Source organism: Triturus cristatus, chromosome 3_2 (assembly GCF_964204655.1).
Source record: "Triturus cristatus chromosome 3_2, aTriCri1.1, whole genome shotgun sequence".
Classification (NCBI taxonomy): Eukaryota; Metazoa; Chordata; class Amphibia; order Caudata; family Salamandridae; genus Triturus; species Triturus cristatus.
The window spans coordinates 341136961-341209049 of record NC_140584.1 but is presented as its reverse complement, the minus strand read 5'-3'; positions in this window follow the sequence as shown (position 1 = coordinate 341209049).

Genomic DNA, 72089 nt, shown 5'->3' with positions numbered 1-72089 from the left:
CGAAATATAATCGCCAACATGAGGGGCGGGAAACCATTCGGTGGAATTGGGATGGCGAATGGAGGAAGGGTCAAACATAGGCACACTTTGCGAGTCCATGACAGGTTCAAAAGTAAAGGAATCCGACTTGGATTTTTTGGAAGGGGGAGGAGGGACGGTCAGACACATCAAAAAGGTCAAATAAGTCATCTGCTTCATCCATGTCATCGTCTGTGTCCATAATGGTGGAAATAACCAACTTTCTTGGTGCCTCTGAATGCTTCGTTTTACTTTTACGTTAGCCCTCTGAACCTAACAATCCCTCCTTGGAAGGAGGCCTGGGAGGCACTTGGTCCTCAATCAAACATGAGGGAATCTCGCTATTCACACGTGACACAGTACTGGAAGTATGTATAGAAGCAGAGGAAACCACCTTTCTTTCTCTGCTATCCCCCGCAGACTGGCCCAATGCTTTTGACAGCAGACTCATCCTGGAATTTTCCATGCCTAGACAAACACTTCATGGACATTTCAACTGCATTCTCCACAGAATGATTAATACATTTGTTTAGATCATTTCTGAAGGCTTCGCCTTTCTCACGTTGACGGTCAGAACCGGGAGAATTATCTATTTCCATAGGTATGGAATGAGGGTAGACAGCGAGGTAGGAAGGGGCTAAACTAAAACCAAGGAGGGAGGAAAAACAACCAGGACACTCCCCTAGCGGCGTGAACAAAGCAACGTGCTCACAGGAGCTCCAGAAATCGTCCGTGAACGAAGGGCCGGTGCGAGCTTAGCGGGAGAAAACAACCGGCACACTGCTTTCAGGCTGAGAGAAGGGGGCCTCTCGCTGACAGAAGCTCCGGTGAAGCGCCAACGAGAAACTGGAAAGTGCGCACTTCCATGAGGAGTAAAGCAGGAAACAATAGCCATAGCGTAACGGTTGAGACCAACCGAACTCCGCACGCACAGGGGGAAAAAACGACGCGGAACCCGGAAACAGCGCATTAAAATGAAGCAGTAAGCCGCGAACATGAATACTACCTAAATATACACAGTGTAAGACATAAAAGAACACCAATAATTTCAAAATGCACATTAAGAGAAGAGCAACAAAGATAAGTCACTTATCTCACTGCGAGCAGCAAGCAAAGCGGAATGTTCGCAGTCAGTTGTGACGTTATCTTTATTGCTATTCTCTGATTGGATATAAGGTTTTGTTCTATTATGTTCCCATTGGCCAGCTTGTTTTGCTTGCCTTCTGGGAACTGTAGTTTTTCACTTATCTTGCCTGCTATGGAAAAAAAATCAAGATAAGAAAGCATAATAGGAACCTCCGGTATTGCCATAAAATGAGTATTTTATCAGGCTAATCACACATAACAAATTTTGGGGCTGTCTAGCTGATGTAAAAACATATTAGCTTGTTTATATTGTCTCATATTTTTAATGAAATAGAAGAGGTTTTGAGAAGTCACTCAAAATGTGCCCTAATTTTTCTTTCTGCAGCACTAATCATACTTTCTATGGCAAAATGAACCCCCTAATTCTGTTCCTTTTTAAATTAAATGTTTTAAGAGTTACCACTTTATTCCAATCAAGATGGCTTCAGGTGTGCCATACGTTTGTCATAAGTAGGACTGTTAGCGCTCTAGTTGTTCTTTGGAACACTCTGGGAAGCTGCAGTAGAACACAAAGGAATCAACTGACAGTCTCTGCCCTTGTTGGATGTACATGTTTTACTGAGAATGTCAGACTTCATTCTCACATGACTGAGAAAGATAATGTGAATTTACAGAAAATATGCTCTCAGTTTAGCTTATAGATCACCTTCCAAACCTCTGTGGGAAAAGCATGAGAAAATAGTTTTCTCGCAAACATGATTCATGATATCCCAGCAGAAGGCTTTTTCACATGGTAAAATCACCTTAGAACATACCACAATTCCTAAAATGAGTATGGTACCATCAACAAATGATTTATAATGTAACTAAAGTCTTAAAACCTTCTATTAACTGCAATTTTTTTTTAATGAGGTGCTATCATGTATATTGGTCCCAAGATGGCTGACAACACTGCTTGGATGAAGTGCTGACAGCCAATCAGATCTCACGATGAGATGTGTGGTTAGGCTCCACCCAGATATATATGTGATTTTACTTTTGATTTTCTCAGGAACTACTGAACAGATTTACACCATTTAAGCAAAAGGCACGACTCTGAAGCAAGGTCTACCTTTCTGCCAAATTTGGTGTAATTCCGTTCAGCAGTTCAGGCTGCAGCTGCGACTAAAGGTCCCTATGGAAAATTGCATGGGGAAAACACGTTTTGGGACCCCCTTTTTTCTCTGCCCCCGCTTGACGAATCACCCCAAGACTTTCAGGATAGGAGGGGACCGGAGCGCGCCACGAGTTTTGAAAATTTCACAAAGATTCGTCAACGGGCACCATAGTTATTCTAAATAGAATGTTGCGGATTTCCTATGAATAATAGGTCCTAACTATACCTACCTATATATATATATATATATATATATATATATATATATATATATATATATATATATATTCACTGAAAAAACCATAGGTTTCACACATGTTATAGTTAGCGGAAATTTTACTGATAAAAAACCAATGAAATTCCCCCGTTATAGTTAGTGCAGGCAACTATAACTCACGCGACCGCAATCCTCTGCTGATGCTAATACTGTATTTAGACACTTATTTACCCATGTCTTCTTCCATACATTTTTAGCTATACATATATTACAAATATTTTTTTTTCATAAAGACACATATGTCATCAGCAGAAGATTGCGGTCGCGTGAGTTATAGTTGCCTGCACTAACTATAACGGGGGAATTTCATTGGTTTTTTATCAGTAAAATTTCCGCTAACTATAACATGTGTGAAACCTATGGTTTTTTCAGTGAATTTGCAAGGTTTTTTAAATGCTAATTCCTAACTATAACGTGTGTGAAACCTATGGTTTTTTCAGTGAATTTGTACGGTTTTTTAAATGCTAAGTTACTTTACGCCATTCGTGGCGTGCGCGCCCACTTAACGCAGTTCGTTCCGTGCGCGCACGGTGCGCTTCGCGCACCGTGCGCGCACAGTGAGCACGCGGTGCGCTTCGCGCACCGCGCGCCCACTTTACGCAGTTAGTGCCGTGCACGCACGGTGGGCACGCGGTGCGCTACGCGCACCGCGTGCCCACGTTACGCTAGATGGGCCATGTACGCACGATGCGCTTCGCGCACCGTGCGCACATGGAGGACATATGATGCACTTCGTTTTTAAAGGTAATATTTTAATTTTTAGCAGTAGTTATAAGCCATGCACAAATGGTGCCCTTCGGGCACCATTTGCACACGGGGTGGAGAGAGTGTGGATAATTTTTTTTAAAAATATTTTATTTTTTAATATTTTCGTTTTTTACTTATGTGAGATAAGCCATGCACAATTGGTGACCTTAGGTCACCAATTGCACACGGGGTGGGGTTAGTGTGGATATTTTTTTTTTTTTATATATTTTTGCCGTACGCGTACGGTAAGCGTAATCGGCGAAATTAGCGAAAAAATAAAAATTCCGTTTTTGGCCATGGGGGATCTTTGGGGACTCCCTCTACATGGCTATGTGTGTGGGAGCTGTCAAAACAGCCCCTTTAAATGTTTTTGTGCTTTGTTTGTTAATCATCTCTCTCAGTGCGAGAGAGAAAATGGCGGCCGCCGCTTCCTGGTTTCGGCCGATTCGAATGTTTACTAAGATCTAAGAGCCAATCATAATCACGCTCGCGCACGCCACCGTACGCGTACGGTAAGCGTACCGTAAGCGCACCGTAAGCTGGCTCAGATATATATATTGATTTAAAGGCTATTTTCTCAGAATCTACTGAACAGATTTACACCAAACCTACAAAAGGCACTTCCTTGACCTGAGGACTACCTCTCTGCCAAATTTCTAGTAATTCTGTTCAGCCGTTCGGGCTGTAGCCCTGTCTAAAGGTCCTATGGAAAAATGCATGGGAAAAACGCGTTTTGGCACCCCTTTTATCTCAGCCCCCGCTTGACGAATCCCCCCGAGACTTTCAGGGTAGGAGCGGAGCGTAGCGCCCCACCTATTTTGAAAAACTCGCGAGGATTCGTCGACCGGCGCCAAAGTTATTCAAAATAGAATGTTGCGGATTTCCTATGGAAACGTGGTCCTAACTATAACTACCTACTGGCGACCGCCAGTAGGTAATATATATATATATATATATATATATATATTCCAATCGTCGTCGCTCCCAGTTGAAGACACCACACGCGATGTTCTATACTTCCCCATTTATTGTTGAACAGGCTGCCACAACTACAGGTACGATTTCACAGCGTAAATCTGCCTTCTGCCATACGCGTTTCAGGTTTCCCCTTGTTCTCTGGCTTGGCTTCTGGTGAAAAGGCGGCTATTCAGAGTCTCTCACACCTGCAAGCAGTCTTATAGTCCCGCCCTGTGGGGCGTGTGCATCAGTGCACTCTGGGTTTGGTAGTTCAGTAAATTGCATCTATAGTAGTTTGGCCGCTACATGATTCCTCCTTTGATAATATCCCGTTGGGTTCGCTTGCTGAGTCGTAGCAGAGTGTAGCATTTCTTCCGCCTTGTTCAACTGGTAACATCGCTCCCAAGCAGCGCTGCATGTCTCACAGCGCAAGGACCCGCCCTAAAAGCAGTGGGGTATCTTCGTGGCCAGAGCAGGCCACCACATGTTCCAATCGTCGTCGCTCCCAGTTGAAGACACCACACGCGATGTTCTATACTTCCCCATTTATTGTTGAACAGGCTGCCACAACTACAGGTACGATTTCACAGCGTAAATCTGCCTTCTGCCATACGCGTTTCAGGTTTCCCCTTGTTCTCTGGCTTGGCTTCTGGTGAAAAGGCGGCTATTCAGAGTCTCTCACACCTGCAAGCAGTCTTATAGTCCCGCCCTGTGGGGCGTGTGCATCAGTGCACTCTGGGTTTGGTAGTTCAGTAAATTGCATCTATAGTAGTTTGGCCGCTACATGATTCCTCCTTTGATAATATCCCGTTGGGTTCGCTTGCTGAGTCGTAGCAGAGTGTAGCATTTCTTCCGCCTTGTTCAACTGGTAACATCGCCCCCAAGCAGCGCTGCATGTCTCACAGCGCAAGGACCCGCCCTAAAAGCAGTGGGGTATCTTCGTGGCCAGAGCAGGCCACCACATGTTCCAATCGTCGTCGCTCCCAGTTGAAGACACCACACGCGATGTTCTATACTTCCCCATTTATTGTTGAACAGGCTGCCACAACTACAGGTACGATTTCACAGCGTAAATCTGCCTTCTGCCATACGCGTTTCAGGTTTCCCCTTGTTCTCTGGCTTGGCTTCTGGTGAAAAGGCGGCTATTCAGAGTCTCTCACACCTGCAAGCAGTCTTATAGTCCCGCCCTGTGGGGCGTGTGCATCAGTGCACTCTGGGTTTGGTAGTTCAGTAAATTGCATCTATAGTAGTTTGGCGGCTACATGATTCCTCCTTTGATAATATCCCGTTGGGTTCGCTTGCTGAGTCGTAGCAGAGTGTAGCATTTCTTCCGCCTTGTTCAACTGGTAACATCGCTCCCAAGCAGCGCTGCATGTCTCACAGCGCAAGGACCCGCCCTAAAAGCAGTGGGGTATCTTCGTGGCCAGAGCAGGCCACCACATGTTCCAATCGTCGTCGCTCCCAGTTGAAGACACCACACGCGATGTTCTATACTTCCCCATTTATTGTTGAACAGGCTGCCACAACTACAGGTACGATTTCACAGCGTAAATCTGCCTTCTGCCATACGCGTTTCAGGTTTCCCCTTGTTCTCTGGCTTGGCTTCTGGTGAAAAGGCGGCTATTCAGAGTCTCTCACACCTGCAAGCAGTCTTATAGTCCCGCCCTGTGGGGCGTGTGCATCAGTGCACTCTGGGTTTGGTAGTTCAGTAAATTGCATCTATAGTAGTTTGGCCGCTACATGATTCCTCCTTTGATAATATCCCGTTGGGTTCGCTTGCTGAGTCGTAGCAGAGTGTAGCATTTCTTCCGCCTTGTTCAACTGGTAACATCGCTCCCAAGCAGTGCTGCATGTCTCACAGCGCAAGGACCCGCCCTAAAAGCAGTGGGGTATCTTCGTGGCCAGAGCAGGCCACCACATGTTCCAATCGTCGTCGCTCCCAGTTGAAGACACCACACGCGATGTTCTATACTTCCCCATTTATTGTTGAACAGGCTGCCACAACTACAGGTACGATTTCATCGCGTAAGGCCGAGGGATTCACCAAACGAGATGGGAAACTGCATGCTTCAATGAAAATGGTTTGTAACCCACCTGAATGCGTAGTGCGGCCTCAAATCTGGGCGTTTTGGTTGTGACATTAATACACGACGGTTCCGGCCGTGGAGGCGACGCACCACCCAAAGAGCAAGGGTCCGCCTGGGGGGTACTGCACCTCTCTGCCTGGGTGCTGACGGTGATTTGAAGTCAAGCATGCAGAGACTTATCCGGGGCCCAATGGAGGGCTGTAAAACTTTTTATCCTTGGATTGAACGAAAGGAAACAGACGCAATGGAGCGTATAAAGTGCTTAAATAAACCACATGCCCCAGAATGCACCTAAACAATGTTAACTCGACTGCGAGGGCACACCGGAGGCTAACTAAAGCAATCAAGAGTGCATAAAGGGGGTGTGGCAGCAAATAAAATGTTTCCTGACGTTGGCCTCTGATGAGAGTCACGAAGGACTCGAAACGCGTAAGGCCGAGGGATTCACCAAACGAGATGGGAAACTGCATGCTTCAATAAAAATGGTTTGTAACCCACCTGAATGCGGAGTGCGGCCTCAAATCTGGGCGTTTTGGTTGTGACATTAATACACGGCGGTTCCGGCCGTGGAGGCGACGCACCACCCAAAGAGCAAGGGTCCGCCTGGGGGGTACTGCACCTCTCTGCCTGGGCGCTGACGGTGATTTGAAGTCAAGCATGCAGAGACTTATCCGGGGCCCAATGGAGGGCTGTAAAACTTTTTATCCTTGGATTGAACGAAAGGAAACAGACGCAATGGAGCGTATAAAGTGCTTAAATAAACCACATGCCCCAGAATGCACCTAAACAATGTTAACTCGACTGCGAGGGCACACCGGAGGCTAACTAAAGCAATCAAGAGTGCATAAAGGGGGTGTGGCAGCAAATGAAATGTTTCCTGACGTTGGCCTCTGATGAGAGTCACGAAGGACTCGAAACGCGTAAGGCCGAGGGATTCACCAAACGAGATGGGAAACTGCATGCTTCAATAAAAATGGTTTGTAACCCACCTGAATGCGGAGTGCGGCCTCAAATCTGGGCGTTTTGGTTGTGATATATATCTATATATCTATATATCTATATATATATAAATATATTGAAAATAAATAAATATTATTTTAAAGTGTCTTAATAAAATATATTAAATATATACGAAGAAAACATATTATAATATTAATTACATATAACAAATACCTACAAATATTATATAAAATAAAATAGTAAAAACATTTTTGAAAAATGTTTCTTTTAAACTAGAAAATACTTACAAAAAACCCATTAATTAATACATAAATGTATTTATTTTATTTACTACCCTGTAACACCACACCAATATCAACACACTTTAACATTTTTAAATACATTTACTTCCATAATTAACATAATTAATAGTCAATTAAAAATATTATTAATATAAACAACTAATAAACATTAATTAACCACACACACTTTAACAATATAATTTCCACAACACACACCTAAATTAAAAAACATAATTAAAACTTATTTTTAATTAAAAACTATTACTATAAACAACTAATTACAAAGTAATTAAAATGTATTTATTACCCACCCGTTACCCCTTTAAAAGCTTAAAAGTAAAAATAACACACAAAAAATAAGCAATTACCCCAAATAAATATCAAATAATTATCATTAATTAACAACTATATATTAATTAATTAAACACAAATTACTTCCCACCCTGTACCCCTACAAACACCACAACACACACCTAAAAATAATTACACAATTACCATAATAATGTTTTTCTTAACAATCTTTATTCCGTTTTGACAAATTAATTAATTAACACCCCTCCTTCCCCCTCCATCCGTACAAGCCAAAATACAGAAAAAAAAGATTGAAGTGCTACGCAGGTGAAGGAAGTAAACCTGTACATACAAGAAAAATATATATATATGTCACAAATATAACTCCTCATAATGCCGTAGACCAGACCCAGGCTAAAGGGCAAATACGAAATGCCAGAGTGGTTCATACTAGAATGGTCAGTCAGCCTTCGCCATGTGTTTCGAGCCATTCCCTCAATCGAGACCATATTTGATGCACCCTTTTACGAGCCAGATGGCCTTTCTGAGCATAAATGGCCCTTTCTGTGTGGTAAACTGAAATTAAGCGACCCAGCAACTGATTGAAAGATGGGGAAGCAGGATCTAGCCAAGCTGTCGCCAAGCACAGTCTGAGGACTGCCATGTCTAGAAACAGAAAGTAGGTTTGGGACAAGAGAGGAGATTCCTGTTCCTGGACCCCTAATAGAATTAGTTGGGAAGTGACCACAATCCTCAATTTCAATTTAACCTAAAAAAAATAGGCTGTCTCCCGCTTTAGATTCACAAGCCCCAGACAGTCTGCCAGCATGTGAACCAGGTCAGCCCCAATCACCTGGCAGCGAGGACATTGATGCTGGAAATTCCACCCCATTTACAGATTTTGGCCGGTTTTATATATAAATTGAACAAGGTTTTATAATGTTGTATCTGAAGGTTGGCAGATAAAAGCGTTGATCGAGCTAGTTCCAAAGAGAAGAGACTATCCCCCTGTGTCGTTTGTATGTTATGGGAGGCTTTCAAAGCCTACATAAGGGGGGTATGCATATCAAAGAGTGCTGGGATACTCAGAGACTTGCGTCACACGCTGTCGCATTTGGAGATGCAATTATCTTCTTTAGACCAAAACCAATCACTGCTGCACCAGCCATCCAATTTACAACGTCCGGCTGCACTATTGTGTGAGTATCACGAGGCGGAGGAGCATGAAGCATGTTATCTGGGGAAATATGCATTCGCTAGATGATATGGGGAGGGTTAGAGACCAGGTCACATGCTAGCACGATTACTGCAACCCCCAAGAGGCCAGACATACATCTCTGTTCTCCATGGCCCTGATGGCAGGCACATATCTGACAATATTGGCACACAAAAAGCAGTACTGACCTACTATTTGGACTCGTACACATCAAGAGTAGCAGCTGACACTATGGACAGTAATTGCTATTTGGATGAAATAGCATTGATATGGCCCAGCTCGGCTCATCAGGAACTTCTTGCAGAGCCCTTTACGGAGGACGAGATCATCCAAGCAATAGATGCAATGGATGGCTCCAAAGCACCGGTATTCGACAGGTTCTCTGGCAGTTTTTACAAAGCATATAAGCAACTACATGCCCCGTACCTCTTAGATGTCAATAAGGAGGCTTTGGCGGTCGGGTTGCTCCCACCCACGCTTCAAGAAGCGGTAATAACATTTCTCCTCAAACCAGGAAAAGACCAGCAAAATTGCAGTTCCTATCGACCGCTCTCATTATTAAACTTTGACAACAAGATATTGGCTAAACTGTTAGATCCAGGCTCTCGCCCCTCATTGCCTTATAATATCCCCATTCCAATCAAGGTTCGTCCCACATAAGTCTACTGCCATGAACTTGCGTACACTCTTTGAGGCACTCCATAGAATCTCACCGAACGTCCCGGCTGCAGCGGTATTGTTAGATGCTGAAAAAGCATTTGGGGCCAGATGTACAAACATTCAATTTTGCGAGTCGCAAATTGAGTTGAACTGTGACTCGCAATTTGCGTCTTGCAAAATTGAATGTACAACAGAAGTTTCCGATTCCTAATGGGGTCGCAAATTGCATACCTCATTAATATTCATGAGGCAGTCACAATTAGCGACCCCATTAGGAATGGCTAGCACTCCCAGGGATGGAGGCCTGCTGGGGTCAGCAGACCACCATGTCTGGGACTGCTTTATAAGTAAAGCAATTTTTTTTAAATGCAGCCTGTTTTCCTTAAAGGAAATGGGATGCATTTAAAAAAGAAAAATGAAACTTTTCAGTTTCATTTCTTAAGGGCTGGCAGTGGTCCCTGGGACCACTGCCTGCTCTTCAAAAATATTTTCGCACACACTCACAAAGGGGAAGGTGTCCGTTGCGGACCCCTTCCCATTTGTGAGTGGTTTACCACCTACTTCAAGTAGGTGTTAAACTGCAAGTGTTTTGCAACCACAAATGCTGTTGCAAAACAATAGTACATGACATTGACACTCGCTATTAGAAAAGGATGCCCCTTCTTAATAGCGAGAGTCGCAAACCCTATTTTATGAGTCAGTGACTCACAAAATTGTGTTTGTACATGCCTGGACACCTTTTGCTGTCACAAATGGGCAGATTTTCCGTATGCAACAGCACAAAAGGGTTTTACATCTAGCCCTTCACTCCCTAGAATGGCCATTTCCGTGCTCCACACTGAGTAGACTAGGAATACCACAAGGTTTTATCTCCATCATTAGGTTGCTATATACAAAGTCCATGTCGGGTATCCGGCGAAATGGTACTCTGACACCTACTTTTGCGACCACACAGAGGACACAGCACGGATGCCCACTCCACCCTTTATAATTTGTAATCTCGCTGGATGCCCTGGTGCGTCATCTACAGGGTTAGCCCCTTCATAGAGGCCTGCAGTTTAAAACAGGCCTGCTACTCGTCACTCTATATGCAGATGATATCATTCTGTACGTGAGACTTCCTGGTGACAACCTGGGACCCATACTGCGAGAAATAACTTGATATGTTGCACTGTCCGGACTGCATATAAACTGAAGCAAATCAGACATTTTCCCATTGGCATCTGCCCACTGTAAAAGGGATACTAAATTCCCATTAACATGGTGCGAGGACTCTGTTCAATATTTGGGTATACATATACACAGAGAATCGGATCAAGTAAGATGGCTTAATAATGGCCAGACTGGCTGGCAAAATCGAGCAATGGTTGAAATTGCCTCTGACCATGGCAGGTCAAATAGCAATATTCACAATGGTCGTACTGCACCAATTTATTTATTTATTTATTTATTTATTTATTTATTTTTAAACCGTTTATTGCAATCTCAAGAATATACAGGTATGGGCCTACAACCTCCCGGCCGGCCGCTAGAATGACAGGAGCATATGACATACATACAAAAACACTTGGCGTTGCAGAGGAGCAAAATCAGGAGGTATCAGCGTCGTGGGCCACATCACTCTGACCCCACAATACGGTTTCATTTTACACAAACAACACAAAAACCACACCCGCAAGGCAACCTGCAATCGACAGTAACAGCACGTGCTCCCCGAATGGGGGACCCCAGCCATCCACAGGAGTCTAAAGAGGGGAAGGGGAACAGATCGAGGACTGGGGGAATTCCGTGCTCGGGGCTAGGAAAGGAGTCAACTAAGGGGACGGTGCTGGTGAGGCCGCAGGCAGCAATGGTGGCGCGCAGATACCCCCGCGGTAGGCGTTCCAGGGGCCCCATACCTTCACCCATGCCCCAGGCTTACCCCTCGCCACATACACCACCTTTTCTCGGAACATGCACCAATCCATGTGTTCTTTCCAGGCCGACACCGCCGGGGGCCTCTGGGATCCCCACAGTTGAGCAATGTCACGCTTGGCTATCATATATCCCAGAGTCACCCATCGCGTCTGCGGAACCGAGTAGTCAGTTGGTTCCCACACATTCAGCAGGCATCTCCTCGCTTCAGGCAGCAGCGCGACATGCGTAACCACTCGCAGGACCTCATGCACACCACGCCAGAATCGCTCCACCTTCGGGCATTCCCACAAAATATGCAAAAAAGTCGCCAATGCACCACACCCACGCCTACACAACCCATCCTCAGCATAGCCCATACGCAGAAGCCTTGGCCCCGTCATGTAAACCCGGTGGAGTATCTTAAGCTGGACGAAGCGAAGGCGAGCCGGTATGGCCACCTCCTTCGGAGAGGCCACCGCGGAAATCCAGTCTTCGTCGTCCAACTCCAGCCCGTCGGCAACCCAAGCCTCGCGGAGGCCAGTCAGCAGGCCCGAGCGGTCATTAATCAATTTTTTGTAAATAAGGGAGATCGTGCTGTCCGGAACGTGGCCATCCAGCACTCTATCCTCCAGGGGGGAAGACTCCGGGATGGAGGCGACGTCTGGGAAGACTGAGCCCAGCGCGTGACGAACCTGCAAGTACCGAAAGTATTCACTGCCCTGCAGCTGAAACTCCGTCTGCAGCATCTCGAATGTTTTAAATCCCCCTCTCGTCCAGAGGTCCCCCACTTTACTGATGCCGATCGTGTCCCACTTCTCGAAGCCCTTCGAGGTCCACAGGGAGCCCAATCTCTCAGACGCGTACAACGGTGATGCCCGGGTCAAACGGTCCTTCCACCCCATAGCTGCGTTAGCCGCGTGCCATACTCGTACTGTGGTAAATATTTTAATTACCTGTACTATTTTTTATGCGGTAAAGTCTAATAAGAATAACTCAGTCAAAATAAGAGGCAGAATCCGTGGTATTAGAGGTTCTGAAAAGGCTTTATTCCTTACAAAGGAATCATAGTTCGAACTAGGCAATCTTATTCCATCACCACGAAGGTTCAGGAAGGGATAGGCAATACATTATTGACAAGTAACAATATATATAAGAAAAGCATTGCATTAAGACAGATGCAGGAGGCGTAACAGCTGTTAATACAGATAAGAATACACACACGTAATGAAAAGTAGGCGTAAATACAGGCGTATACTAGAAACGTCATTTAAAATGATGTCACAAGTGGGTGGATCCATAAGAGAATCCTGCAGTGTCAGCAGAAATATTTGGCAGAGATGCGCGCGCAGCCGCATGACGTGTGATTGACGTGCAACTAGAGAGTGAAGGGGAATTGACATTTAGCTCTACATGTGGAGGCAAAAAGTCTGGGGGGTCAGGTCAACCTAATCCCAAATCGTATCCAATATCTTTGTTTAAGGAACTGTGTTATCCAAAAGGAAAGGTTTCTTGGACGGAATCTATTCTATACTGACTGTTAGTGCATGTACAAGCGTCTATGTGTCTACATGAGATGCGAGGGGGCAGGAATCTTCCATGGTAACAGGGGCTATGAATTACTTGCATAAAGACAGCGAGGCCAAGCTCTTTGCTCGGTAGCTGGAAGGATGTTTACCTAAACTACTAGACAGGAATGCATTGGGTGAGGAGCGGAGCAGATAACTTGAAGGCTGAATACAGTTTTTTGGCAGGCAACAGGCCGCGTCAGGCACCGTTAGCCGCGCAGGGAGTAGGACAAAGTTCATGGATACGGATGCAGGTCCGGGCTGGAGTATTTCAGAGGCAGAAGCAGGAAAAGGCTTGATGACAGAATCCAGGGCCTACTCGCCTGAACTGTAAAACTAGAAAAGTGAACCATATAAAGTCGGTGGCCAATCATATTTAGGAATGGAATATTTGACCCATTCATGGCGGATCTGAAAGAGGACATGTTGACGTTGGACGCACATGTATTTGCGTCTACATAGCTAGAACTGGAGGGAACATACATGTACTTGTAGCATGTACATGGAGCCGTTGGGGTCTAAGATAGGGGACACAATTGACCATAAAATTCATATTTCCTCATTCCCTCCTTGTCCCCTACGGACCCTTATGAAATATCCATCTTCATCAATCCATCAATCTGTTCATATAGCATCATTTGTTCTTCTTTCTTCTTCCGGGATCTTGAGTGAAAATTCGAAGGCGGGATACACGATGTGGCACACAGACCACAAATCGCTGGCCCACATTGTAGACACAAGCAGCAACTGAATAGAATGAGAAAGCCAATACCTAGGAAGGATAGGATCCTCCATCCCCAGGCTGACAACACGCTCCAGAACCAACCGGACCAAGTCCAGGTGCCTGGATTCTGGTGTATCTGGCTTACGATCTTATGAAGTCGAGTTATGGCTTTATATACTGACGGCGCGTTTTCTGGTATGAAAACACAGCAACTTGATCCGATGACCCTACAAGCTCCGCCCCTATTGGCCAGGATGACGTCAAGGACAAGACGATTTTGAAGAACAACAATCCGCATCGCAGACTGCTCCTTTGTTAAGTTGCCTAAGGCGGAAGTAGTTTCATTCACTACTGCTTCAAGGGTTCTAGTTAATCTACGTATCAACTTACTATTAGTGACTGTACCTATGTAGGGAAAGAAACCTTTATTGAAGTCTGTGTATTGCTCCCATGCTGTTTCGGTGTAGTCGACAATCGGGAGATCTCTCTGCTGTCTATTGTGTACTAAATGGGTATTCCTATGGTAATCAGGCGGGGCTAGGAAAACAGGTGGCAGAAGGAATGCAATGTAACAGGTACCATCCCAATCTAGGGGTAGGCGTATGTATGCGGTGTGACCACAGATGAAGTAGGAGTGACGAGAAGCTCTAAACGTAGATTTGCCTTTATCACTGAATTCTATTACAGTGGTACATTTACTATGGCCCATGTGAATTGAACCATTCTTTCTTACACATAATTCGCCTCTAACTGGAAATACTGACATAGCGGGCAAGATTGGTGTAGCTTCGGATTCAACATTCAGGATCATGAGATTAAGTGTAAAGTTACCTAATCCATATACTTCATTTTCTAGATCAGTTCCTGTTCTTTTGGGAAGTCCCTCCTTGTTAGGGTAGCAGACTTTAAGTAAAACTAGGTTCAGGTTTCCCCAAACCCAGTTGTCTTGATAAACTACTGAATTTGAATCTAGGGAATTAATCAAACTAAACCATGCTCCACAGGAGCCATTGTGGGTGAATGGATACGGAAAGAGAGGCAAAACTCCCTTGTATTTCTGATAGAGAGGAAGTCGGCCACATATCCAACAATTTGTAGCATTGCTGGTCTGATGGTAATGATGTAACATACTAATGAATGTGTTGTTGCGCAGCGCAAATCTATAGGACAACTCATGCGGGGGTAGTTCGCTAAAAGAATGTTCGGCAGTAACATTGAAAGCACGCTTGGAAATAGGGTAATACATGTGTAATAACATGCTAGTAATGATAATCAGAAGACTTAGAAAAAACATGATTAACAATGCCACTATGCAGTGACTACGAAGTGATTTACAGTACGCATATTTTTTTAGCTGTTTCTGTCTATTTCTCTCTCTATTTCGGTCTAGAGGATACATGTCAGAGACAAATTCAACCGATTCACCTTGGAGAGGACTTAAACAATCAAATTGTCTGACTTGCTAGACCTTAGTTTCAGTTTATAGTTTTCTTTTTCAGTTTCTTCAACCAGGGGGAGTTTTGAGTCAGTCTGTGAGGGAATGCAGGGCTGATGATTCAAGTCGGATGATAGTCCATGAAATTTTTTTTATATGGCTCGAGTGCAACCACCCTTTACGTCCCTCAATCTTCACAGCTGTCCTTGTGGTCAATAAGACGAGTTTAGGCGACTGCCAGCGAGGCTCCAGCGGGTTCCTTCTGTCGAAGTTCCTGATCAATACCAGATCTCCCGGAACCACGTCATGGGGCTTCACCTCAGTGTTATCGGGAAAAGCTGCAGCTACCTGTGAACGACAAGATTGTAGTGCAGACATCAAGGAAGCCAGGTAATCTGTCAGCATATTACAATCAACATCAGTTATTTTACGGGGTATAGGCGTCCCCCACATATTTGGTGGTCTACCGAAGATCACCTCATACGGGGATAGCCCTGTTCGAGAGTGTGCTACCATTCTCATGTAAAAGAGCGCAACTGGTAAGGCTACTATCCAGTCGACACCTTTTTCTCTACATACTTTGGACAGTCTAATTTTCAAAGTTTGATTATGCCGCTCCACGAGACCTGCTGCCTCGGGATGTCGGACACAGTGGAATTTCCATTGATAGCCTAACAAAAGTGAAACATGTTTCATTAGCTCGGATGAGAACGGTTGGCCATTATCTGAGTACACGACACGGGGCAAACCATACCGTGGGAAGAATTCTCGAACTAACTGTTTGGCAGTAGTCGGGGCAGTGTAATCTGAGACGGGATACGCCTCTGTCCATCGGGAAAGAGCACATACAACTACGAGGACATATTTGAATCCTCGACATCGTTCCATCTGGATATAATCCATCTGGAGGACTTCAAAAGGGTGATCGGGGGTTTGAAATCCACCCTATTCTACAGGTACGCCTTTTCCTGGATTGAACTGACAGCAAATCATACAGGTACGTACTTTCTGTTTAGCTGCTGCTCGCAAGTGTTTATTGAACCAAATGTGTTGAATACTGTCTAGCATAGCTTTCTCTCCTAGGTGCGCTGGACTATGTATTGTGTTAATGATGACTTGAACCATTGAGTCGGGGAGAAACCATATAGATTTTCCCTTTGTCATCCATCCTTGATCCGTTTGGATCCCTCCTAATTCAGTCCATTTCTTTATTTCTTCTGGTGTAGCATGTGTCTGTATGTCAATTACATCAAGGGCAGGATCCTTAACTGTCATGCAGCGTGTTGTTGTCGGAACTATTGTCTTTGTCGTGTCAGTTGTATGAGTCTGATTCTGAGCAGTCTGTTTAGCTGTTCTGTCAGCTAGGTCGTTACCCTGAGAAATAATGTCAGTCACTTTTGTATGGGCTTTACACTTCATAATCGATATTGCAGTCGGCAGATGTATTGCATCTAACAGAGCTTGAATAAGGGGACCGTGCTGGATGTGGGCACCGTGAGAAGTTAAATAACCTCTCTCTCGCCAAAGTACGCCGAAGTCATGGACGACTCCAAATGCATAACGTGAATCTGTGTATATATTGACTTTCTTATTTTTGGCTTGAATACAGGCTTGTGTCAGAGCGATGAGCTCTGCTGCTTGAGCTGACAGGGTGTCTATACAATTTGTTTCAATAACTTCAGTGTCTGTTGTGACTGCATAAGCGGCCACTAACTCTCCTGTACTTGTTCTCATGCATGAACCATCTACATACAATGTCAGGTCTGGATCTGATAATGGAATATCGGTCAAGTCTTGTCTGGGTTTCGTCGTAATAGTAATGACTTCAATACAATCATGTGCCAATGGGTCTGTTCCACTTACTGGCAAAAGTGTGGCAGGATTTAATGTACTGCAACGTCTGATTTCTATGTGTGGCTGAAACAATGTTAATTCATAACCCGTCAGTCTTGCTATGGTCAAGTGTTGTGTTTGGGTCCGGTTCAAGAGAACCTCTACTGCATGTGGTACTTGTACTGTCAATTGATGTCCTAACACTATGGCATCGCTTTGTCGGATTGTTAAAGCTGTTGCTGCGACTGATTTCAGGCACGCAGGAAGAGCCTGAGCTACGGGATCTAATGTACTGGAAAAATAAGCACATGGCTTATGTGATCCTGCTTGTTCCTGCGTGAGTACTGACAAAGCAGTACCTTCTCGTTCTGTAACAAAAAGTGTAAAACGTTTGTTGTAACATGGTGTTGCTAAAACAGGTGCTTGACATAAAGCTTTCTTTAAGTTTTCAAAAGCTTGCGTATGTTCCTGAGTCCAAGGGAGGACAGTTGATGTCGCTGCCTCCTGTGTTGTCAACTGAATGAGTGGTTTTGCTAGAAATGCATATTGAGGGATCCACTGCCTACAGTACGAAGTGAGGCCTATGAATGCCCGTACCTCCTTTTGTGTCTTGGGTGTCGGCATGTTAACAATTAACTGGATACGGTCGGGTGTAAGCTGTCTTCCCCCCTTGGACAGCAAGTGCCCAAGGTACACAACTTGCTGGACACAGAATTGCAGCTTTGAAGGGGACACCTTGTGCCCCTTGTCGGCTAGGAAATGTAAAACCGTCAGTGATGCTTTTTCACATTCAGGTTCGCTTCGGGCGGTGATCAGCAGATCATCGACATATTGAAGCAAGGCAGTGTTAGCTGGCATGTGGATACTGTCAAGTTCTCTTTTCAGTGCTTGGCTATAGATGCTGGGGCTTTCTGTGAATCCTTGAGGTGCGCGTGTGAATTTAAAACTTCGTCCATTTAAACTGAATCCGAACAAATATTGGCTTTCCGGATCAATTGGGACACTAAAGAAAGCGTTCTTGAGATCGATTACAGTAAAGAACGTTGCTTCTGGATCTATGGCTGTTAGCAATGAAGAGATATCTGGGACCACAGGGTATTGTGGTACAATGCATTTATTTAATTCTCGCAGATCAATAACCAATCGATATACTGGTGGTGCCTTTGGATCAGTTCGTTTAAGAATCGGAATTATCGAGGAATTACATATATTGGAGTCCGTTTCTGCAACCACTCCTTGTGCAATGAGCTCGTCAATGATTTGCAGTAAAGCCACGACAGCATCTGGCGGTAACTTGTATTGTCGTATTCGTGGTAATACTACTCCTGTTTTGAGTGTAACTCGATATGGTGTAATGTGCATACAACCTACATCAGTGGGGCCTTGTGCCCATGAATGTGTGGGTAGATTCTGTAACCGATGATCCATGTCTCTAGACACATAGTGACCTTTAAAGTCACGCAAAAATAGTCGTACTCCTTCCGGAGAACAACATATTACAGCTCCTAGAGCTTTCAATGTTTTTATACCTAACAAGTTTTCTGGGCATGATTTTGTGAGCAATAGATCTGTAGTCCGTGTTAATGGACCGACCGATAATGCAAGCGGTTGTGATACTTCATTAATAGTGGGCTTTCCTGAAAAACCAAGGGAAATATTTTGTGAGCCTGAGAGGGGTACCCCTGGGACTTCGCTGTGACGGATAGTTGTTCTGCTTGCCCCTGTATCGAGTAGAAACTTTCTGTCTTTCCCTAATACTTGACTCTGTACGTAAGGACCTTCTTGATCTACGGGAACCTCAATAAGGGGTGGGCCAACTTCCCTCTCTAGGCTATTTCATGTGTAGCGCTGATACTCTGGATAGTCATTTTGTGCATACTGGTACATCTGTTGTGTCGTGTTTTGTGTTGCAGCAATAGGCTGTGGCTGTTGTTGTGGTTGTGGTGTGTTCTGTTGTGGAACTGGCATAGACTGTGTATTCTGAGGTACTTGTTGTTGGATCTGATCCTGTCTAGGCGGACGTGGTCTCTCCTTGGTTCTACCCGTAGAGATGTTATGTTTTAGAACTGCGCAATCGTGTATATAATGACCTGGCTGTTTACAATAGTTGCATGTTCCTCTAACAGGATCTACTGAATCATTGGACTGTGTTGTACCCCTTTTATGACCATCAGCTGGAACTGACTGCGCAACAAGCATTTTCATTTTCGTGTCTTTCATACGTCTTTGTTCATTTTCTTGTTCTTCTCTAATTCTATTGTGATGATATTGTAACATTTGTAACATCTGTGACGGTGTGTTACCTTGCCAGGTACTCTCGAATTTTAATACTCTACCTTTAACTTGGGGCAGGGAATTCTCAACTAATTTTGTCACAAACAGATGTGGATACGACTCACTACTTGCTTTTATGCCACTATTAATACCAAAACATTTTTCAAATCGGGAATAGAAATCACTAGTGTCTTCATCTTGTTTTTGTTTACAGGCTGAAATTGCACCCCAGTCTTCCTTTTTCGTAGTCAATAAACGTGGTAGTACCTGCACTAATAATCCTGGTAATGCTGTAGTCTTTTCCCCAAGCCCTGAACCTGCAGCTCGGGCTTTTTCTTCGTTTTCTAATGCTGTCCACTCTATCTTTTGGTCTCCCACCTCCCATTCCTTTTCTTTGAGTTTCTCGTAAATACCGGCAGGCAATAAAACTTTTAATATTTTCATAATGTCTGGATAAGTATACTCTCCCAGGAGTAACATGTCTTTTATCTCACGGTGGAAACCTGCTGGGTCTTTGTCATGGCTAGGTACCACTTTCTTCATTTCTAATAATTCAATTTTAGTTATGGGCGTGTACACAAACACGCGTTTAAAAGTATTGTCTTCGCCTCTGATTGGGTGCACTTCGCGTAAGGGATTCTGTCTGTCTATGTGATACGTTTTTCTTTCCAACTTGGGGGGAACTGAAACATGTTCTGGGCATACGCAGACAGTGTACTGGTGTCGATGTTCTAGAATTTCTTTAATTAAATCAGTACCCGAACCTCTCCATTTATTCGTGAGTAATTCCATCAATATATCAGGTAGGGGACCAGGATCGGAACGTTGGCTTCTATACAATATAACGAGGTGCTGTATCATGTATATACCAGCTAAACGCTGTTCTTCTGGGGTAAGATTCAAAAACGTGTGTGCTAACGCATCATCACTGTATTTTTCAGAACTGTCAGCCCATTGTACTGCTGACCTGGCCAATTCTTGTTCATCCATAGAGTCGAGCATATGATACCCCCTTCGGTCTCGGAGTAATTTATCAGCAGCCTGGAATAAGTGTTCAGGGGACTTCGCATTTAGCATAGGGGCTTGAAAATGTCTGTTACATTCTGGACGTATCGGACGTATCGGGTCATTAAAGTATCTGGTATCGTTACAAGGTCTTCCCCTACCTACATAAGCAATCGTTTCTAATTGTCCTGTGGGCATTTCTGATTCTTCCTCCTCCTCTCCCTCTGATTCAGTTTTGTCTGCCTCCGATCTGGCTTTGTGTGTTCGTTCTATTTCCTTGCGGATCTTTCGGCACATAGCTACTATACATGTCTGTTTATCGTGTTTTCCCTCTGATATATTCTGACCCCATCTGGTAAGGACTTGCATTTCCTCCTGATCTACCTCGGACCTATCTCTGTCTCTGATCAAGCAGTTTATGAAGAAGCGTAGCAATAGTCTCTGTACATCCACTTTCTGGTATTCCATGGCTTCGTCAATACTTTCAGGGCCTTGCCCTGTTTGGACAAAGCGATATATATTGTCTAAATGTTTAATCATTCCTGGTAATGTCGTTAAATACGATGAAGCTCGTCGTATACGTAGTGATGATAGCAGCATTCTGTCATTTTTACCGGGCACTGGATCATATCTACAATCTATAAGATGTTCCTTAAACATATCGGACGTTGCTATTTGTGGTGTACGTTGGTTTGCTAAATCTCTAAGAGACGATTTGCTTCGTAATGGTGGCGTGGCGAAAATTGCTGCCGCACCTCCTGTCGCACCTTCTGAGGTGCTAGGCATGAACGGATTTGTGGGATGTAAGGTAGAAACTGTGGATGCAGGAACAGTTGGATTGTGCGGAGGAGTTTGTGGTTGCGGAGTTGGGGCCGGATGATCTCGGCGTTGAGCACCATCGACAGGTGGTGGGTGTGGTGGAACATTTACATATTCGGGAGCTACATCGTCTAAATAGGAGGAAAGGAAAATATCCTTTGCGGTCTTGGGATGTGCTTTAATCGGGAGTAATGGGGGCGGCAAGTCTTTCGGTATTTCCGGGGTGGCCTTTGGTAAACCTTCGGCCAAGAGAGGATACATACCATTCATAAGAGTGTTTCGTTGCCTGTCTACTTGTTCTGTTTTTACTCGGGTACCTTCCTCAATTAATATATTTTATCGGGCTTTATTTAAGTTCTCCCTGCTTTTCTCTTCCAGTCTGAGCGCTTTCTCTGTGCGCCGATGCGATTCCTTACGCCATAGTTCAATGGCATCTTTCTGTGACTGTCTGGCTTTCTTTTTCCATAATTCTTCTTCTATTCTCATGATGCAATCTGCATCCCATGTCCCAGCTGCGGGCCATCTCTGACTTTCTGCTAGATCCTTGGTGTAGTCACCCATAAGTCAAGATATAACACGGCATCTAAGCCATGTTTATGATACATAAAATACCCTGGAGTATCCCTAGGTGGAATGGGAACAGCTTCTTCGAGTACTCCTTTTCTAGTTTTGATCTGTCTTAATTTTGAAAAGAACGGCATTTTTAAACCTTGCTACTTGATTCTTACTTGAACTGGACTTGAACACAATTAATACGAAAAACACAATAATGAACATTCATTCATACCACAATTTTTGAACACAATAAAACATTTAACATTTAACATTTAACGAACAATGGTAATTAAGAGAAAACTAACTACTGACATAATACTAATACTAGATAATACTAGATTATATATATATGAACATACTGGATATACTGCTGAACAGTACAGATACACTGCTAAAACAGTGCAGACCGGATTTGTGTACCCAAACCCGTCAGGACCGGCACAAACCAATGTGCACGTCTAACTGCCTCCCCAGCAATGGTACTCACCGGGTAGCACGGAACGGAAGGCCTCGGAACTGAACTGAACTGGACCGGACTGGACTCGACTCGACTCGGAACTTCGGAACCTGGTGGGCCTCTGTATACCTCGGATCTTGCTCTCTCAGCTAGGCTCTGGTCAGGATACTTCGCACTTCTCACCGCCTCGTCTGGGTGTTGATCGCAGCCTCAGTCACCCCCGCTTGGCCGAAGGGAGATACAGGAAATCCTGCGGGTACGTGTTTTTGTCCGTTCAGCTGTGGCAGGGGACCGGGCCTGCAACGCACCTCCGGCGCGTGAGATGAGAAAGTGTCCCTGTTCGGGCGCCAATTTATGTGGTAAATATTTTAATTACCTGTACTATTTTTTATGCGGTAAAGTCTAATAAGAATAACTCAGTCAAAATAAGAGGCAGAATCCGTGGTATTAGAGGTTCTGAAAAGGCTTTATTCCTTACAAAGGAATCATAGTTCGAACTAGGCAATCTTATTCCATCACCACGAAGGTTCAGGAAGGGATAGGCAATACATTATTGACAAGTAACAATATATATAAGAAAAGCATTGCATTAAGACAGATGCAGGAGGCGTAACAGCTGTTAATACAGATAAGAATACACACACGTAATGAAAAGTAGGCGTAAATACAGGCGTATACTAGAAACGTCATTTAAAATGATGTCACAAGTGGGTGGATCCATAAGAGAATCCTGCAGTGTCAGCAGAAATATTTGGCAGAGATGCGCGCGCAGCCGCATGACGTGTGATTGACGTGCAACTAGAGAGTGAAGGGGAATTGACATTTAGCTCTACATGTGGAGGCAAAAAGTCTGGGGGGTCAGGTCAACCTAATCCCAAATCGTATCCAATATCTTTGTTTAAGGAACTGTGTTATCCAAAAGGAAAGGTTTCTTGGACGGAATCTATTCTATACTGACTGTTAGTGCATGTACAAGCGTCTATGTGTCTACATGAGATGCGAGGGGGCAGGAATCTTCCATGGTAACAGGGGCTATGAATTACTTGCATAAAGACAGCGAGGCCAAGCTCTTTGCTCGGTAGCTGGAAGGATGTTTACCTAAACTACTAGACAGGAATGCATTGGGTGAGGAGCGGAGCAGATAACTTGAAGGCTGAATACAGTTTTTTGGCAGGCAACAGGCCGCGTCAGGCACCGTTAGCCGCGCAGGGAGTAGGACAAAGTTCATGGATACGGATGCAGGTCCGGGCTGGAGTATTTCAGAGGCAGAAGCAGGAAAAGGCTTGATGACAGAATCCAGGGCCTACTCGCCTGAACTGTAAAACTAGAAAAGTGAACCATATAAAGTCGGTGGCCAATCATATTTAGGAATGGAATATTTGACCCATTCATGGCGGATCTGAAAGAGGACATGTTGACGTTGGACGCACATGTATTTGCGTCTACATAGCTAGAACTGGAGGGAACATACATGTACTTGTAGCATGTGCATGGAGCCGTTGGGGTCTAAGATAGGGGACACAATTGACCATAAAATTCATATTTCCTCAGTACCATGACACGCGTAGGTCCCGTCAGGCGGGGGCCGGGCGCGCCAGAGTAGAGCGCTCGATTATAATCGCCACCAGGCAGGAGCATCTTGTCCATTTCAAATGCCGGGTTTAAGGCGGGCCCGTAAAGGCCATGATTAATTGCAGCCAGCTGGGAGGCCCAGTAATACCGTTTAATATCCGGGAGGGCAATCCCCCCGTCGTACCATGGGAGCGTCAACTTCGCCAGGGCAATACGCGGCCTCCCGTCCCAGAACAGGCGGCGCTGTAGACTCTCCACCTCACGGAAGTAGCGCGCCGGGACTAAATCCATAGTATTCTGGAGAGCGTACAGGAAGCGTGGCAACGACATCATCTTAAACAATGCCGCCCGGCCGAGCAGCGAAAGCGGCAGGCACCGCCAGCACGCGACGTCCTCCTTCAAGCGCTGGAGGGGGGGAAGCAAATTCCGCTCGTAGCGGGCCTCCGGGTCCAGAGTAATGTAAACCCCCAGGTACCGAAACCCCTGTGAGGCAATCTGGATCGGACAGCCCCGCGGGAGGACGGGAGCCTCCCCGGAAAGCACATACACACATGATTTAGCCCAGTTGATGACAAGGCCTGAATTGTGGCCGAATGAGCGCAAAACATCAACCAGGACAATCAGTGATTTACGCGGGGAGGCTAGGTACAAAAGGATATCGTCAGCGTATAGGGACACGCGGTCCTCATATTCGGGGGTCCAACGGAGACCACGGATGGAAGGGTGCCACCGCAGCCACTCCGCCAGGGATTCCAAGGCCAGCGCGAACAGGAGCGGCGACAAGGGACAGCCCTGTCGCGTGCCCCGTCCCAGCTCGAATGGGACCGATACTCTTCCATTCACCACCACCTGCGCCAATGGGCCCAAATACAACAATTTGACCCAGCTGATGAACCCCGGGCCAAATCCAAACTTCGCCAGCATGGCCCAGATGTATGGCCACTCGAGCGTGTCAAACGCCATGGTGGCGTCTAAGGACGCCAATATGGCCGGCTCCCGCACAAACGGGACACGCGCGAGCACCCCGTGCAAGCGCCGCAGATTAAGGGCCGTGTTGCAATGGGGAATAAAGCCGGACTGGTCTTGGTGGACCAGGTCGCCCACCACGCCGACCAGCCGGTTGGCTAGCACCTTGGCGAGGATTTTGGGCTCCGCATTCAAGAGCGAGATAGGCCGGTAGGATGTAACCCGGTCTCGAGGTCTCCCCTCCTTGTGGATCACCACGATTGTAGCCAGACGTTGGTCCGGCGGGAGGGAGCCCAGCGAGTGGGCCTCCAGGAACATCGCACGGAGGTGGGGTGCCAGTACATCCGGTCGCAGCTTATACAACTCGATAGGGATGCCGTTCGGGCCCATGGCCTTGCCGGATGCGACCGAGCGTATGGCGAGGGCAATTTCGTCGGTGGTAGGAGCGGCATCTAACGACACCCTGTCCTCCACCGAAAGGGAAGGCAGCGCGATATCCCTAAGCAGGGCATGGGAATCCTCCTCCGAGCAGAGATAAACCGGGGAATACACCTCGCGAAAATAATCCGCGAAACAAGAGACAATGTCTTCTGGCTCGGTGACACGCACACCATCCATCCTCTCAATCAGCGGGACCACACGACTCGCTCTCTCCTTTTTATCCAACCATGCAAGCAGTTTACCAGCCTTATCACCCACATCATACAGTCGCCCCTGTTGCTCTCTATAGAGGCCCCTGGCCGCCTCCGTGACGAGGGCCCTGTAGGCCGCCTGCTTAAGTTGTAGGACATGTAGTGCAGCATCCGTCACCCCACCCTCTAGATCACCCTCCAATTCAGCGATTTCGGCCTCCACCCGGGTCACCTCTTCCCGCTCGCGCCTCCGGGCATGGGAAATAAAGGAGAGGGCCTCCCCTCTAAGAACTGTTTTGAAAGCTTCCCACAGGGAGATAGCCGAAGGGACGGACCCCACATTCTCATCGAAATACCGCTGCAAGGATTTAATCAAATCAGCGCGAATGGTGGGGTCGCGCAGGTACCAGGCATTGATTGGAGCTACTCTGCCCTCCCCCCTCGGGAAGACATCAACGTGCAACAGGAGCGGGGAGTGATCTGAAATACCCCGCGCCAAATGGCGCACCTCTCCTACCCTCCCAACATAGGCCGCAGGGACAAGGACATAATCAAGCCGTGAGAGGCTACCATGGGCACCCGAGTGGAAAGTGTACTGCAGCTGCGTGGGATGTTTTAAGCGCCAGCAGTCCACCAATCCCAGTGTATCTAAGAAGCCGGACAGCCACGCCTGCGCCCGGGGGAGGTCCCTAGGGGGGTGACGATCCACGGTCCCAGAAACCACCGCATTGAAGTCCCCCCCAACCACCAGAAGCCCCCCCGGAAGGTCAAGGAGGAGGCGCCCTAGGTCTGCAAAAGTCGTGGACTGTAACCCCGGTGGGACATACACTGATACAAAGACGACTACTTTACCCTCCATTCTCCCCACTAAGACAGTGTAGCGTCCCCTCTCATCATGGCACACCTCGTCTATTTCCAACGGGAGCGAGTTCTTCACCATGATGCCCACCCCCCGTGAGCCCGACGTGAAGCCCGAGTGGGCCACCAAACGATAGCCACGCCGATTCATGGCACAAAAGGAATTACCAATAAGGTGTGTCTCCTGCAGAAAGACCACATCTGGCGAAAGTCGTTTCAAATACTGCAGGACCACACCTCGCTTAATCCTATCCCCCAGTCCGTTAACGTTCCAGGACAATAAGGTCAAGTCCCTACCCCCCATCACATACAGAAGCCATCATTCGTCCCCCCGAGAGCACCTTAAAAACACAAATACAATAAAGGGTTTGCCTTGCGGTAAAAACAAACAACACCCCACCCCAACCCACCCATCCCAACAGAACTCCCCCCTCCCTGCACCCCTGCATGAGCCCAAACAGCCCCCCCAAAGTGCAGTGTGCCTGTCGCCCCATGAATGATTAAACTAACTAGTCCCCCAGAGGAGGAGGGAGAGCCCCCAAGAGACCCCGTACCACCTCCACAGGAGGGAGACTTAACGAACAGTCAAAAATGACGACAATGTTGTCCAGAGCAAGGCCTACTATTAGTCCCTCAGTCCTGATCCGGCGAGCCCTCCCCTCCAACCGCGCCCCCCCCACCCCCCCGGCCCCGATCCCCGGGCAAGGAGTCCAACCAGTCCCCGGCTGCCTCGGGACGATCAAAAAAGTGCGTGCGGCCATCCACCTCCACCCGCAACTTAGCTGGAAAAAGCATCGCATACTTGAGGTTCAGGTCCCGTAGACGACGTTTGACTCCGAGAAAGCTCAGTCTCTGCTTCTGGACCGCTGGGGTGAAATCAGGATAGAAGTTCACATCCATATTGTCAAGTCTGACCGGTCCTTGTTGCCTAGAAGTCTGAAGGATAGCGTCTCTGTCCCGAAAGTTGAAAATCCGGGCAATGAGAGGCCGCGGAGGGGCTCCGGCCTTAGGTCTTCCTCCGGGAACCCTGTGGGCACGTTCCACCGCAAAGAATTTACTCAGCCCCCGGGGCTGGAGATGGGTGAGAATCAGATCCTCCACAAACAGGTCCGCCGCCGCCTCCTCACGTCCCTCCGGCACCCCGACAATGCGGACATTGTTCCTCCGGGCCCGACCCTCGGAATCCTCCAGTCGACGATCCATCAGGGCGCTCGCCTGGCCGAGCCGGCGCACCTCCTTTTTGAGGGCCGCCACGTCCGCCGTAAGGCCCGAAGTGGTGTGGGCCAAAGAATCGACCCGATCATTGGTCTTGGATAAATCGGCCCTCACCAGGCCAACATCCACGTGGACCGAGTCAATCTTTTGCGCCAGTGTGTCAAAGCGCTGGTCCACCGAGGCCTTCATCTCGGCGATAGCGCCCATAACATCTCGCAGGGTCAGATCCGCGGGCAGCGTAGGAGCATCAGTCGGGCCCTCAGGGGACCGATGCGGCACCTCGGGAGATCCCTTCTGGAGGGTGTAGCGGTCCATGCTGTTGGACTGATGGGCCGCGCCACGGCGGGTCGATTTCACCTTTGCCCGGTCGCCATCTTGCTTTGTGGACATGGTTTCAGTCCCCAAATCGTGCCAATCACCTCGGAAAAGGCCGACAAACCAGTTCACGGGCTCCGGGGGGGGGGCCACCACAGGTCCGCAGGACGGATCACAGCCGGCGGGCCAGCAGGGCACCCCAATGAGGCCACACCACCGCACACCGCCCCGCAACCCAACCTCGCCCGAGCAGCAAGGAGGGTGCAAAAGCGAAAGTGAAAGTGCGGGGTACGCGAGTCGCCCAGCCCTGCCCGCCGCTGTTGATCACTTTGTCTCCGGATCGCCCCGCAACTCCAATCCGGGGGGCCGGCGTGGAGAAGGCCGCAAACCTCAATCGGTGCTCCCGCCGGTGTCCGAGGTCCAATTTGGAAACGGAAAACGGGTGACACCTCAGCTCGGGCTCACCAACACAGTCCCCTCATCTAGGACAGGATATTTTCAGGATTTATGTAGGAGGTCACGGAGGTCCTCGGGAGCCTCGCACCTACGCGGCCATCTTGGTTGCGCGCTAGGCTCCTCCCCCCCTACTGCACCAATTTAAATACCTATTTAAAAATATCCCAATTCTGTCGACCAATGTTTTTTTCACAACACTACGTACATCGTTATTGAAGCTCATATGGGGTGGCAAATAACCACTGATTAGCTGGGATACATTGACATTACCAGATGAATGTGGTGGGTTTAGGGTCCCGCATTTTCACATGTATCATATATATCATCTGGTGGCTCAGTGCAGTTTTGCTAGATATTGGTAGCACTCAGATGCCAGGATCCCCTACATCAAACCGGAAGCGGATCTCACGTATCCCACCCCCATGCAGCAATATTACCGACAGGCTTGCCGCGTGACCCACGTGTCATTCAGACGGTCTCCACGACTAGCGGGGCCTGGAAAAGACTTATTAAGGCAACCGAGAACCACCTTCTCGATACCCCTGCTATAACATTGGTAGGTAACACCTGGCTACCCATCACACAGGAGACCCGGTCCAAACATGCCCTGGAAACGTTTGGGGACCTTTTCCCCAATGGACACGTCTTCTCGCGAACAGAAGACAATCATTGTAGGGATACTTCACTGATGGACCAGTTTGTACTGTAGAGGTTACAGGGAGCACTTAAGGTCCAAATTCCTAGCTACCCCTTTAAACCAACCGAATTCCAACCTCTGACACTTCTCATCAAAGACGCCGGTGGGGAACACCTGATGTCCAAAATGTATAAGTCATCCATGGCCCTGTTGCCCACTAAAGATGCAGGTGTGCAAACTGCATGGGAGTGAGACCTGGGTTATCCTCTTTCTGACTTCTAATGGTACTACTGTTGTTAACATACGCGTAGGGTCTCATTTAACCATAGACACAAATTGTTACAATATATGTTTTTGTGACATGTATACATTACCCCTGTCAAGGTGCACCGTATGGACCGGTCCCGCCCACATACATACCCCAAATGCCGCTCCCCATTGGCAGACTTTGTACATATGATGTGGACCTGTGACAAGATGGCAAATATTGGAGGGAAATATTTGAGGAATTGTCACGTATGATGCAACTGGAACTTACGCCCACTCCAGTACAAGCCCTAGCAGGCATTGTAAACGACATCCTAAAGTCAGCACAATGCTTCATAGCCATTGCACTACTGCTCGCTAAAAGAGAAGTGGCCATACATTGGGGTAGTAAACATCCTCCGACACTAAAGGCATGGTTGTACAGCCTTGCAAAACCAAAGGAAATGATGGACGGAGTGTTGAACATTGCAAGCACTCACCCCCAGTCAACTGATCTGGGTTTAATCCATCACCGTTCTTTAGCCCACTCTGCCACCTCAGTTCAGACATGGCCATATGCAAATCAGTCTGACCCTGTGCCTCATGGGAACAGTCCAGCCCGAACTGCCAAGCCATATCTTCCCTGGACCGGAAACAAGCTTCCTAGGACCGGTTTCTGGCATTTCAGCCGTCTTCAGCCAGGCTTGCTTGAATCCCGTGGCAAAGTGAGCAAGGGACTCACGTCTGAGCATACCCTGCCAACTTATGGCGAACAAAGCAAAACCAAAGGAAATGATGGACGGAGTGTTGAACATTGCAAGCACTCACCCCCAGTCAACTGATCTGGGTTTAATCCATCACCGTTCTTTAGCCCACTCTGCCACCCCAGTTCAGACATGGCCATATGCAAATCAGTCTGACCCTGTGCCTCATGGGAACAGTCCAGCCCGAACTGCAAAGCCATATCTTCCCTGGACCGGAAACAAGCTTCCTAGGACCGGTTTCTGGCATTTCAGCCGTCTTCAGCCAGGCTTGCTTGAATCCAGTGGCAAAGTGAGCAAGGGACTCACGTCTGAGCATACCCTGCCAACTTATGGCGAACAAAGCAAAACCAAAGGAAATGATGGACGGAGTGTTGAACATTGCAAGCACTCACCCCCAGTCAACTGATCTGGGTTTAATCCATCACCGTTCTTTAGCCCACTCTGCCACCCCAGTTCAGACATGGCCATATGCAAATCAGTCTGACCCTGTGCCTCATGGGAACAGTCCAGCCCGAACTGCCAAGCCATGCCTTCCCTGGACCGGAAACAAGCTTCCTAGGACCGGTTTCTGGCATTTCAGCCGTCTTCAGCCAGGCTTGCTTGAATCCAGTGGTTGTACAGCCTGACACATTGCAACACGAACAGTGATCTATATGCACAATTGCAACCGATATATGGCAGCTGCTTCGTTCATACCTGCTTGAGCTACAGACCATGGCAGACTCACAAACAAGGCACAATATATCCCCACAACTCACTGGGACAGATACTGGCACAGCATCTATTGCTGAGTAGTAAGCACAGTATACAAATGTCAGGGGACCTGGTCATATGCAATACAGTAGAAAACTAGCTGCAGATGCCTATGTGATGTTATAAATGAAAAAATGGACAGTAATGTACATTATGTACTAGTCATAAGCTATACATGTATGGTACTTTAATTGTTTTGAAATTAATCAATAAAGTAAAAAAAAAACAGAAAATAGCAATAAAGCATTTGCTGTACATCGGTAAACAAAATAATTCCATGTGCCTCTGGTTGCCTGCACATACATCTGCTGTGATCACATCAATCAACAGAGGTTTCAAAATATAAAATAGTGTATTTCCCACAGATTAGTTTTACTTGTATTTATTTCTCATTTAAGGTGTGAATAATTTTATATGCAGTTACCTGATGGTGGAAGAGCAATAAAATAGTTACTGAGTAAATTGTCTTTTTAGCCACAACTATGATTCCGCCTCCATGCTCACTGACCTAGTCCCAATTGAACGCAGGATCACAGTAACCATACTTATTTTTGATACATTTTGATTATTGCGTTGATGAGCTATGTAAAGTCTGAGAAAGCCAGTGATGTTAGCATATGGCTTCATGTGGTCCTCACCCTTTCTATGTACATTTGTTTTTTAGATATTGTGTCAAATTAACCTGTGATCTGTATTTACTTAACACAGTCTACTATTCATCTGACAGAATTGGACAAAGTCACCGTCCTCTGGTACTAAAGTAGATCAAGGAATAGAAAGTAATCTAATCAGTTGCTTATAAAACACGATGGGGCATCTTTATCATAGTTTCATGCAGCGCAACGCAGCAAGTCACCTTGCTGCGCTGCGTAAAAGGGAAACAGCAGGAATGTGCCGTATTTACCATCATACGGTGCATTCCTGTCCTTTCCATGCACTGGTGCACTTTTGGCTGCCTAGCGCCAACGCTGGCAACCTTGCACTATGGTGCAAGAGTGCCTGCTTTGTAAGCAGGATGGTGTTTGCACAGGTAGAGACAGCTTCCTGCACAAAAACAATCCTGAGTGTCATTTGCCTCTTTCTACATGTCCTGCAGATTGCAGCTCATGTAGAAAGAGGAAAGCATGAGGAGAAATAAACATATTTTGCCTCGTCACGACACCCCCCGGGGAGGTGTAGCATTTTGCCTTTCGACACATTTCTAGGTGTACCACCTATGGTAAATCAGGGAATGCACCAAAGTCCATGGATGGATGCGAGGGAACAACCACGCTCCACCCATGGAACGCCTCCCTAGGGCAGAGTAGCGCACAACAGCGATTTGCGCTCCCTTATATTACTCTAGATTTAGCAAGCCATGCAGGGCCGCGCCAGTTGGCCTTGTGTGGCTTGATAAATCTAATTTTAGTATTGCGTCACCCTTGCATTGTGCAGGGGCGACACATCACAATGATTTAAATGCCCTTATGTGTGACCAGGAAACCTGGGTTCAAATCCCAGCTCACTCACATGACTAAATTGCTATATTTAAGTCATATCAATTTGTTTCATTTGAGAGCACTTTCAAGTAATTTAGTTCACGATGGATTCTATGCACAAATAGCACTTTAATGGTCAATCACGTTCCACCAGCCATAAAAATATTATTGCCCATCATATTAGGAAACCAGACAATTGGGTCACTTAGTTCACTTTGGATTTGTCAGAAGGGAGGGTTAATAAATATTTTAAAGTTCATGTTTATAAACTTCCACTTCATGTAAATATTAATGCAATGTTGTAATCTAATACACTAAATTGAAACACTTCCATTTGTTAAAGAAGCACTTTTGCACTTTCTACATTTTAAAGTCTTTATCATGTTCTTATACTATGTTTGTTGTTTAATTTGCATCCCAAATATTCTGAAGATTCTCGTCTTCTTTGGCACTAAGGGATAACCCAGACCATTGGTTGGAAGTTGGCTCAACTGTAGAGGCATTTCAAGGCATGGACAGAGTTCTCATTTGCTCATGGCCCACTGTTCCAAGGGGCCTAGCCCCTGCCTGCCCTTTAGAACCACCAGCAATAGACAATCACAAAGGCAGTGTTTGCCAGGGTGGTGGGCACTGCTTGTTCTAACAACTTGACAATGCTTCTTCTGTTTCTGGCCGCTCTGCTGAGATTACTCTCCATGTATGCAATACTTTACGATACTCATGGAGGGCCCATTTGATTTTATCAATTGTTCTGTAATGTTCTTCTTTCCCTTCTTTTCCAGTTCTTAGCAGTGACCCATTGAATCAGTTGCTATGGCTCTCCCCTCTGATCTTGAATTCATCTTGCACTTTACTTTTCTGTCTGGTGATCAGGCTCCCAGTTCTGAGATAAATGTAGAGTCCCTGATGCACACTCTAATGTATCATTCGGGTCATCCTGGTGCTGTGAGAGTACAGACAAGTTGTGGGTAACGCGCATCCTGATTCCTGACATTTAGGGGCCGATTCCGATCCTGGAAAAACCGGGTACGAATCGTCGGACGGAGCGTTTTCTCCGTCCGATTCATACTCGGGAAAACCACCTTACAAACCCGCAAGTATGATTCGTACGGAAACACCATTTCCGTACGAATCGTAAAAAACACAGACCGGCTAAAAGATAACCACAAATCGGATCCGGGACACCACGTACGCGACATTCGCACGGAGTCAGGCAGCGTTTTATGGATCAGCAAGTACGAGGACCCAAAAAGTGGCAGAAAAGCTAAGCACGCCGCGATGCACGACAAAAAGGGGGCCCGGTACGCACCGTACCCCCATCCCTACACGTCTGCACCGTACCCCCAGCCCCCCGTACGTCCGGAGCGTAGCCCCAGCCCACCCCCGTAGGTACGGTGCGGACCCCCACCCCCGTAGGTACGGTGCGGATCCCCAGCCCACCCCCGTAGGTACGGTGCGGATCCCCACCCCCGTAGGTACGGTGCTGACCCCCACCCCCGTAGGTACGGTGCGGACCCCCATAGGTACGGTGCGGACCCCCACCCCCGTAGGTACGGTGCGGACCCCCACCCCTGTAGGTACGGTGTGGACCCCCACCCCTGTAGGTATGGTGCGGGGGTGGGGGTCCGCACCGTACCTACGGGGGTGGGGGTCCGCACCGTACCTATGGGGGTGGGGGTACGCTCCGTACCTACGGGGGTGGGGGTCCGCACCGTACCTACGGGGGTGGGGGTCCGCACCGTACCTACAGGGGTGGGTGTACGCTCCGTACCTACGGGGGTGGGGGTATGCTCCGTACCTATGGGGTGGGCTGGGGGTATGGCGCGTACCTGCGGGGGTGGGCTGGGGGTACGGCACGTACCTACAGGGGTGGGCTGGGGGTACGGCGCGTACATGGGGGGGCTGGGGGTACGGCGCGTACATGGGGGAGCTGGGGGTACGGCGCGTACCTGGGGGGGTGGGCTGGGGGGGTGTTTGGCGTGTATGCGGGCACATGTTTGGACGTCTCCATGGTTGCTATGGGAGTTCGCTCCGTACGGTGTTTTTTCTATACGGTTGTGCATTCGGACGGACGGGACGGATCGTACTTGCGCACTCGGACTACAGTTTCCCGATTCGTACGTAAAACTGTCCGGGGACATGTTGGACACTTTTTCCGACCCGAGGACGTGTCGGGGAATTTTCCCAATGCGATTCGTATGGATTTTTTAACATACGATTCGTACTTGCCAGTTTGTACGGGACTTGTACGATTCGTACGTAAAAAAATCCGGATACGATTCGTACGGGGAATATTTTTAACGGATCGGAATCAGCACCTAAGTGTGAGACTGTCACCAACACCATCTGCTCTGCCTCATTAATGTTTTCAGGTTTGACATCTAGTGGAGGGTGAGATGAGCAGAACCTGAAAAATTCACTTACCTTAACATTTCCCAAACTTTTTGTCATGGGTATTAAAATATTTAGAAACATAATCAAAATCTTGCCGTTCCTTTCTCTACAATACAGATTGGGTAAATTTGGGTAGGGGTGAGACCCTTGACACCATGTTTAAGGACATCAATTTACTGTTTAATAAAGCATACCTAGAGGCAGTCTCATATAGCACAGTGCATAAAAATTGTAAGTAAGTGTAATAATAAATTAGTAAATAATTGCATTGGTAAAGTAGTGGGGTTTGGCCACACCTCAGATGTGTCCGTAAAACTTACCTTTTCGCCCTGAATTTATGACCTGAGTTTTGACCCTTTGTCCTGAATGTTTTACAGTCCTGTCCTGGATTTGGCTCCATGCCAAGTGGTCACCTTAGTCCTGGGAGGCTCTGACACAGATTCCTTACAGTGTCAATTTCCAAATTTACATGACAAAATGTATAATCTGTCAATGAACGGAAAAAATATTCATGAACTAATTTCTGCTCAGAATGATTCGTGATTGTCTGTTTTCATTATTAACACATTTGCAAGGGCTTTCTCTTTTTATTGATTTTTTAAGGGCTCCTTGATATCCTTCGAACTACATAAAATGTACAAGTTGTTCAGATCTCCTCCCAATAATGTTTTTCACAACGTATTGGCATGTTTCATGTCAATGGAGAAGCCTAAAATGAATGGTCTTTTGTTTGTTTAAAAAATACCCAGACAAGTATCAGAAGAAACCTCATGAAGGTGGGTTTTTTGCAAACCACGATGTCTGGACTGTGTGCTTGAAACAGGAAGTGTGCCCAAGACTAGGGAAGTCGTTGGTTTTTGATGGCCATAGGAGTGGTTTTTAAACTTCTGTTTTTTCCATTCTCAAAGGAAATGAAATGGACGATATGTGTGAGAACAAAATTAAGAACTGCATCGGGCGACAATGTCATGTATGGCACATCACTATTAGAAGTTCATGAACTTGGTATTCAAAAACCTATTACTCCTTTCATAGCAAGGACATTATTTTTTAACTATTTGTAAAGGTATAATTAATATCAGGAGTGGTGCATTCTATAGCACTCTTCTACCGTATTAAATTGAAATTGAAGGATCACATTTTCAGACAAAACTAATATTAATTACATACAAAATAGTGACAAAAGTTTATGAATGCAAAATAATGGCTATCCTTTCTTTGGCTAAGAGTAAATATTGAACTGTATTTTTTAAACTATATGTTTACCCATTCTTAGTATTGAATAAACATGGTAAAATACAATAAATCGATGAGAATCCAGCAAAAAATATTATTTGTTTAAACGGCAGCAATACAAGTAAAAGGCACCAGTTCTTAAAATCTATTCTTAGAATAGAAACCAAACTGTGGCCTTTCTGGCTTTCGTGCTTGATAGTAAATTCATTCACTGACACGACTGACAAACCTCAAAAGACGTCAATGGCAGTTGTGCTATCTGTACTCAAGAATGCTTGACGTGCTGTTACTTATCAGAACTTACGTTTTCATGGTTCATTCGCGGGCATATTCTGATAACCAAAATATATGCTTTTCTTCAAATTCTAAGATTTAAGGCCGTGCATGCATTTTAGAGCGTCTTTTACGTGTTTCTAATAGTTTGAGAGCTCTGTGGACTAAAATGCTCTCTGAAAGTGCAAACTTTATTCACATAGAGGTAGAGAGGTGAACCAAAGCTATCAAAGGTACACTGCATCACCCACATCCGGAAAGACCACTTCACTTGTCTCTTTCTAGCTCAGCGTGGTTGGCACTATGCTAATCATATGCTTAAAAACTTTGCTAGAAAAACAGACATTCGAGGTGAGCAAATTCAGTGTTGTTGGAGTTGTTGGGTGCTCTATATAGGAGCTGCTCTACACCTAAACTTGGGAACTATCCAAAGTTCTCTACTTCTTAACCCCTTGCATGCTTCTGACAGAACCACTCCGTCATGAGCCACGGGCGCCGTGTGCTCATGACGGAGTGGTTCCGTCATGCTGCGGCCGTTGGCGGCCGCTCCGCCCATGCGGCGCTGTTTCCCCGCCTGTGCAGGCGATCAGCGCAAGTGGGTGGAGTCATGACGGAACCACGCCGTCATGAGCACAGCTCGCCCGTGACTCATGACGGCGTGGTTCCGTCATGAGCATGGCGGCTCCGCAAACCCCCCAAACCCCCCCAGCGCTGCAGCGGAATTCGCGCCGCAGCGAAGGGGTTAACATAATAATAAATGCTGCATTCTAAGCTTGACATAAAATATACATCACCGACTGGTGGTCGCCAGTAGATAGTTATAGTTACTAGAGCTACCCGGTGGACTCCCACAAAGCTGGTTGAGCTGAAGAAGTTCTGAGGTTTGACTTTTTTGATGAGATTGATAAAGAAGCTGTTGCTTGCTTCACATTGGTCTACTGGTACCTTAATGGCAACTGCTATATTTCCTGCAATGAGACACGATCGGTATTTGCTTCTGCTTCGGATGCTGCATTTTGTTGATAATGCTTCAGCATTTCCATGGGATCACCATGATTGTGACCGTCTCTTCAAGATTCGGCCTGTCTTAGATCATTTTGTTGATTGCTATTCAGAGATCTACGTTCCATGGAACGAAATAGCCGTGGATGAGTCTTTGGTCCTGTTCAAGGGCCGTTTGTTTTTTAGGCATTATATTACTAGCAAGAGGGCAAATTATGGAATCAAGATGTGTATGCTGTCTGAGAGTAGTACTGAATATGTCTATTATTTCAGGGTGTTCACTGGTAGGAATTTATTATTGACTCCTCCTTGGTAGTCTTTCCACTTTTCGAGTCAGTGAGAAAATTGTGTAGGAACTTGGTAGAAGACTTTTTAATAAAGGACACCATTTATACTTAGATAACTTCTACACTGTTGTGCAATTGTTCAAGGAATTGCTCAAAGTGGACACTTTTGCATTTGAAACTGTCAGCTATAACCGTAAATGTTACCCTAAAGAGCTTGTAAAAAACTTCAGAGGGGACAGTGCAGTGCCTTGAGTAGTGATACATTTTTAGCTGTGAAATTTTCAGACAGGAGATATGTCCACATGCTGACTACCATTCATGATGAACGTACTTCACCTGTGACTGTTTGGGGTCAGGTTGCTGAGATGTGCAAACCTGTATCCAATTTAGACTAAAATAATAACATCCATGCAAGTCACACCTCCTTGAAGCCCTCTGGGTGTCTAGTTTTAAGAAATGTCTGGGTTTTGTAGGATACCCTTGATGGCCACTGAGCTCGGGACCAAAAACGCAGGTGCTCACCTTGGAAAACCATTTTTCTAAGGAGACTTGGGGGAACGCTGGGTGGTGGGAAATGTGTGGTTTTATGTAGATTCCAGGACATTTCCTCACATAAAGTTTGAGCTTTGCACAGGATTCTGGATAAAAAACCTGGTGAGTGCCATGCACGTCAACCCACCCTGGATTACCCCGAGTGTCTAGTTTTAGAAAATGTGCTGGTATGCTAGGTTTCTCAAGGTGCCAGGTGAGCTAGGGCGCAGAATCCACAGCTACCCACATTTAAAAAAACTCAGGCCTGATTGCGACTTTGACGCAGTTGCGCCGGCTCTCTGTCGGCAGGGCTGAGCCAAAGCCGCTCAAGAACCACCCACCTTATTACGAGTTGAACTCAAGTAAGGCAGACGGTCCTTTGCCTTTCCCATGGCCATGCCAAAAAACAGGCACTGAAATGGGAACAGCAAAAATGTTCCAGCACGGCATGGACGGTGATGTCCATGCTGTGCTGGATTTGGGGTGCAAGCATATGTGGGGCACAGGTTGTGCCCCCTTCAATGCATCCCTATGGCCAGGGGTATGTTTCTGCACCGCCAGCCTTTTACTGTCCCTTTCCCACTGAGGAGCATGTTACATTGTGGCGCAGCTACGCCACCGCCAGGGAACAATCATTCCCTGGTTCAGGTGGCAGTCCACCGCTGATACGACTTTGAAAGTCGTAATACGGCAGACGATGGACCGCAACTGCTGCGCTACTCCAACTGCAGCAGTCGGAAGACCGCTGCACTCATAATCAGGCCCACAATGTTGGGAAGTGTCTAGGTTGTGTTTGGTGCCCTTTCCTGGGCACTTGGCTTACCCACACAAGTGAGGGAACGTTTTTCTCGGGAGACTTGGGGGAATGCTGGTTGGTAGGAAATTTGTGCTTCTATGCAGATCCCAGGACTTTCCCTCATGAAAATGCAAGGAAAGTGTGTTTTTTAAGGCAATTTTTGAGATTTCCATGGCATTCTGGGTAATAACATCTGGTGCGAGCCACATAAATTACCACATCCTGGATTACTCTGGGCATCTAGGGCCCGATTCACAGAACTAACTTAAGACAAAATCCTAAACTTACTACCATTTTCATATTCACAGAAGGCACTTACTCATTTTGGTATTCACAGAAGGCACTTACTCATTTCGGTATTCACAGAAGTTAGGAGTCCTAACGTTAGGACTCCTAAATGCCTTCTGTGAATACAGAAAGGCTTAAAATTAGGATTTTTCTCAGTTTAGGAGTCCTAAAGTTAGGACTCCTAACTTTACTACTACTAAATTGAGAAAAATCCTGCTTTTAAGACTTTCGGTATTCACAGAAGGCATTTAGGAGTCCTAAAGTTAGGAGTCCTAACTATACTACTACTAAATTGAGAAAAATCCGAATTTTAAGACTTTCGATATTCACAGAAGGCATTTAGGAGTCTTAAAGTTAGGACTACTAACTTCTGTGAATACCAAAATGAGTAAGTGCCTTCTGTGAATAACAAAATTAGTAAGTGCCTTCTGTGAATACCAAAATGGTAGTAAGTTTAAGATTTTGTCTTAATTTAGTTCTGTGAATCAGGCCCCTAGATTTTGAAAATGTACTGTCTCAGGTACTTTCCTACCCACACAAGTGAGGCACTATTTTTCTCGGAGACTTGGGGGAGTGGTGTGTAGTGGGATATTGGTAGTTCCATGCTTATTCCAGGACGTTTTCCTAAAGAAATGCAGGGAAAATGTGTTGTTTGGACAAAATTTGAGCTTTGCATGGGATTCTTGGTAAAAACACTCGGTGAGAGCCACAGAGGTCATCACACCCTGGACCTCCCCCCAGTGCATCTAGTTTCCAAAAATGTGCAGGTTTGGTTGGTTTCCCTAGGTGCCGGCTGAGCTGCGCCCAAAGTCCACAGCTGCCGACATTGCAAAAAACACATAATTTTTCACATGAAAAATGTGATATGTCTATGTTATGTTTGGCGTTGTTTCCTGTCAGAGGCACTTGGCCTACATACAGAAGTGAGGCCCTGTTTTTCTCGGGAGACTTGGGGGAATGCTGGGTGCTAGGAAATGTGTTGTTCCATGCAGATTCCAGGACATTTTCCTGACAGGAATGTGAGGAAAATATGTTTTTTAGGCAAAGTTTAAGCTTTCCAGAAGATTCTGGATAAAAAAACCTGGTGGGAGCCATGCAAGTTGCCCCACCCTGTACTCCGCTGGGTATCTAGTTTCTAAAAATGTGTTGCTTTGGTAGGTTTTCCTACGTGCCGGCTGAGCTGGGGCCCAAAATCCACAGCTAGCCACATTGTTTTTCACAGGAAAAATGTAATGTGTTGACATTATGTTTGGCACCCCTTCCTGTTGGAGGTACTTGGCCTACCCATACAAGTGAGGCACTCTTTGTCGCAGGAGACTAGAGGGAACGCTGAGTGGTAAAAATGTATTGTCCAATACAGATTCCAGGACATTTCCTCATAGAAATGCAAGGAAAATATGTTTTTAGGTAAAATATGTGCTTTGCATGGGTCTCTGGGTAAAACAACCTGGTAAGAGCCATGCATGTCAACGTACTCTGGACTCCCCTGATGTCTAGTTTTCAGTAAACATGCTGGTTTGGTTGGTTTCCCTAGGTGCCGACTGACCTGGGGCCAAAAATCCATAGCTACCCATATTGCAAAAAACACATAGTTTTTTTACATGAAAAATGTGATGTGTATACATTGTGTTTAGCGCTCTTTCTTGTAGCGGGCACTTGACCTACCCACACAAGTGAGGCACCGTTTTTCTCGGTACACTTGGGAAAACACTGGGTGTTAGGAAATTTGTGGCTGCTTGCAGATTTAAGTACTTTTCCCACAGAAATTTTCTTTTAGGCAGAATTTGAGATTTGTACAGGATTCTGGGTAAAAAGTACCTGGTGAGAGCCACACAAGTCACCCCACCCTGGACACCCCAGGGTGTCTAGTTTTCAAAAATGGGCTGCTTTGGTAGGTTTCCCTACGTGCCGGCTGAACTGGGTCCCAAAACCCACAGCTACCCACATTGCAAAGAACACATTGTTTTTCACATGAAAATTGTGATGTGTCTACATTGTGTTTGGCACTCTTTATTGTTGCAGGCACTTGTTCTACCCACACAAGGAGACTCACGAAAACACTTGGTGTTAGGAAATTTGTGGCTGCCTCCAGATGGCAGTACTTTTCCTCACAGAAATGTTCTTTTAGGCAAAGTTTGAGATTTGCACTGGGTTCTGGGTTAAAAAAACCTGATGAGAGCCACCCAAGTCACCCCAGCCTGGACACCCCCAGTGTCTAGTTTTAAAAAAATGTGCTGGTTTCGTAGATTTTCCAAGGTGCTGGCTGAGCTGGGGTTCAAAGCCTATAGCTACCCACATTGCAAAAAACACATAATTTTTCACATGAAAAATGTGATATGTCTATGTTATGTTTGGCGCTGTTTTCTGTCACAGGCACTTGGTCTACATACAGAAGGGAGGCACTGTTTTTCTCGGGAGACTTGGGAGAATGCTGAACGCTAGGAACTTTGTTGTTCCATGTAGATTCCAGGACATTTTCCTTACAAGAATGTTAGGAAAATATGTTTTTTAGGAAAAGTTTAAGCTTTGCAGAAGATTCTGGATAAAAAAACCTGGTGGGAGCCACGCAAGTCACCCCACCCTGGACTCCCCTGGGTGTCTAGTTTTTAAAGATGTGCTACTTTTGTGGGTTTCCGTATGTGCCAGCTGAACTGGGGCCCAAAACCCACAGCTATCCACATTGCAAAAAACACATTGTTTTTCACATGAAAAATGTGACGTATTGACATTGAGTTTGGCATTCTTTCCTGTTGCAGGTACTTGGCCTACCCATACAAATGAGGTACTCTTTTTCTCAGGAGACTAGCGGGAATGCAGAGTGGTAGAAAAAGATTGGTCCCATGCATATTCAAGGACATTTACTCAAAGAAATGCATGGAAAATGTGTTTTTTAGGCAAAATTGAACTTAGCACGGGACTCTGGGTAAAAGGACCTGGTGAGAGCCACACAAGTCAACACACTCTGGACTCCCCCATATTAAGTTTTCAGTAAATATGCTGGTATGGTTGCAAAGAACACATAGTTTTTCACAGGAAAAATGTGATATGTCCACACTGTGTCTAGTGCTCTTTCTTGTCACGAGCATTTGACCTACCCACACAAGTAAGGCACCGTTTTGGTCGGGAGACTTGGGGGAATGCTGGGTGGTAGGAAATTTGTGGTTCCATGTAGATTCCAGGACTTTTCTTCACAGAAATGTAAGGAAAATATGTTTTTAGGCAAAGTTTATGCTTTGCACACGATTCTGGATAAAAAAACTGGTGTGAGCCACGCAAGTCACACCACGCTGGATTACTTCAAGTGTCTAGTTTTGAAAAATGTGCTGATATGGTAGGTTTTCCAAGGTCCTGGCTGAGCTGGGGCCCAAAATCCACAGCTACCCACATTGCAAAAAATACATTGTTTTTCACTCTTTACTGTCACAGGCACTTGGCCTACCCACACAAGTGATGTACCGTTTGTTTTGGGGGAAAACACTGGGTGGTAGGAAATTTATGGTTGCCTGCCGATTCCAGTACTTTTTCTCAAAGACATTAAATGAAAATATGTTTTTTTCCGCAAAGTTTGAGCTTTGCACAGGATTCTGGGTAAAACAATCTGGTGAGAGCCACACAAGTCACGCCACCCTGGACTCCCCTGGGAGTCTAGTTTTTGAAAATCTGCTGCTTTAGTAGGTCTCCCTAGGTGCCAGCTTTAGCTGGGACCCAAAATCCACAGTTACCCACATTGCAAAGAACACATTGTTTTTCACAGAAAAATGTGTGTGGAATATGTGTTATTTAGGCAGCATTTAAGCTTTGCATGGGACGCTTGGTAAAAAAAACCTAGTGAGAGCCACACAAGCCACCCAACCTGGACTCCCTAGTTTTCAAAATTTGCTTTGGTTTGTTTCCCTAGGTGCGGATAAACTGGAGCCCAAAATCCACAGCTACCCACATAGCAAAAAAGATATTGTTTTGCCAATGAAAATGTCATGTGTCTGTCTTGTGTTTGGTGCTCTTTCCTCCTGCGGGCACTTGGCTACCCACACAATTAATCAATCGTTTTTCATGTGAGACTTGGGGAAACATTGGGTGGTAGGAAAGTTTTGCCTGCCAGTGCCTGCAGATTCCTGAATGTTTTCTCACAGAAATTAAAGGAAAATAGTTTTTGAACAATTTCTTTAGCATGTTTGTAGCATGTTTTTGAACATTTGAGCTTTGCACAGGACTCTGGGTAAACAAACCTGGTGAGAGGAACTGAAATCACTCTACTGTGGACTACCAGTGCATCTAGTTTTCATTCAATTCAATTCAATTCAAAATATCTTTATTCGAATATAGAATATCCATAAAAGCACAATAAAAAGAGTAAAAACAATCCGTACATAGAAGCATATCAAGGCAAAAAGGTACAATTCATTTACAACAATGACTAAAATGGTCCACAATTTACGGGATTTATCATATATTCAAAATCGATAGGGTGCGTTTAACAACATTACGATAATATACAGTTCTGACAACCGTCATTGGGCACACATAGTTCTGCATGACCGTACAGCTGACTTCAGGAATGAACCAACGAGGAAAATTAATTCATCATCCTCCAGTTTAAACACTTCCATGTAGGCTGCTCTGAAGTCGAAAATAGCGCGTTTTTTAAAAAAAAGGTATCAAAAAATCTTTTGTGAATTTAGAATAAAAACTACAAAAGAATAAAAAATGCAACATTGTTTGATTACTATGTGCGTTGCATGGGCAGGGCAGTACATCGAGATCAGCAGTATAGCCCAGAGGGAAATATAGTAAATATTTCATAGTGCTTGCCCGTAAGCGAAATAGCAGCCCTGTTTCCCAGTGTCCTATAGGGACACTGGGACAAACTAGCACATTTTAAAAAATGTGCTAGTTTGGTTGGTTTCTCTTGGTGACGTCTGAGCTGGGGCCCAAATCCACTGATACCAACATTGCAAAAAACACATCTTTTTCACATGAAAAATGTGATGTGTCTACATTGTGTTTGCCACCATCTCCTGTCCTACCCACATGAGTGAGGGACTGTTTTTCTTGGGAGACTTGGGAGAACGCTGGGTGGTAGGAAATTTGTGGTTCAAGCATTGCACAGGAATCTGGGTAAAAACCTGGTGAGAGCCACCAAGTTTGGTAGGTTTCCCTAGTTGCCGCCTGAGTTTGCTCTCAAATTCCACAGATACTCACATTTCCAAAAACACATTGTTTTTCACTTGGAAAATGTGAAATGTTTCACACCCTTTCTTGTCGTAGGCATTTGGCCAACCCACACAAGTGAGGCACTGTTTCCTTGGGAGATCTGAGGGAACGCTGAGTGGTAGGAAACTTGTGACTGCCTGACGTTATCAGAACTTTTCAACACAGAAATTCAAGGAAAAGATGTTTTTTTGGGCAAAGTTTGAGATGGATTATGGGTAGCAAAATCTGCAGAGAGCTACGCAAATCAACCCTCCCTGGCCTACCCTGGGTGTTTAGTTTTTCAAAAATGTGCTGGTTTTTTGGTTTCTCAAGGTGCCGGCTGAGCTGTGGCCCAGAATTCATAGCTACCTACATTGCAAAAATGGCATCGCTTATCACAGGAAAAATGTAATGTGTCTACCTTGTGTTTGGCGCCCTTTCATGCTGAACGCACTTGGCCTAGGTGAGGTGCCGTTTTTCTAAGGAGACTTTGCGGAATTCTGGGTGGTAGAAAATTTGTGAGTGCCTGCAGATTTTAGGACTTTTTCACACAAATACAAGGAAAATGTTTTTTTAGGCAAAGTTTGAGCTTCCAACAGAATTCTGGGTAACAAAACCCTGTTGAGAGCCACGCAAGTCACCCCACTCTGGACTACCCGAGTGTCTAATTTAAAAAAATGTGCTGGTTTAGTTGTTTTCTCTCCATGATGGCTGAGTTGTGCTACCCACATTGCAAAAAGACTTCTTTTTCACATGAAAAATGTGAAGTGTCTACATTGTGTTTGGCACCCTTTCCTATCCTAACCACATGTGTTTTTCTTGGGAGTCTTGGGGGAATGCTGTGTGGTAGAAAACTTGCAGCTCCATGCAGATTTCAGGGCTTTTCCTCACAAAAATGCAAGGAAAATGTGTTTTATTATGCAACGTTTGAGCACTGCACAGGAATCTGGCTAAACAAACCTGGCGAGAGGCATTTAAGTCACCCGATTCTGGACTACCCATGTGTCTAGTTTTCAAAAATATGCAGGTTTGGTTGGTTTCTCTCCATAACCACAAAATAGAAGAGGGACTCTGTACTCGGATAGCTGTAAACAGAAGTGGGGGAATCACATAGGAGTGTTAAAACTTCCCTCACACACAGCAAACTGTGTCATGCTTCATCATAGGGCTGCTAGCACACCTCCGTGCAAGCCAACGCTGGAGGTGGAGCAATAGAGAGGGGGAAGACAATACAACAGATTTGTGACAATAATATGGGATCACAAGGGCCTGAATGATGACATACTTTGGAACAGCTTGAATAATCTGTAGGAATCCATAGAATCCCATATACCTACAATCCCCCACTTTATCCATGCCTGTGTCTTTATTCACTGTAAAATTTCCCTCTTTATGCCCTCTACGGTTTATGACCGGTCCCACTTGTGTCACTTGTATACTTCTAGCTGGCATTATATTCTGCATTAGGAGGGTTTTCCTTTCTATACCTACAAAGGGTTTTTTCATGCAGGGACAGTGAGATCTACCCCTGCAGTAGTATTTGGTTCACATCATTGACAGAATGTCTACTCCGTTTTATGACAGTAGTGTCCTCCGGTTTTCTAGGAACTGACATTACCGCATGCCTTTAGTTGGCCCCACACGCCTATGTTCATTCGGCGGGGAGGAGCATTTTTCATCATTGTCTGTAGCTTGGTCCTCGGGCCCGAGCACTTTGGGTTAAACTCCCTCCTGCACTCATCTAGTGTACATACGTGCTAGAGCACGCCTCTACCAAGATGGGTGACGCTCTAGTTGGACAGACCAGATGACGAGTGCGTAGGCTGTGCCCGGGGGATTGAAACAGGGCCTCGGCAGCATTGCACTTCACTTCTATGCGGTGCTGGGAGAGACACATTTGATGCTACAGCTCACCTTGATGAAGTAAGTGGGGTGTCCTTATCTGACAGACCAGTGGTGGGTCGAGGTGAGAGCTCAAGCCTTTGGGCACAGGGTTACCACTCTAACAGACGCTCTTGGCTACCCCTCGCAGTGCAAAAGCTCTACTGGGGGGTCCGTGTCTACCGCACTATACCTAATGGGTGAACTAGATCTGCTTTCCCGCCACATTTGGATGGGTTTTCGCTTACTAATGACTCTCTGTTTTTTCTCTCATGATGTTATCTTTTATTCTCATGTCTCACAGAGTGTGACTATAGGGAGTTGTCCTCACTCCCCCGCCAGTTCAAGTTTAGATTTTAAATGAACTCGGTAAGCCTAACGATGTGCATGATGGTGTTTTTTCCTGTCTCCTGGAAATGATGCCAGCTCAATATTAGTAATATTGGTCTTACCTTTATTATTTACATGTGCAACATACCCGCACTTTCAGGGACGTTTTATTTTATATAATTACACCTCCGGGCACTATACTGCTTTGTTTTGGCCTGTTCTGGTCCTTTCACGCCCTTAACAATTTGCTGTCTTTTGGGGGGGTTCACACCAGTTCAGTTATTTCTGTTACAGGTTCCTCTTGGAGAGTAAGGGGCTCTACCACATTTAATCTGAGCAGTTACTCAGAAGGGTGGCTTTCCTTCACCCCTGGGTCATAAGGAGGTAGGGTTAGTACCCATGGGATCATATTCTAGTGAGTTCTGATCAAAGCCGGGGTATTGTATTTTGCCGGCTGAAACATGTCGACGGTTTTGCAGAGTGGAGGGGTTGGTGACTGATAATAAGTTCCAATACCACCATCCACTGGTCCTGGTGTGACCATTTTACCCTGGACAGGGTACCCAATATTAAAATTGTAATAAGGACTCCCTGTGACCAGATTTACTCACTGTTTCTGCACCTATGTTCACTTGTGATCCCATATTATTATCACTTATCTGTTGTATTGTCTTCCCCCTCCCTATTGCTCGACCTCCAAAGTTGGCTTGTGCGGAGGTGTGCTAGCAGCCCTATGATGAAGCATGACACAGTTTGCTGTGTGTAAGGGCAGTTTTAACACTCCTGTGTGATTCCCCCACTTCTGTTTACAGCTATCCCAGTACAGAGACCCTCTTCTATTATGAGGTTATAGAGTTGTTGCAGGAGGTCTAAGTGGGACTATTTCCTTCTATCCCTTAATTTCTGTGTGAGATTAGTTTCTCTCCATGACAGCTGAGCTGGGGCCCAAAATCCACAGCTACTCATATTGCAAAAAACACATATTTTTCTCATGAAAAATGTGACGAGTCTGCATTGTGTTTGGCACCCTTTCCTGTCCTACTCACATGAGGGAGGCTCTGTTTTTCTTGGGAGACTTGGGGGGATGCTGGTTGGTAGGGAACTTGAATGCAAATTTCAGGGCTTTTCCTCACAAAAATGCAAGGAAAATGGTTTTTAGGTAAAGTTTGAGCTTTTCACAGGATTCTTGGTGAAAAAAACCTGGTGAGAGCCACGCAAGTCACACCACCCTGGACTCCCCCAGTATTCTAGATCTAAAAAATGTGCTGGTTTGGTTGGTTTACCTAGGTGCTGGCTGAGCTGGGGCCCAATATCTACACCTATCTACCTTGAAAAAAAAAGACATGGATTCTGCTGGGTGCAATATGTCTTCTAGATCACGTTTTGGGGTGTTTTGTATCGCAGATTCAAGGCCCCGCTACCAAGCGGGGTACCATTATTATCGAGAGAATGTGGGACTACAGAATAGCAAAACATTTATTATTATCAATTGAATTTCTCTATGTTTCCGCCTTTCAAATGTAAGCAAGTGTGTGACACAGAAGACATTTTACAAAGCACTCTCTGAAACACATGCCAGTATGGATACCCATAAAATCAGAGATGCACAAACAACCACTGCCCCTAAACTCAGTATTCAGTGTATATTGTAGAAATACAGAGTTTTCCTTCATACCCTTTTTTCATTATTTATAATTTACAATATAAATTGCTGTATGAAAAACTATATTAAGATGCAGCTCGTTTGTTTGCTCTGGGTACCTCAGGTTCTTGGAGAACCTACAATCCCTATATATCCTCGCAACCATAAGGGTCCAGCAGACATAACAGTATATTGCTTTAGAAAATCTGCCATAGTAACAAGTTACAGATGAAAAAGTAGACAGACATGGCTGTCCTTTTCAACTCAATTTCAATATTTGCTTATTTCAACTGCTACTTTCTATTGAAAAACCTTGAAGGACCTACACAAATTACACCTTGTTTTCAGAAATGTATAGCTGTACAGGATTCACCATGGGTTTTACGCCCCTTTCCACCACAAACCTGAAGGAGGTTAAAACACATAAAATAGGTAAATAGGCTATCTCCCAGTAAAATACTAAAACTGTGCTAAAAAAATTCGGTTTTCTGAATCAAATCTTCCTGTTCCTGAAAACTGGTAAGATGGTGATTTTAACACCATAAACATTCTGTTGATGCCATTTGTAGGAAAAAACAGATGCTTTCTTCTGCTGCACTTTTTTCCCAGTTTCCCCCCAAAACCCAATATTTAGCTACATTTTGGCTAATTTCCCAGTCGCCTTCATGGGAATCTACAAATCCTGTTTATCTTTAGAATCACCAGGATGCTGGAAAAATAAGACACAGATTTGGTGTGGATAGAGTATGTGGACAAAAAGTTATGGAGACGTCTGCGCAAACTACGCAAAATAGTAAAAAAAAATGCTTAGGACTGGGGGGAAAGGCCTAGCAGCAAAATGGTAAAAAAGGGTACAGCAAAAACAAGAAACTAGGAGTTTAAAAAAAACATCCCCTTCATACCAAAGAGGAGAAAAAACTAAAAAAAAAAAGTTTTAAACAAACACTGCCTAGGTGGCCTTTTATGATCCTGGACAAGCCTGTCCTGTGCAGCCCTGCTTGTCTCAGAAGATAAAATAAGGATCTGTTTGCAAGTGCAGCAAAAAAGGTTTTTTTCAGATAAGCAGAGTTGTTATCTGCTTGAGTGGTTAGTACCAGGGCAGGCACTGTGTCACTAGGTTGAAAAGGTGTGGATCCCCTTGATGAGTTATCAAGCTTTGCAGCACTGGCTAAATCAGCCTGAGCAAGGCATTGAGGGTGCACAGCCCTCAAATGTCGCCACATCTCAGTGGCACTCATGCTGTACTGCTTGTTCTGGCTGCCCCTACTGAGCTCCTTTTTACATATTTACAAATCACATATTTCTCAGATACGTTTTTCCCACCTGACCACATCCAAAATAATTCCCACTCCAGGGACTCCTTGGGTGGCTGAGGATGACATTCTGGTGACAGAAAAATCAGCAATATCAAAGAGCTAGCCAAAAAGGTCTAACTAATGGAGCAATAATGGAGGAATCTTTGTTTGCTAAATAAAGACATCTGTATGAACCAATCACAATCCTTCATTGTGATGTCTTTTCACTCCTAGCTGTCTTGCGGGTGTCACTCTAGAGGCTTGTAAGACCGTAAACAGAGGACTTTCTTAATATAGCAAATACAATAATACATCAATGGTTTTTCTACTGTAAACAACATTTCTCATGACAATCCACTCTACGCTATTACACCATATATCATTCTATTCTATGCCACTCCAATCTACACCAATCCACTGTGCTACACCCCTGTGTGCCACTGCTATTTCAATTTCTGCCACTCCACTCCATGCCACTCCACTCTATTTTACTGTTTGTCACTACACTGTACCTCACTCCACTCTGCTCAATTCTACACCACTGTACTCTACACCACTCCATTATAAGCTACTACAACTTGCCACACTACAATCTATGCCACTCCACTCGTTGCCACTATACTACTTACTATTCTATTGTACACCTCTCCGCCCTCCCCACTGCACACTACAATACTCCATTGTATGCCATTCCTCTCTATGCCACTCCACTATACACTATTCCACTGTATACAACTACATTCTATACCACTCAACTCTTCGTTATTCGACTCTATGCCACTGAACTCTATCCCACTCCACTGTGCACCACTCCACTGTATGATATTCCATTGTAAGATACTCCACTATACACCACTCCACTCTACGCCACTCCACTGTACACTACTCCACTCTTCACCCCTCCACTGTATGATATTCCAATATACACAGCACTCCACTCTGCGGCACTCAAGTGTACACCACTGCACTGTATGCTAGTTCGCTGTACGCTATTGCAGTGTATGCTACTGTCCTGTCCACTATCCCACTGTATGCCGCTCCACTCTATGACACTGTACTCTATGCTATGCCATAGTAAGTAACTCCCCTCTACCCCACTACACTTTATGCTATTCCACTCTATGCCATTGCACTATACGCCACTCCACTGTACGTCAATCCACTGTACTCTATTGTAATGTACGCCACTTCACTCTATGCCACTCCACTGTATGCTACTCTATTCTATGCCACTCCAATTTACCCAACTACACTCCACGCCACAGTGCTTCTCTCAGCAACCAAATAGCCCACTCAACAACAGTCTATGCCCCGTCACTATACCACACTATTCTTCACTGTATAGCACTACACTGTACAACAATATACTCCTGTCAATACCAGTGTGCAGCACTCTACTTTACTCTATAGCACTTTTTAACACTATACCCTACTCTACAACACACAACGCCCTCTCCACTGCTGCACCCCACTTAATATACTCTATTGTATGAGACACTACTCCAATTTACTCGACTGCATACAACTACATTCTACGCCACTCAACTCTTCGCTATTTGACTCTATGCCACTCAAGTCTATCCCACTCCACTGTGCCCACTCCCCCAAACGATATTCCAATGTAATATACTCCACTGTACACCTCTCCACTCTACGCCACTCCACTGTACACTACTCCACTCTTCACCACTCCACTGTATGATATTCCAATATACACAGCACTCCACTCTGCGGCACTCCAGTGTACACCACTGCATTGTATGCTACTCCACTGTATGCTAGTTCACTGTACGCTATTTCAGTGTATGCTACTGTACTGTCCACTATCCCACTGTATGCCGCTCCACTCTATGAGACTGTACTCTATGCTATTCCATGGTAAGTAACTCCCCTCTACCCCACTACACTTTATGCTATTCCACTCTGTGCCATTTCACTATACGCCACTCCAATGTACGTCAATCCACTGTACTCTATTGCACTGTACGCCACTTCACTCTATGCCACTCCACTGTATGCTACTCTATTCTATGCCACTCCAATTTACCTAACTCCACTCCACGCCACGGTGCTTCTCTCAGCAACCAAATAGCCCACTCAACAACAGTCTATGCCCCTTCACTATACCACACTATTCTTCACTGTATAGCACTACACTGTACAACAATATACTCCTGTCAATACCAGTGTACAGCACTCTACTTTACTCTATAGCACTTTATAACACTATACCCTACTCTACGACACGCAACGTTCTCTGCGCTGCTCTACCCCACTTAATATACTCTATTGTATGAGACACTACTCCAATTTACTTGACTGCATACAACTACATTCTACGCCACTCAACTCTTCGCTATTTGACTCTATGCCACTCAACTCTATCCCACTCCACTGTGCCCCACTCCACCGAACGATATTCCATTGTAAGCTACTCCACTGTACACCACTCCACTCTACGCCACTCCACTGTACACTACTCCACTCTTCACCACTCCACTGTCTGATATTCCAATATACACAGAACTCCACTCTGCGGCACTCCAGTGTACACCACTGCATTGTATGCTACTCCACTGTATGCTAGTTCACTCTACGCTATTTCAGTGTATGCTACTGTACTGTCCACTATCCCACTGTATGCCGCTCCACTCTATGACACTGTACTCTATGCTATTCCATTGTAAGTAACTCCACTCTATCCCACTCCACTTTATGCTATTCCACTCTATGCCATTTCTCTATACGCCACTCCACTGTATGGTAATCCACTGTACTCTATTGCACTGTACGTCACTCCACTCTATACCACTCCACTGTGCGCTACTACATTCTACGCCACTCCAATTTACCTAACTACACTCGACGTCACGCCACAGTGCTTCTCTCAGCAACACGATAGTCCACTCAACAACAGTCTATGCCCCTTCACTATACCACACTATTCTCTACTGTATAGCACTACACTGTACAACAATGTACTCCTGTCAATACCAGTGTACAACACTCTACTTTACTCTATAGCACTTTATAACACTATACCCCAATCTACAACATGCAACGCCCTCTGTGCTGCTCCACCCGACTTAATATGCTCTATTGTATGAGACATCACTCCACTTTACTCTACTGCACTCCAGTGCTGCACTCTACACCACTTCAGTGTACTCTACTCAACTGTATGACAGTCTATCCCACTTCACTCTGCCATACTGTACCCCATGCTACTTCACTGTAGAACACTTTAATCCACTCTGTGTCACTCTACTCTACTCCACTCTACGGCACTTTCCAGCACTCTACAAAACACCACTCCACTCCACTCTACTGTATTACACACCACTCCATTCTTCAATACTTTACTCCACTGTACACTACTCCATTCCACTCTACTCGAGTCCACACCACTGTACTCTAGAACATGCTACTCCACTCTATGCTACACCACTTCATTGTACTCGACTCCACTGTGCTCCACTGCACAATACTTTACATCACTCTATGGCACTGTACAAGACTCTATCAACCTGCTGTACCAAACTCTGCTCCACTCTATGCAACTCCCCTCTACAAAACTATAACACATTCTATGCCACTATACAACACTATACTTCACCCTATGCCCCAACACTACACTGTACAACCCTCTATTCCCCTCAATGCCACTAGATCCCAGTGTACAACACTCTACTGCACACTATGACACTTTCCAACTCTCTGCGACACACCACTCCACTGTACTATACAAGGCGCCACTCCAATATTATAATACTTTACTCGACAATATGCATGTCCACTCTAGTCCACTCCCTGTCACCGTACTGTACAACACACCACTGCATTGTAAACATTTTACTATGCTGTATACTATGCCTCACCACTCTACTCTACTCTACTCTACTCTACTTCACTCTACTCTGCAGCATTCCACTCAACTCAACTCCCCTCTGCACCACTCCACTCTACCCCACTCCACTGCACCACACTCCACTCTACACAGTCAACTCTTGACCCCTCCCCTCCACAACACTACCCTTTGAATCATTCCACACTACACCTTTCACCTGTATCACACTCCACTCTACTCCACTGCATGGTACTCCACTCGACGACAGTACACTCTACAACACTACACTGTACAACACTCTCCTCCACACTACTGTATCACACTCCACTTCATCACTCTCCACTTGACAACAGTAAACTCTACAATTTGGAACAAATTTTTATTAAAAATTGAAAAACGAAGGTTAAAGCTTTGTCATGATTAGGAGAACTCTACATATTCTTTCTATACAGACCAAACTTACTATACAAAAACATTGCGTATAAAATTATAGTTATATCTTACATTTATAAGATATGCACCATCTTTAAATGGATATAACTTTATTTTTCTTTGACTACAAACAAAACTTAAACTACACTAAAATTGAAAATTGTAAACGTATACCTTTAATTTATAAACTACGCAACATCTCAAAGTTATTATAACTCATGCCTCTCCATTAAACAGTGTATTTAACTCGTTAGCCACACTACATTAACTATAACTCGCCACTCTACCATTCACTGTGTTCTCACAAAAGATAGGATTTGCAATGTCATAACTATTATTGTAAATAATATTATTTTAGATTGTAAAAGTGATATAAAAGGGTAAAAGCAGTTTTAGTAGAAGGCATTTTCTGCACTATATTTTAGGGCGAAATGCATTATTGTGCCAAAAAATGATGCAAAGACACATTTTGTGATGAAATATAGCACAGATTGACAGATTTGCATTTTGAGTAATTACAAGTAATTTTGCATAATTTTGAAAACATTTTGCAATTGTGTGCGAACTCAAATTCACAAATGTCCCACACTCCTAATATTATACACATAAAATACACTTAAATGTTATGTTTTTAGTGTTCATGGAAGGGTGGTGTGTAGTAGTATTAGGGTGTTAAGGGCTCAAGGATGAGTAGTGTTTAGGGGTTGTGAGTGGTTTTTAAGGCTCAGGAATGGGAAGTGTATAATGATAGTAAGGTTTATTTATGGTTCGTGGATTGGCTGTGTATGGGTAAGTAAAGGATTTTCAGGATTCAGGTGTGGGTAGTGTAATGGGGTGTTAAGTAGTTTTTAGGGGTCAGGTATGGGTAGTGTACTGGGGTAGTAAGAAGGTTTATAAATTCAGGGGTGGATAGTCTAGAGGGCTAGTGAGGGAATTATGTACAGGTATTGGTATTTTAAAAACAATTTAAATTAATTTAATTTAATAACTAACCTCAATATTTTAAAATATTCAAATTAAATAGTGTATTTTAAAAATAAAAATTAATGTAAATAATACAATTAACTGAAATAATTAAACTGCATTATTGAGGATTTTCTATATATGTAAATAATATATATGAAGTATACATATATGTGTAAATTATGGTATATATACTATGAATAATATGTATTATTAATATAAATACATGAAAGAATTAGATATTTAGGGTAATACTTAGCTACATATCTTTGATGTAAAGGACTGCAAATGCAAAGGCATGCCATCGAAAGTTACTCCTATGTAAGGACATGGAATGTAAACCACGCCCGATTTAAAAACTGTGATATAATAACTCCTGATGTAATTAACTGCACCGTTACCACATGACATTTACCAGAAACGTCTGTCAAGTATGTACACAAATACCTCCACTGGCTGCACAAACTGAGGATGAACACTGTATGCCAGCAGTGTTCTTCCTCTTGCTTGCTCTGTGACCGTGCACGGCGGTCCTGTTCGTTAGCTTGGCTGAATTCAAGGCTTAAAATTTGGAGAGTTTGTGGGCAGGAAATAAGAAGTACAGTGCAAACCAGGAGTAAAATGACTACATACATAATGTACAAAGTGGATCATAAGTCCATAAACATCTACAGTGTGAAATGTGAACACAAAAGCAGTGTCAGTCAGTCAGTCAAAAAGCTTTATTTCGATAGAAATTGTATCATAAAAGCATTAACATACAAACATAAAAGGTACAATTTATCGAAAAAGAGACATATAAAACAGATGTCAATGGCTGAAGATGGACTATCCAACTAATAACTTTACACCAGCCTAGAATAAGTTACAATGTTAGAGACTTCCATTAATTAAGAGTTAAAAAGTGATCGTTATAAATAATTTCTCATATAATAAAATCAGGGTTAAAAAAACATTAAACAAGATCATGTGATGGGACAGGAGAGTTTACTTCTGATGATCCATGACCACCCCAGAAATTTAGCCACGGCACAGACCAGCACTAGGCTGGTATCAGATCGCAATATTCTTAGTGCCACACGGTAGTTTGATGTGCCCAGCAAACGGCAAACAGGGCCTAGCCATCTACTTCTTGGTTTTTTGTAAGCTGGGCATTCAAACAAAATGTGTGCCGTGCTTTCGACCTTCCCCGTGCAATTCTGGCAGGTGTCCGGGGTCTGGTGAGGGGGCTTCCATTTGCTAGTAAACTCTCGAGTTGGAAGAGTCTCAATTCTAAATTGAAGGTACAGTGACCTATCCCTTGGTTTCTGCACAAAGTCAAGGTAGGACTCGAAGCTAACGGCTTGTTTGTGAGTGTAAAAAACTTCAGTTAGCCTGCCCGTGTTGGGGTTACTAAGCTCCTGACGGTCAATCCATGCCCAATAGGCTCTTTTGAGATCTACCTTGCTCAGGGGTGCCCCGTGCTCCCAAGCTTCTTTAAAACCTAGCAGATTAAGAGAATTTTTGATGTTACAGAGCCAGCTTACTTTGTGTGAGCCCAGAGTATTCATTATTTCTCTTAGGCCCTCGGTGTATTTAGCTAGCTCCGGAGTGCGCCAAAGGCGAGCCCAAAATAACAAAGGGCGAAGCCTCGCCATGTCCTTAATCGAGCGCCTGCCCAGGTCACTAAAGAGTGGTTTTAGTGGAGTTCCCCTTGGAAGAGAAACCAGTTCTCTCAGAAATTTGTTCTCGGACCTGGAAATTTCGTCGAGGTTATCATATCCCCAAAGTTTGGCTCCATACAGGGCCGAACCAACTGCTTTGGCCTGATAGATCACTAACGCGGGAGCGATTGGCTTGCTCTGCGAGGAGCGATGTTATTTAGCAATAACCCCCGTGGCCCGTTTGTGGTTTAGCAGCATCTTATGAATGTGGGGTCTCCAGCTTAGGCTGTCGGAAATTCTAATTCCGAGATAATCAAATAATTTTACATACTCCAAAGGTGCTCCATCGAACGTGATGGCGACGCTGGATGGTCTACTATTTAAAGGAGAGAAGCTTGGTCTTTAGGGTGTTAATGGTCAAGCCTCTCAATGTGCAGAACAGGTGGAATCTATCCAAAAGCTTTTGTAGCCCTGCCGATGTTTTGGAAATTAAAAGGGTATCATCTGCAAAAAGGAGGGTGGGGACTCTTTCGCCCGCCAGGGCAGGGGCATCAGCTGGAATGTCTTGCAAAAATTTCACCACTCCATTCACAAATAAGGAAAAGAGGGTGGATGCCAGTACACAGCCCTGGCGGACTCCTCTGTTGACTAAGATCTTTTCTGTTTTCTGGGCCTGGGTTCCCCACCTCACCTGTGTATAGTTGCCCTCGTGGAGACGGACCAGAAGGTCGAGGACGGGGGGAGGTACACCCATGTCCTTCAAGACCAACCAGAGGCGATCACGAGGGACCAGGTCAAAGGCAGTCTTCAGATCTATAAAGGCCAAATGAAGACTGCCCCCGCCGATCCGGACCACCTTCCAGTATAACAGTAGCAGCCTAAAGACCTGGTCGATCGTGCCCGTGTTTGGTCTGAAACCAGCCTGATAGTGGGACACGATGTTGTTCTCGTTAGCCCACAATAGGATACGCTCCAGCAGGACCCTGCCAACCACCTTCTGGCTCACATCAATGAGACTTATTGGTCGGTAATTGGCAGGGTCCTCCCTAGAACCCTTTTTAAATATTGGGATTACCTCTGCACCTTTCCATGACTCAGGGATGGGCGATCCCTTGAGAAATGCATTGAGCAGAATGGTGAAGTATGCTGCCCAATGTTCGGAGTCAGAACGAAACAGGTCACCCGGAAGGCCGTCAGGGCCGGGGGCCTTGGCTGGAACTATTTTGTTGATAGCAGTCATGACCTCCTCCTCCAAAAAAGGATCATAACTCTCAGTAGTAGTGTCTGCCAGGACAATGTAAGAAGAAACCCGGGAGCTTTGCGTGTCCTCACCGGAATAAAGGTTTGAGAAATGGGCAAACCATTCCTGGTTTGTAATATGATTTACAATTATATCGGGTTCGGAATCTTTAGAATATCTGCAGAGATTCCAGAATGCAGTCCCGTCTTTAGCTAAGCTAGCAGCTTTCAAGGCCAACCAGTGGGTTTCCTCCCAAGCACACCTGGCTTTAGCCACAGCCTTTCTGTAGTCTAATCTGGCAATTTGTACTTGGCGACAATCCCTGTTTTTGACAGCGGTTATAAGCTTTTTCTTTCTAACCCTGCATTCCGGATTATACCAGGAACCAGGAGCTTTGCGCCTATTGGGTTTATCAGTAAGAGAACATACCATGAAGAGTGACCCTATCAAATCAGCTGTGGCTGTGTGGATGATCCCAGCCCTTAATCTCCCATCGGGTTCGTCAAAAGCTCTCTTAAATTCGGCAGTTTTTGTCAGCAGAATCTCTTTTATTGTTATAATTTTTTGCTCATCAGAAGAGATTATTGGCCATTTAAGGTATCTTTTACAGTTCGATGGAATTACTTCTTTGGTAATCATAATAGGGCAAGGGCCAGAGCTTGATAGATCGGAAGACCATGGTCTCTTCAGTATCAAACACAGGGGATTATGGTCACTGTCGATGGTAGGGACTATGACCAAATCCACTGCGTTTCGCCATACTCTGCGATCGATCAAGATATAATCGATACGAGATGGGCTAGAAATTCTGTTGAAGGTGGATGCACCATGGACATCAGAGGGGAGCCGACCATTGGCAGCTCTCAACCCAAATTCCAATGTTAAGGCATTCAGTTGAATTGCCACCTGCGTCCACTTCTTGACTGGAGGAACTACCAGAGGAGGTATACCCCACCTGGCATCGTCCTCTTCAACCTCTAATAGATCATCAGAGGCAAGTGGCTCGTAGGTGCAGTTCATATCTCCGGCCACCAAGATAAATGAATTTGGGGGACAGGAGGAAAGCTCCTCTCCCAAGGTAGAGACGATCGATGACTTAGCTCCGCCTTTAGTGCCTCTAATATATACATTAAAAAGCTCAATGGTGGGCCCCCCTTTTGACCCTCTCAATGTTATGCGCATCACATCCAGTGAAGTGCTTTGTATGTGACAAACTCTACAGGCAAGAGCAATATTTACCCATATCATGAGGCCTCCTGAGGGGCGCCCTCGGCCATTGGATACTGCTGGGACACAATAACAAGTATAGACAGATTTATACAAAGGTGTCAAGCTCCAGGTCTCTTGAAAAATACAAATATCATGGGTTGCAATAAAGTTGTTCCAGTCCGGCAATGCAAGCTTGGCTCTCAAACCGGCAATATTCCATGAGATAATTTTGACATCAGTATTTAGAACATGGGGCAATGGACTATCAGAGCCCAGAGTATGTAAATCGGGTGCTGTAGGATCAATCCCACCTTCTCCCTTTTTCTCGCTAAAGATATGAGTGATGGCTGTTGGAGGTGACGATTCACTGGCAGTGTTAAAGGCAACACAGGACAATGTGCAAGGTTTAGAAGGTAAGTTTACAGCAGATGTTAGTCAGTCAATAAGTTCCAAGGTAGATTCATCCTCTTTCAGTAAATCAGATGGGCCAACCCTCGACCTAGTTGGGTCGGGGATGGTAAAGGGAAAACGTCTGAATTGGATAGAGGATGAATCCGGGGAAGATGATCTATATTCAAGAGCTAGAAGACCATCAGCTAATAAATGGTTAGCTAAGGTAAGCTCAATGGTATCCGTAGGGTTGCCGTCCGTACTTTGTCTATGGGCCCTAATTAGGTCATCTCTAATGAGAGATCGACAGCCTCTAACATGGCGGATCCAGTGAGTAACCTTGTTTTTTAGAGATTCTTCGTCCTCATACCCAGCGACCTTAGGGACGCCAACCATAACAACTGTGGGCTTGTTGGTAGTCAAAAGAGTTTGGGCTTTGTAAGATGGAAAAAGTGGATGGAGGACGGGGGTTCTATGGAGAGAATTAGGCTGCCTGATGTTGGTATAAGAGCTTAGAGTTACACAGGACTTTTTAGTGGTGTTGACAGGAATACTCACAGCTCTAGACATTGAGTTTGGATTCGTCCTAGCTTGTGAAAGTAGGGTTGGCAATGGGATCGCGTTGGCGGTACAATTACCATTGTGTGATTGAGTTGGGATAAGAGGAATTTGGGGAAAAGAAATATCAGGCGGAGAATTTGGTAAATGCGTGGTCGGCTTTTGAACAATCGGCAACAACTCCAATACCAATTTCTTTAAATCACTGATTTCTTGTCTTAGGGCCTTGATGGTTTCCGTTATTTGCCCTGCACCTGATACTGCCCCTCCTAACTGGTCTTGATACATCCTGGCCTCCTCTAACTCAACCCCGTTTCGAATGCCTGGGCCAATACATAAATTGGCTGTTGCAGAAACATCAATAATGTCAGTATTATCATCAATATCAGCCAATACCTCAAATCGATTATTACAAATAATAGCAATTGGATCAAGAGGTACAGGGTTGACGGCAGCAACAGGAAGGCCTTGTTCCTCTGAATTTAACATGGAATTGTCTATGTTACTCTGCCAAACATCCCTTTCATCCAGATGGTTGAGGGTAGACTTTTTACTAAACATTTGGGGGATGGTGACAGGACCGGATCGAGCTTTGCTTGAAGACAAATTTTCAGAAGGGGATGTGGGCGTAACATTTGGATCTGAAACAAGAATAGTTGTGCAGTCTTCAACCAGTGACTCTATGCGATCCAGGGCGGCAGTAGGAGTCAATTTCTTACAGATCTTCCTAGCCTTTTTCCTTTTAGCCGCCCCACCAGTATTATTAACAACGCTCCCGATGGCATCCAACAGTTTCCTTTTGCCCATCGTGGAGCACACTCTGGGCAAAATTTAAAATGGCAACAGAGAGAGCTGCGATGAACTGCTAGATGTTATAGCCCTCGTAAGTGATAACACAGTACCTTAATCTTGATCCTGCACAGTTGTAAGCATTGGATGCGACGAATGGGCGAAAGAGAGTTGGCCCAGCCCGGCCTCTTGAGGCCCCTGACGGCCACAGACGGCCCGCCCTTTGCCCGGGCTTAGCCCGGCGCACGCCCGCGCGTGTCCCGCGAAGCGGGAGTCATGAGGGCTTGATATCTGTGCCCCGGTGTCAGGGGGCATGGCCTCTGGTTGCAGCGTGTCCCGTAGGTTCCTGGGACAGGTAGTGATTCCTTGGACCTGTGCTCTGGCCCCCGCAGCAAACGAAGGGTCTCCCGCGAAGCGGGAGGCGCGAGGGCTTGATATCTGTGCCCCGGTGTCAGGGGCGTGACCTCTGGTTGCAGCGTGTCCCGTAGGTTCCTGGGACAGGTAGTGATTCCTTGGACCTGTGCTCTGGCCCCTGCAGCAAACGAAGCGTCTCCCGCAAAGCGGGAGGCGCGAGGGCTTGATATCTGTGCCCTGGTGTCAGGGGGCATGGCCTCTGGTTGCAGCGTGTCCCGTAGGTTCCTGGGACAGGTAGTGATTCCTTGGACCTGTGCTCTGGCCCCCGCAGCAAACGAAGCATCTCCCGTGAAGCGGGAGGCGCAAGGGCTTGATATCTGTGCCCCGGTGTCAGGGGGCGTGGCCTCTGGTTGCAGCGTGTCCCGTAGGTTCCTGGGACAGGTAGTGATTCCTTTGACCTGTGCTCTGGCACCCGCAGCAAACAAAGCGTCTCCCGCGAAGCGGGAGGCGCGAGGGCTTGATATCTGTGCCCCGGTGACAGGGGGCATGGCCTCTGGTTGCAGCGTGTCCCGTAGGTTCCTGGGACAGGTAGTGATTCCTTGGACCTGTGCTCTGGCCCCCGCAGCAAACGAAGCGTCTCCCGCGAAGCGTCTCCCGCGAAGCGGGAGGCGCGAGGGCTTGATATCTGTGCCCCGGTGTCAGGGGGCGTGGCCTCTGGTTGCAGCGTGTCCCGTAGGTTCCTGGGACAGGTAGTGATTCCTTGGACCTGTGCTCTGGCCCCCGCAGCAAACGAAGCAGTGTGTTTCATAAACAAATGATTAGCAAAATATCATTAATGCTAGGCCTGAGTGGTAAACTCTCCTCCTCTCGCGGAATTTGGGCACTCTGCAGACGAGTGCTCAGTTCCTGAATTCTGCCTTCCCTGGCACGAAAAGGATTGTTTTGGCGCTCATGCCACGATAATCTCGGGCCGCTAGTGAGCTTGTGAGATACTTCACGCTCACTTGCATGGCTTCAGGCAGTAATGGCACCAATGAAGTGCCGATCACAAAAGCACCACTCAAGCAGCATTTGTGCTCTGACTGACTGACTGACTGAAGTATTTATTAAGCGCACTTATGCCGAGGCGTCTTGGCGCTGAGCTGGAGAGGGGTGTGAGGAGAGGATCTATGGTTTGGTGAAGAGCCAGGTTTTCGCGGCCTTTCTAAACAGGATCTTGCTCAAGAAGCAGATGGGGACGCGCGCTGAAGCGAGCCTGCATACCGTGAGAGGAACGGTTGCCTATGGAGTGTGTTTCTGTTCTCTCTGCCACGCCGCTTTAGCACTTCCTAAGCCGTGAGGGGAACGGCTCCAGGTCATCCAGGACTACGACACCCAGAGGGCTTTGCGCAGTCAGCTCACCTGTTACAGCTGAGGGGAGGAGGCCCTTAAAAGATCGTAGCGCCTCCCGCAGCGCGGGACGCACGCTGAAGCGAGCCTGCATACCGTGAGGGGAACGGTTGCCTATGGAGTGTGTTTCTGCTCTCTCTGCCACGCCGCTTTAGCACTTCCTAAGCCGTGAGGGGAACGGCTCCAGGTCATCCAGGACTACGACACCCAGAGGGCTTTGCGCAGTCAGCTCACCTGTTACAGCTGAGGGGAGGAGGCCCTTAAAAGATCGTAGCGCCTCCCGCAGCGCGGGATGCGCGCTGAAGCGAGCCTGCATACCGTGAGGGGAACAGTTGCCTATGGAGTATGTTTCTGCTCTCTCTGCCACGCCGCTTTAGCACTTCCTAAGCCGTGAGGGGAACGGCTCCAGGTCATCCAGGACTACGACACCCAGAGGGCTTTGCGCAGTCAGCTCACCTGTTACAGCTGAGGGGAGGAGGCCCTTAAAAGATCGTAGCGCCTCCCGCAGCGCGGGACGCGCGCTGAAGCGAGCCTGCATACCGTGAGGGGAACGGTTGCCTATGGAGTGTGTTTCTGCTCTCTCTGCCACGCCGCTTTAGCACTTCCTAAGCCGTGAGGGGAACGGCTCCAGGTCATCCAGGAGTACGACACCCAGAGGGCTTTGCGCAGTCAGCTCACCTGTTACAGCTGAGGGGAGGAGGCCCTTAAAAGATCGTAGCGCCTCCCGCAGCGCGGGACGCGCGCTGAAGCGAGCCTGCATACCGTGAGGGGAACGGTTGCCTATGGAGTGTGTTTCTGCTCTCTCTGCCACGCCGCTTTAGCACTTCCTAAGCCGTGAGGGGAACGGCTCCAGGTCATCCAGGACTACGACACCCAGAGGGCTTTGCGCAGTCAGCTCACCTGTTACAGCTGAGGGGAGGAGGCCCTTAAAAGATCGTAGCGCCTCCCGCAGCGCGGGACGCGCGCTGAAGCGAGCCTGCATACCGTGAGGGGAACGGTTGCCTATGGAGTGTGTTTCTGCTCTCTCTGCCACGCCACTTTAGCACTTCCTAAGCCGTGAGGGGAACGGCTCCAGGTCATCCAGGACTACGACACCCAGAGGGCTTTGCGCAGTCAGCTCACCTGTTACAGCTGAGGGGAGGAGGCCCTTAAAATATCGTAGCGCCTCCCGCAGCGCGGGACACGCGCTGAAGCGAGCCTGCATACCGTGAGGGGAACGGTTGCCTATGGAGTGTGTTTCTGCTCTCTCTGCCACGCCGCTTTAGCACTTCCTAAGCCGTGAGGGGAACGGCTCCAGGTCATCCAGGACTACGACACCCAGAGGGCTTTGCGCAGTCAGCTCACCTGTTACAGCTGAGGGGAGGAGGTCCTTAAAAGATCGTAGCGCCTCCCGCAGCGCGGGACACGCGCGGGCAGCGCCCGGGCGAAGCCCGGGCCAAGGGCGGGCCCGTCCTTGCCCGTTATCGCCAGGCATAGTCAGGGCAGGGCCACGTCTCTAACGTCTCTAACGTCTCTAACGTTGCGGTCCAAATGGAGACCTGACGGCTGTTACCGTTCCATCTGGTTTACCTGCTGCACTATTCTGGACTGGGTATGTGCCTTTATCTGTCCCTGTTTCCTGTCTCCGCTGATGAAATTGCAATTATTGACTTGAACGGCCTCAGTGAAGGGAAGTGAATCTTTTTATACCTGTGGAAGGTAAACTGTCTATGCTTTTTGCGTCTGGAGTCGACGGACTGGGCTTACGAGCAGGATACTTTTGTGTTGTCATTATTTTTATAAGTGGGACTATTTTTTGTGGACCTGTTTGTATTTATTAGTGCTCTGTGATATTCGTCTTGTGCTTCGTTTGATATATACTTGTTATTATGCCTAAAGAGAAGCCAGACAAGACCGCATCCGCATCAGGGACTTTAGACAACTACTTAGTGAAACGAATAAATAAGATTAATAATGACCGCAGGGCCTCTCTAGGATTGGGGAACACTTTAGTGGAGCAGGAACTCTCGACTCCACCAGTGGCTGATACAGATGGGGGCATTGACGAGGTCCTCAGAGATAGGGCGGAGATATTGGTCTCTGCGCAGGTGCACGCAGAGTCAGAGGAAGATTCAATTGTCATCTCCGAAGAAATAGTTGAAGAAATAGTTGAAGCACCTCTAGCATCAAGGCCGATTCGTGCTTGTAGGAAGGCGCACTTAAAACGGGTTGGGAGGCATAGTAAAAAAAGAGCAGTCCTAACACAGCTGGCCTGCAATACCTCAAGATCTTCTTCTCCCAGTAGAAATGGAGAGGGTGACGCTAACTTAAATTCAGAACAATTCACCCTATTGATTAATACTTTGGTAATAAAGCTGGAGGCCAAATTTGAGGAGTTAATAAATCCTCTGATAACCAGGCTTGATACTCTGGCTCTGGAGGTAGACAGACTTGGTGGTTTGCTAACTACCCACCTGGCATCAACTGCTCCGGTTGGAGCTATGGCTGCGGAAAAGGGGCAGGAAATTATGATGGGGAATGCCCCTCGGTCCCCACAGCAAATGGCTGTAGCACTACCTGCTCTGCCTTTAACATTAAATATACCTCCGCCGTCTACTCACCCCATAGCAGTCCAGGAGGGTAGACACGTTCATAGGGACATGCTGAAAAGCCGCTATCTTAATCTTCCACCTGACTGTGCTCCCTATGTGGTGGTGTTGACAAATGTCCCACCCAGTGATGCCCTTTCAACTACTCAACATGAGGAATCCCACACTTCTTTAAAAAACAAGACAGTTGCCTGGCTTAGTAAAAACTGTGGTTTCCCTGTTGCATATTCTGAACAAATATTAACTGTAAGAAGGGTAAATTGGGTTGGCCCGTCTAGGAAAACAAGTAGTGGGGACTGTATTGTTGTCAACCTTAGGCATCCCCAACATGTGGCAACAATTTTACTAAGAGCATCATTACTAGTGGGCAAAACAGATAGTATATCGGTTCACCCCCTGGGCTATTTTTATGCGCATCTAAACACAGATCCACTCCCACAAAAAAGAACTAGGCCAGCAAATTTTCTACAGCCCCCTGCCTTTAATGCACCTTATGTGCATAACGCTAACCAAGGTGGTTATGGGTTTACTGGAGAAGTACCGAATAGATCTAACTTTGTTGGTCATTGTAATAATGGGTTTAATGTGGAGACACAGAATAGATTTAATGCTTTATCTGACTTGGAGGCATGTGATTGACGGGAGGTGTCTGCGGGTCAGGGCAATTTAATATCAGCCGGGTCAACGCCTACTAATATTAATCAGGCAAAGACCAGTCACAATAATGTTATCTCCTGGAACATTGCAGGTTTGGCATCAAAGATGGCGGATGATAACTGGATTATGTATATCAAGCAATTTAGTATCATCTGCCTCCAGGAGACCTGGTCGGTGGAATGCGACTTTTTTTTGGAGGGGTATAAGGCATTTTATGCCCCCGCAACAGTGTCAAATAGAGGCAGGCCTAAGGGAGGTCTGGTAATTTTTATTTCGGTTAAACTTTCATGTACAATCCGCAGAATCTCAACAGCAAATTCTGGCTTTATGGCCTTAGTATTAAATGGTGAAAATTGCTTGGTAGGTCTGGTCAATTTTTATAATGCTGTCAATGATAATATAGGAACTAACCAAATATCATTGAGGGATTGTCTTCATAACCTCATGATTATGGGAGATTTTAATGTTCATCCCTGTGGTGACCCACTATCGAAATGCTTAAATGATTTGCAGTGCCATCGCCGTGACGGTTTGCATTTGGAACACACAATGGAGGGAGAATCTTTCAATGACCTATTGAATTGTTTAGATCTCTCTCTAGCTATGTCACTGAGGGACCCAACAATGTGTTTTAATATTCCAACTTTTAAGGGTCATGGAAAGGGTACCTTTATTGATTATGTGTTTCTCTCTTTACCTATGCAGACTTTCGTAGACTCTTTCGCTATTGAACAAAGTGAATTTAGTCATCATAATCCACTCACTGTTCATTTGAAGGGTCCTTGGATGGCTAATGCGGTTCAGAATTGTATTAATGGTAGGATGAGTACCACTGATGGGAGACGCCGCCTTAGATGGTCAATGATTACTCCTGACCTTCTATATAAGGACATCGGGGATAATTGTACACAGGATATTATGTCCTGTAGTCAAGTAGGGGCAGATCCAACTCAGGTTTTGAGTGCTTTTCAAGGACTGACGAAGAAAGTTGCTGAGTTGATGTCGGCTCCAGTAAAGATTTTAGATAATAAGGGGCTGAGATGGTTTAACCATGACTGCTCTAAGGCAGCTCGTAACTTAAGGACAGCATTGGCAGTCAATCCTAGAATAAAGACAGATATACAGCTGTGCCGTAAAGAATACAAGTCTGCCATTGCTTTACGCAACGAGTTCTTAAGAGGGGAGGCTTGGGAAGAAATCCTTGATCCCGCTACCTTAAATTGTAGCTCCAGATTTTGGACGGTAGTCAAAAAACCATTCTTAGTTCAGGACCCGGGTGACGGTCTAGAATGCTGCATAACTAAGGAAGATTGGGAATTACATTTTAAACAGTTCTTCAGCTGTGTTGCAGTGGAAGATGTTATTCTGCCCTCTGGAAACGGGGATGGTTCCATTATGTTTGAGAAAGACGAGGTTATAGAGGCCATAGATGGACTCACTGGCGGGAAAGCGCCCGGTCCTGATGGGATCCCACCAGACTTATAGAAGTCTGACCCAAGTTTTTGGGCTCCCATCTTAGTGTCTGTCTTTAACGCTACGGTTGAAATTGGCTGTCCCCCTGCGTGGGGAATTTCAACGATTGTCCCAGTCTTTAAGAAGGGTGACAGGGGCAGTCCTCTTTGTTACAGGCCGATCTCATTAATAGATTCGAAGGTTAAGGTCATGGGGAGAATCCTGCTCCAGAGACTGTCAAATTGGGCGTCAGAAAACAACATTATGTCCATCTCCCAATATGGCTTCTGTAGTGGTCGCTCAACGATAAACCAATGTCTTAACCTTTTCCTAATATTAACTAAATACACCGTTGTCCGGAAGGGAACTGTCCATCTCGCATTCATGGATTTGTCCTCAGCCTTCGACTGTGTTAACAGGGGAAGGCTGTGGCAATCCATGCGGGAGAAGGGTGTGGACAGTGGGATTATCAACATCTTGATAGATCTACACAGCAACACTAGTGCCAATGTCAGATACTCGTCGGACTTAAGTACCACGGATAATTTTGACATTAAGAGGGGTGTGCGACAAGGATGTATTCTCGCCCCTTTTCTTTTTAATTTTTATATTAATGAGTTAGATTCCGCTTTACAGACGGTACAGGCTGACTGCCCTAGGGTTGGCAGGCGGGATATTCCTGTTCTTTTATACGCAGATGATGCGGTTTTAGTTTCTAGAACTGAGAAGGGTCTCCAAGCTCTAATAAATACTTTTAATTCCTTCATGACAGAAAGAGATCTACTGGTTAATAATTCTAAGTCGTTTATTATGCAAGTTGGAGTAAAGCCAATAAGGAAATTTGTATTTAAACTAGATGACGTATCTATCCCCATTTCAAAAACCTTTTCGTATCTTGGTGTCCTATTTGACAATAAACTAAACTGGGGGCCCCATCTGGAAAAAAGAAAGGGGAACTGGCAAGGGTTATTGCTACTATCTTTAACTTTGCATCGAAATTGGGGAAGAAGCCCATTAATGCCATGATGAAACTTTATAATGCTAAATCAGTGGCAACTGCTGTTTATGGCAGTGAATTATGGGGCTATGTGGCTGGAGAACAGCTTCAGGTGGCTGAAAATGTTTTTATGAAACGTCTTCTATGTGTACCATCTGGCAGTCCTAACTTGGCTGTACATGATGAATTGGGGGCACAATATTTATGTGATGTTTTTTCTTTGCGGCCTCTGACTTGCTGGGTAAAACTCTGGTTGAACAAGGATATTCCTTTAACCCACATGATCGTGAAAGATGTTCTGTCTCTCGATAAGGCAATGTGCTCCCCTTGGTTAAAATATTTGAAATCTTGCTTTACTCGACTTGGTCGTTTGGCTCTATTTGAAAATCCAAGTGGAATTGTAAAAGGAGATGTGGAGGCAATTAAGCGGACCTTTTTCATGGGGAGAAAGGTTCAACGCGAGGAAGTGGAGTTATTGAAACCCAGCATTAGAAAATATGTACTGTTAAAAACCTGTGAGACTATGGAGCCTTATTTGATGGGCTCACGAGAAGTTCCTGTTGACGAGATTCAGGCTCAACATTTTCCATCATCTGTTAATTAGACCAATACAAGACATTTTTAACAAGGCTGCAGCCTCCTGTGGCTGCGACGGAAAGTCTCCTCAGGATATGCTGCATTTTATATTTTTATGTAAATTTTACGAATACCCCCGCAAACGTTATTTGATTGCTCTTTTAAAGAAACTTAATTTTAATCAGATAAGACCAGCACTAATATATCTACAACTTCTGCATAGTGATAGCATTCTCCATACACTTGAATTTTTAAAACTCTCTGTTAAAATGAGAATCTGCATGGACCATTGAGGTGTTTTTACGCATTGTTTGACTGTATTAGTTGTCATTCTTCCCAGGAATCTATTTGACCTGATAATGTCTGCCTATTTGCACTTTATTGATTATGAACTTTTGTATGGCTTCTGCGAGACCTGTTTGGTCATGTATTATGGCTTTTACTATATTTGTTTGTGATGCTAATATGTGTACTTTTATGGTTTGAAAAAAAAAAACCGAAATAAAGTTTTTTTTATTGAAGGAGCAGATGAGAGGCTTTTTGAGTGGATTTTCTTCTTCAACAGGCTGATGGAGTTGTTTTGTTTTGTTTTGTGCGAGAAGCTTTTTTTTTCCTTTTTTTCCAACTGGAAGTGCCCCAGAGACTCCAACTTCCTGTTCCTGTCCAGCAGGCTCCTCAAATGCTTTGTCCATCTTCTGGTCACTTTTCATTTGGATTTGGAACTGGAAGGATCACTGTCCTTCTCTGCTGCATATATACCATTGGAATTAAGGACTTTGTATTTGAGTTCCAAGTTCAAAACTGTTGTATAAGGGTGTTGTTTGTTTGATTGAGGCATCCACCAAGATTTATTTGCACTTTAATTTGATTTTTAACATTTATTGCGGTTGGTGGCTTGCAGTTTCAGTAGGGGCCTAGTAATATTTTTGAAAGTAATTTTGCTTGTTTTGTACAGGAGCAACGTTGCACAGTTTAGTAAATGTTCTCCATGTTTTTAATAAATATGAATACTCATTTAATTCACTATGTGGCCTAGTCTCCCAATAGGCCTTCTAGCCAGTAAGCCCAGCACTAGTCATAGTTGCATGAAACTACTGTTTCTCTGGTGTCTATTGAATTAAAAAATCATTTAGGCCATGGATGGCATTGGATTAAATTACAAAATTCGTTTTTTGGTGGTATTTCACTTTTTTCTGCAAATAGTGTATAGGAGAGATAGTATATTTGATGTCTTTGGGGGATGTGTGTAGTTATAAAAAATATTTAGCCCAGTTAATTTTAGTTTTTGGCATTGATGAATTAATGCTGTTTTTCCTGTATTACCATGCCTCTTTTGTGTGGCCAGTGTGTGAGTGTGTTTGCCATAGGACACGATTTGTCTTTGTTCCCCATGCCAAGGGGCCAGGAGCCATTTTTTTGTATAGTCAGTGCCCATAGGCTTGTAAGTGTTCTTTGTTTTCCATGCCTCCTGATTGTATTTTGACCATGTGGCTGGTGGCAATTTTGTTTAGGCAGCCAGTGTGCTCTTGCCATAGGCCTGTATGTGTTCTTTGCTTTCCATGACTCCTGCTTAATGTTTTTCATTTTGTGTAGCCAGCCAGTGTGCTTTTGCATAGGCCTGCCTGTCTTCTTTGTTTTGACCATGCCTCCTTCCTGGTTGTTGTTGTGACCATGTGACTGGTGGCCATTTTGTGTAGCCAGCCAGGGTGCTTTTGCTATAGGCCTGCATGTCTTCTTTGCTGTGCCCATGCCTCCTTATTGGTTGTTGTTGTCTGACCATGTAGCTAGCGGCCATTTTGTTTAGCCAGCCAGTGTGCTTTTGCCAAAGACCTGCATGTCTTTTTTGTTGTGGACATGCCTCCTTGCTGGTTGTTTTTTGACCATGTGGCTGGCGGCTATTTAGGGAATATCAAATAAGGAAAGAGGGGGACTAGGAGCTAATCAAGGTCCAGTACCCGTGCTCCAAGGGATGATATCAATTCAAATAGGGGGGTTACTGTTCCTAGTAGGACACTCCTCGTGTCTAAAGAACAAAGAGAATAGAGTAGGTAGCTAGGTACGTTGCCAATCATAAGAGGAAAGTCAACAAGATTGTCTCTTTTTGCCCTCACACATCCCTAGGGATGTCATGATTCATCATCGGGCAGATGCTCCTCCTCCGGCTGGCGCTGCAACACCCTATGGGTCCCCCGAAGGGTCACTTTAGCGAAGATATTTTTATTTTTCCGTTTGATGAGTGTGAGAGTGTGTCCTAGTAGGGTTGTGAGAAGTGAGTGTGAAACTAAATACTTAAAACTGGCTATGCTGATTTCCCTGTCAGAGTCAAAAACCCGTAGGTTAGTGTTACTTATGGTGTAATAATGCCCCCTAGTAGCTAAAAAAGAAGGACAACATGTTTTGCGCCTAAAATTGGGCAAATTGATCCCTGGCGCTTCATCAGGACCGAAGTGGATGTAAGTTATTACTGAGTCAACCCCAATCTAAGACTCAGAATGAGCGGTCCCCCTTTCTTTTTGTAGGGTGGTACCTGCTTGTGATAAACATCACTGATGGGTTCGACCTAGATAGGTAATTTTTCTAAAGAACAGGCTTCATAGGCTAGCGCATGGTGACCCGCACCGTTAGGGGGGTTTAGCTGGGTGCGCAACTCGCTGCACCTACCGTCAACAATGCGTGCCTGAATAGTGGCCACGTGTGTAGCCAACCAATGTGCTTTTGCCAAAGGCGTGCATGTCTTCTTTGTTGTGGCCATGCCTCCTTCTTATAGTTTTATATTTTGTGCAGCCAGCCAGTGTGCTTTTGCCATAGGCCTGACTGCCTTCTTTGTTGTGGCCATGCCTCCTTGCTGGTTGGTGTTGGGACCATGTGACTGGCTGCCATTTTGTGTAGCCAGCCAGTGTGCTTTTGCTATAGGCCGGCATTTCTTCTTTGTTGTGGCTATACTTCCTTGCTGGTTGTTGTTGTGACCATGTGGCTGGCAGCCATTTGGTGTAGCCAGCCAGGGTGCTTGTGCTGGAGCAGAGTTTTCTGTTGAAAATTTATCGGGTTTTTTAAGCTCCGGTTTTGTCTATACGTGTTGACTAAAAATATTAATCCATAATTATTAATTATTTGTGTTGTGTGAAAATTCTAATTAACCAACCTGATTAACAAGAGAAATTATACGTCGGAAAGCATACATGTTGCTTAATAATAATGTGCAGGTTTTATTAAATGAATGTTGCTAAGTGTTGTTTGTTTTAAAGCACAAAATGCTTTTGAAATAACGTGTACTAATGCTTAAATATGTTGCAGATGGCTAGTTAATTACATACACATAAGGGTATTAGTGGGAATTAACACTGTTTAATCATTGCGATGATGTAGTAACGTTGTTTTTATTTCTTTCAATTAAGATGGTTTATTTTGGCCTAAAACAAGATGGCTACCGTTTACAGCCTGTATTCGAGTGATCGAATTTTGATGAGAAGGCCTTGCTGAACATGGTCGAGAGTCACCTGACCACAGCTTTCGCCTGGTTTAAAAGTTTTCCGTGAGGACAGCAGTTCTGGGCGTAAGTCCAAGTACCTTGGACGAGGATAAGGTCACAATGACAATGCTGCGGTGGCTCTGCTAGAGATATCAAAGAAGAGCAGCTTCGAAAGAAACATTTGTAAACTTGAGTTTCCT